We start from the raw sequence: 72,089 nt of genomic DNA, 5'->3' as shown, positions 1-72,089 counted from the left end.
CGAGAGGATATCCAAGAGGCTACATCGGGTACCGGGACAAAGGGATTTACGTGAAGGAAAATAAACTAGTTGAGGGAAAAGATATTAGGATTACGACACATTATATTTTGGTGCATTCATATTGTCATCGTAATAAGGTAAGATTACCAGATTTAATACTTTTACCACACACAAAAAAAAAAAAAAAAAATTTTTTTTTTAATTAGTTCCTGCCACATATATTCCCACCCAAATACCGTAAACTTGTAACCCCACACTAATACCCCCCTCCCCCCCCCCACTACTATAAAATTCGTTCTTATGCCCCGTTAAAAAAAAAAAAAAAAAAAAAATATATACATCGCGCACGCCCCACTCATTTACGGTTATACTAAAATCCCCACCATAAAATTAAATGTGTATAGGCGACCCCCCACTATTGACCCGTTATTTTATTTACGATTTCCCCTGTAAATAAATTATATATCTATTAATAATGAAAAAAAAAATATAAAAAAAAAAAAAACTATGTTCATCGGCGAGTCATCCCGGAACCATAGTTACAAATTCCCATTTATTTGACTAATTATGTTATAATAAATTAATTTTTATTGTAATAATTAGTCGGCCCTCCGGATAAAACAAATACCCCTTAATCCCACGACTGATTATGTTACGATAAATTAAATTTTGTTGTCATAATCAGTTGGCCCACCGGAGAAATAATACTTCCCATTTTTATTAGACTAATTAAGTTATAGTAGGTTAAATTCTGCTGTAATAATTAGTCGGCCCTCCGGAGAAATGTAATTCCCATTTAAAATTAGACTAATTAACGATCAATTCAAGATGGCGTCTTGAAAGGTTCTAATCTCTTGCGTAGCTACGTGATTTTAACTATTCATATTACTTATTGATTAATATGATTAGTAAGAGTGCTTCAATAAAGTGAATAAATCTTAGCCATCAAGTTTCGATACATTATTAATTAGTCTACAACATTTTTGAGTGCGTATGTGATCTTCATTGTTTCTGGGACTCAACATAACCTCAAATTCATGATTTTAACAGTATAATCATTAGAAGCCGTAGCCGTAGCGTTAGGCGTACTTCATGGTTGTCTAGGCTGTCTAGACTCGGCGTTAAGTTCTCAGTCAGTGCATCATCTACATGACTGTTTAGCTGCAATCTTTCAATTTTACACCCAGTGCATCATCTACAAGTAATACGAGTGTTCATAATTTTTTGGTCATCTTGGTGCATTACGTTTTCGTTATACAGTTATATACATCTACATACGTCGTCCTCAGGACGTGGTGATAATCAGTGATATCGCACGCACATTTAGTGTGCATATTTTAGTGCATTACTTAGTGTGAATAGCTGACAGAGGGCAACACAGTACTACTGCCGGACCATGGCGGTGGCTCGATCTCCACGGCGTAGTCTGTCACTAACTAGTGTAGCCAACGATGTTACTACCTCAGCCTCAACATCTGTCAACATTGACCATAACAAAATGATTTCTGACCTCAATAGTTTTGACCTCTCTTGTCTTACTCAATTAAAAGCCACCAAACTTGGTCGTCCTCGTAAAGACAGTAACAAGGACACCTGGTGTCTCTGGTCTTACTGACCTGTTGAAAGTTCTGGTCGAGCAACAAACAACCTTGCTTAGTCAAAATATACTGAACAACAATAAAATGGACAATTTAATTGCAAACAACAATAACATATGCAAAAAGCTTGATGAAATAAATGGTTTTGTTATAAATAAGTGTAATCAAATTGAACAGGATTTAATTCAAACAAAGCATAACCTTGTTGAAACTGTCAAAAAAATCTCTGATGAAAATACAACTAAAGCTGCTGTGATGCTAGATGGTATCAACAATAATTCAGAATTAATAAAAAGAATGAATAACATCATTGTATACAATATTCCAGAAGAAAATTCAATAAATTTGACTCAAAAACAACGAACCGATATCGATAGAGGTAAAGTTGACACGTTAATTAACACTGTCATTTCAAACACACTTAACATACCAGGCACTATGAAGTATCATCACGTATCCATCCATTCACCAACATTACAACTAAACCACGCATGACAAAAGTCAGGTTCCAAAATGTCTTATATAAAGACTTATTTGTACAACAATTCATGACATTAAAAAAGAATCATGGTCTCTCTGAGTGGTTAAAAAATGTCTACATCACCTGTGATTATACTCCATCTCAACTTCAACAACGTCGTATACTATCAACTCAACTAGCTTCTACTAGCAACACACAAGACAAAATAAGATTTGTTGATGGCATCTTTAAAATTGTCAAGCTGAATCCTCGTACTATTCAATCTCAACCTCAACCACAACACAACAACAATTATAACACCTATATATCTTCACTCATTACTTCATAATTTACTGTATATTATTTTTTCTAATCTCTCCCTTTTCTCAATGTTACAGATAATAAACTTAATATTGTGCATCACCCGGATGCATCCAGCAATGTTGTCAACCATGACATAACTATTGGTAACACTACTACTTTAAGTATTTACTATCAGAACTGTAGGAGCATTAAAAATAAGATGAACGAGTTATTTTGTCAACTCACTGAGCACACAATTTGATGTGATTCTACTTACTGAAACATGGCTTACAGGTGACATTAACATTAATAATATTTACGAGATTGATACTCTGGGTATCTTTCTAGAACACTGTCGTTGTGACTATTGTATTATTATACTTCAATTCCACCAGATCTGATTAATACTAAACATAAAGTTATCATAGATTATCTCGAGGCTCTTCAAGCCTATATATCATCACTTAACTCTAAAGTCTTATTAAAAGTAACTAAATTTACTAAATTTATCGCGAATCCGTGATTTTAGAACAAGCTTGGTGGTGTCAAGCTTTTCTGCAGTCACGGAGAGACACCACGGGTTTGCAGTTGATTCAGTAGATAGTAGTTGATTCAGTGATAATTTAGTGAATTTAGTTACTTTTTGGTTATTTTTATAGCCGCCATGTTTATAATCGGAAATTTTAGCTTGTCGTGAGTTCGCACCCTTACTTTGATTATTATTGTCAGGATCTTTGTAACATCCATCATAGATGGACATACAGTGGTTTTGAATTTTTTTAAAGTTGCAATTGCAGATGTATTGTCTTTTGGTGTTGGAAGTACCCAAAACTCTGCTCTTCGTATCTTTTATTATAAAGGTGCAGCCTTTTTAGTTTCAACTCTATACCCTTCCAATCCATGAAATCTGTATAAATAATATATTTTACAATGAATAAATATAATTTATATTAGAAAATATCACACTAATTATTATTAATTAAATGAATTAATGAACAAATAACATTGTAATATCTATCTTCATTAAGAAAAGCGAATTCTTCCATCTTCACTGGATAATGATGCTTGTTTCAAATGCGTTTTCTCAGTTTTAAATAAGTATACTTATATATTCACAGATTCATCACAACCTACGAATGGACAATTCATAGTTTAATAATCTGAGACTTGATGAAAATGTGAATAGTGATAATACAAGTTTGTTTTATTTGCATATTTTTCATCACAGTATACACAAGTTTCGTTTTCAGTTATTGTCTTAACCAGCTCAATTTTATGAATTCAACTTGTATAAGCATAAAAACTACTTTTTTCACTAAAAATTTTATTGCACTGGTTACATTTAATTTCATTCTTTTCTTCTATTGTTTTTCATTTGTAAATGAAAATGAATTGTCACCAAAATATCACACAATTGCACACAATACTTAATTACTATATGCATCAATCTATATTGATTTTATTTATTTATTGTATTATTATAATATTAATTACCTTCACAATTAATATCCAAATTTAAACCAAATAAATATATAATTATGAATATTTTTTATATAATACGAGATCACTGGGCGCGCTCCGCGCGCCTGTTTTTCTTATAAAAACGAGAAGATAGTTTTTTAAAAAATATTATCACAATCATACTTTCTCTTGATGTCATTATTCATTGAGCTATTTTGTAAAAATAGTAATTCACATTTATGTTTCAATTATTTTCATTGTTATTTAGTAATAATTTAAAAAAAAAAACAACACTCTGTTCACACGAATAAAAGACAATTTTTAAAAAAGATAGAGTTTAAACAAATTCGTACAGCCACTGTTGAAGCAAAACTCATTTCTTTATGACATTTTTGTGGATGTTTAGTTCGAATATTTTTTATTTTACTATTCAGTTTTTCATGGCTGAGTATTTTTGATAACTTAATCATTCAGTTACGAAAAGAGCAAACTATAATCATGTTTTCTTATGTCTTTTAAAAAACCCTTCTCATAATTTACCCATAATACTTTATTCATCAAAGTCTCGATCACTTTATTTTCGATTCTTTTATTTCTGTGATGCAATTCCCAATTAATTAATTAAACATTCATTTCAAAATTACTCATGTTCATAATAAAATATTTCTAAATAGAATTTTCCCGAAATCATGATTCCTATATTCAAAAAACACCTCATGAAAAAAACTACAGGAAAAAAAAAATGTAAATTTTATAAATTAATATGGTTAAGCTTGTGTTTTATTTTTTTAAATTGTAAAATTCATATTAAAAAAATATAAAAACACGTCTCCGTTTTTTCATTTTATTAATAGGTAATTTTCATTTGATTTTGTCCTTCCCGTGTGGGAATCGCCAAGACTCACAACACGGCCATGCATTGGCCCATCAATGGCACCCAATAATTGGTAGCCAGGCATGGGCCGTTCATGGTTTATCATTGGCAAACGACTGGCCCATTCTTGTACTGCCAATTCATGGCTCTGATTCATGGCCGAGCCTTGGCTGACTCTTAGATGGCCAATGATTGCCAACCATGCATCGGCCGAGCCTTGGCTGATTCTTAAATGGCCGATAATCGGCATCAATGCATGGGCCAAGCCTGGCTGAATCTTTAATGGCCATTGCTCGGTTGCCAATCATTTGCTTACCAATTGATTGTCAATAGCCTTTTATCTATTTAAACAACCCTGGTGGAAAAAATCTCTCCGGATTTCGACGTAATTGAGACTTCCAGAGATATTTACAGAGTAATCTCCAGACTATTTTCATAATATCTCCGGATTTTTTCCGGAATTTTCGCTTAAAAAAAACCAACAAAAAAAAAATAGAAAAATTAATAAAAGAACCAGAAATAAGAGTTTACATCCGAAATATAAAAACCGAATTTTCTTCCAAGAAAATCCGGAGAAAATCCGAATAAATTCCGGATTAATATCTCCGGTAGTCTCAATTGTGAATTGCGTAGAAAATTCGGAGAAATCCGGAAAAAATCCGGATAAATTATTTCTACCAGGGAAATTGAAAGCTATAGATAAAATGGCTAAGGAAAGGATGTTGCTTACCAATTAATTTTAGAAGAATCAATTTAGCTTTAATTGGAAAGCCAAACTTTCTTTAGCCATTTGTTAATAGCTTTTTATTTATTTAAACAAATTATAAGCTGTAAAAAATGGCTAAGGGAAGGATGTGTGGCTTACTTATTCATTTTTAAAAATTAATTTAGCTAAAGAAATTAAGTGGCAAGCCACAAAATTTACAAAAATAAAAGAAGGGTTGCCTACGCTATAGAAATTTTGCATCGGGCCCTATACCGATAGGACGAGGTACATATTCTGCACGCCATTTTAATTTCAATAATTAGAGGTATTCAAGAGTCTATCATAGTTAGCGTAAATGATAAATTCTATATTAGGTAAAAATTATATCTCGAGATCTTGATCTCTGAAAAAATTCTTAGTCAAGTCTCGTTTGTGGAATAGACTTGGCTGAGACTATGTTAAAGTTTCTATAATATCTTTGTCTAAAAATCTGGTAGAAAAAAATGTAAATTAAACCCAATTTTATCATAATAAATCAAAAGTGAAAAATAAAAAATACTTGTTTGTAGATTGATAAATGTAATATTTAATTCATTTATTATTATTGATTGGTTAATTTTTTTACACAAAATTTATAATGAAGAGTTTATTAAAATATTGTAAATTTATAATCAATACGGCTATATGATACTTTTTATTATATAGTTTCTTTTTAGATTGTAGAGTAACACAGTCTCTAATATCGAGAGCATACAATTATTTTCAAAGAAAGATTTATTAGAGACAAAGATTTTATAGAGACATATAGTTCTCACAAGTCTCGATCATGCTGAAGACTTCTGACATTTCAGAGATCTCTAATATCTAGAGACATAATTATTTTCAAAGAAAGATTTATAGAGACGAATTTAGATTATTGTAAATTTATAATCAATGCTTAATTTATATGATATCGCTTTTTATTTTTATATAGTTTCTTTAGATTTTAAATTAACATAGTCTCAATAATATTCCAGACATAATTATTTTCAAAGAAAGATTTATTAGAGACAAAGATTTTATAGATCTAGCCAAGTCTCGGATCGTAGACTTGACTAGACATTTCAGAGATTCAAAATCCGAGAGACATAATGATTTTTACCCGGGTATACCTATTTATTAAAAAAAAAAATTACAATAAAAAAAAAATTTTTAAAATTGTGAACAAGTCTCAAAAATCAGGACATTTGACAAATCAGGACCGTATCAGGACAAGCCAATCAAAATCAGGACATGTCCTGCTAAATCAGGACGCATGGTAACCCTAGCTCTATACATATTATTATCAATAGCTTGAATTGTTTGACCAGGTGTTAAATACACCAAGAAATGGTGATGTATGTGCATATGCTGATTCACCATATTTATATTTTTTTTGGACCATAATCATTACCAGGACGTTTTTTATAATAATTTTTAACTTTTGAACACAAACCAACTTGATTAATAAATAATAATAACTTCTAAAAATTCAATAAGAAGAAATTCACCAGATAAATCATCAGGTGCTCTCATGAAAAATACATCACCACCACCAGACGCAATACGTTCTTATTCACGTTGTTTAGCTTCTTTCTAAATATATGTTTTAATAATGTGCTATATGTGGTTCTGGTTCAAGTGTACCATGACTATAACGTTTTATTCGCATTCTATGAAAATTTTTTAAACGCATTGGACCAATATCAGTTTGTATAAATGATGCACGTAATTCAACAACAGATGTACTCTGTTTTATTAAATTACCACCAGCAACTTTTATTCTTAATGTTGTTTCAGATGATCTTGGCATATAAAATATATTATATGGATCATGATCTGGTGATTTTGGTGGTGATGGTGGTGGTGCATCTTCTTCAAGTATTGTTATAACACCAGCTTTACATGATAATAATTTACTTTTTTTAATATGTAGATGTTCTATTTTAACTTTTGGTTGTGGTCAACTTTCTTTATGTGCCAATGCTGGATCAATATTCCAAGTACAATATTTTCATCATTTTTGGCTATTGTTATTAATTTATCTTGTTCAGATACTATTAAATCTAAAAATTTATCATCACTTAAAGTCTTCAAGATGCATTATTGTATATATTGAATGTGATTCATCAATCATTTTAATACCAGTTTTTGTTGTTTTAACTGTTAAACTTGCACGTTCCATATATATTTTTTTTACACATTCACGTAATAATGGTTTAAAATTGTTTTCAATAACAGCTGGCTCATTTATTTCTTGTTGTATTTTATTATTTTGATAATTATTGAATGTAAAGTGTGAATATTTATCTGGTTTTAAATTATATTTATAATTGTGTTATTAGAAATTGTAATAGAATGGAATATTTGATGTATTAAAAATTTGAGCTGTTCGTGTGGTTGTAATAGTGGATATTTATATTGAATCATCGGAATCACTATGACCTTCTTCTATTTTTTCCCAGGACTCAAGGTAATTGATATTTGTTTTTTTGTTTTTTTTATCCATGACCTTAGATCCATTTTGATAATAAACACCTTGAACAGTAATATTTTTCAATTCGCGAAGAAGTGTAAAAGTTGAATTATCAACATGGCACCAGCCTATATATAATTCCACCAGCGATGCCTCAACACTATTTATAGAATTAATAGTTTCAGCATCCAAACGAAATTTTTTTATTGTAAGATTGAAACCAGTGAAACGATTCAGAGCCTTTAAATAAAAAAGCATAAAATTATACATATAATCAAGTTTTAAAATTTACTTATTAAATTACTTACTGAACCAATATCGAGCTTTAAAGATTTTGGTAATACATATGATCTGTTTTTAATAGTTAAATTTTTTATACCATCAGGCAGAGAATTTATTAAATAATTCATGTCTAGAGATTTAAATTTTCCAATGTAGTTGAATGTGACCAATTTTAAATTTTTTAATGATCTAAGTGTAGATTTAAGAGGAAATGTATCATCATCAATGAAAATTTCCCATTCCTTTAAGTTGTTGAATCGAGATACTTCACGTATAACACTGGATGATGAACGAATTAAGTGGCCAAAATTTAGTTTTTCCAAAAATGAACCACAATGTTTTAATATCATTTTCAATTTTTCGTCATTGGCAATTAGAATGTTTAAGCTTTTTTGGTATCCCCAAGAATAATCATACGCTCCTCTCCATTTTTGATGTGTAAATACTTTGAAAGATTGAAAAAAAAAAATATTAACAATGATAAAAATAATAATAATAAATAATAAACATCAAGTTAAGTAACATTAAGTAATAAAAATAATTAATTTATCAATTGTATAATTAACATATATCTATAAAGAAAAAACCATATTTGCAAATAATTTAGAGCACATAGATACTTTAAAAGATTTAAAAAAAAAAAAAAAATATGAACAATGATAAAAATAATAATAATAAATAATATAAACCTTTTTGTAAAATTATCCTTTCCATCGGTGGAATATGTGCTAAAATTAAAGCCAAGGTATCCACATTTAGTTTTTCAATCAAGCTCATATTTGTTATTTATTTTACAGTTTATGTCTTAAAAGTAAAATGATGCGAAGTAAAATGATGCGAGGTAAAATGTCGCGACGCTACTGACTTTTGTTTTTTTTAATAATAATTGATCTGATTGTGTTTTTTTTATTATTCTTTTTTTTCACAAAAAAAAAAGACGATCAATTTAATCGTTATATTATTATTATTATTATTATTAAATTTATTATTTTAAACTTTATTAATTAGCTTTTTGTTTATTTATTTTGCAATGCTCATATAATAAATAAATGACATTACAAACATAATAATTATTAATTAATTATTTTTACTTTTTAAACTCAATAATTATAATGTAATAATTATCTGTTTACTTTGATTAATATTAATTTAAAAATAATTTACCTTTTTCAATGATTATTTCATATGTTGTTAATGGTACTTTGTAAGCTGTTGCAAATTTTTTCTCTAATGAGTTACCAGATGAATGTCTGTTCCGTCTACCATATTCATTCATATCAAGTCTATATTTATTAGCTGGTTGATTTTTGTAATCAGTACCTTCAAGCACATTAACAGACAAACATATTTTTTTAGCAAATTTTGTCATTTCACGTAATTCAGCAATCGTAAATACTGCTTGAAGTGGTCCTCTTCTACCAATTATCCATACTTTTTTAATTTTACTTTTAGATAACTGTTCCAATGAATGGACAGTTATATTTGTTTTCTAAAATTAATAATTAATATCAAATAAAATTAATAATTAATATCAAATAAAATTAAATATTATCAAATAATATTTATGACATTTGTTTTACACCTTTTTTTACTTACTGCAAGTTCTTCAATTACAGCTAATAGCATTATTGCAACATGAATAGCAACATTTCCTTGACCAACAACAACAGCTTCTTCAACATCAAAATTTATTTTTAAATTTTTATTACATGGAAGCCCATTGTACCATCAAACAAATTGACGACTTGTTAAAACATTCGATAAATTTTCACCAGGTATACCAAGTGATCTATCTTCTTCAGCTCCATATGTCTACATTAATAAAATAAAAGAAGATTTAAATTAATCATCTTAATCTTTTAATAAAATATAGGTATATCAATTTATTTTTACCAATAATACAGCATGATAATTTTCTTGAAGTTGTTTAACAGTAACATCTTTTCCAATATCAACATTTCCACAAAATTTAACACGTGAATTAACAGCATTTTTTTAAAATGTATTTATGACATTTTTAAAATCTGTATGATCTGGAGCAACACCAAAACGAACAAATCCATATGGAACAGGAAGTCGTTCGTAAATATCAACACATATCAACATTAACATTACTCGATGACTGTATGAACAATTTTTTTTTCTATTAATTACCAATCATTTTATATATTATTTTTTTGATTTATTACTTTTAATAATTGTTGAGCTGCATAAAATCCAGCTGGTCCAGATCCAACCATGCAAACTTTTGGCACGATAGCTTGGATTTGTTATTTTTTTAATATATTTTTCAACATCACACGACGCCGACAAACTGAAAATATAATTAAAATATAAATACCTATAATTATAAAATACAATATAAAATTAAAATATAAATACACACTGATTAAATGTTAAGAATAATTGTTTAATGATGCTGTCTGTTTTGAATACATATTTTTTATTTATATTTTTTTGGTTATATAAATTTTTTTTTTTTTTTTTGGTAAATATTTATATTAAATATTTATATTCAACACTAATAACATCTAGTACCCAAATATCGAAACTCTACTAAAATACAGTCGGTAATTTTAACTCTCCATTAACTAACTAGCAGTTAAATTTTTTTAATGCTCAGTTAACTGTAATGTTGGACGAAAAAACCGGCCCATAGTTTCCATGCAAACTAGACAAATAAGGTGTTTGCATACTTGCATGACGTGAGTTTCAGGACGATCGGTACAAATCTGACACTTCCAGTCAATCTATAAAACGTGTTATTTTTTTATATTGTCATGTTTACCTGCATTGTTTATTAGGTCCATGAAAAGTGCATCATAATTAGTGGCAAGTTGCATACACAAGGGACACTGCATGTGTACTTCAGCCACGTTCTGTGTGTCAAATTTTGGCAATTACAATAAGTTTGTTATTTGATAAATTTTGGAAACATTAGTCAAATATCAAAAATATTTGTCAAACTTTGTCAATTCTGATAAGTTTTTCTCAAACTTTGCCAAATTTTTTTTAAACCGTTAATTTAGAAAAAACTTTATGAATTTGATAATTTTTTAAAATTTATCTATAAACTGGAAGATATCGTCGAATTGTTACCATATTTGCTACTGATGATATTAATCAATCAGAAGAAAATAGAAAATAATATATTGATGAATGTTTCTCGCATGCAGGCATGTAATGTTCCGCACTCAGAGAAGGATATGTTAACAGTTAACATATCCTGTTTAATGTTAACATATGCCATGTTTAAATGGGTGGTGGCTGATAAGTTTACATCAAAGATATATATATATATATATTAACATTAAACATACGTATCTTAATAGTTAATATGCGTATGTTAACTATCAAGATATCTGTAATTGACACAATTTGAAGGTTAGGTAGATAGTTGAGGACATTTACGTATGTAAATATGAAAATTTAATGTAAAATTAAGAATGAATTTACAAAAAAACTAAATTTAAATAAATTTATGACAACCTGAGTAGTTATATAGGGCCAGTTCTAGGCCATGATGAGGCGACCAGGGGACAGGGGCCGGGATCGGGGGGTCAAATCGGGGGCAGGGGTAAAAATCTCGAAGTTTCTAGAAGCTTCCAAATGACATCATCGAACATTAGAGAAAGTTCTTCAAATGACGTCATGGTTATTTATTTAGAACGTCATATTTCTTAGAATGGTCGGAAATGATAAGAAATATTTGTTTATTTAAAGTATCAGATTATTGTGACATTATCGAATATTTGTTTGTTCAAAGTATTGGTTTATTTAAAATGTGACGTCATTTATTAAAATGTGATAGTCTCGATTCCTTATATGGAGGGGCAAGTCCTATAAGAATGCAAATTTTTTCGTCTAAAAAATTAGTATTACGACATTTATCGTGCATGTAACTTTAAAAAAAAACACAGTGATCTATTGCATAAAAATGGCAATGATCGTTGACATTCAAGGATTTCAATTACCTGATCAGTTTTTTCTGAAAGAATTTGCAAGTATAAGTCTGCATGATGAACGAATCGATCATATACTATTCAAACCACCTGGATCATGAAAGGATGTACCACAGAAATATCGATTGATAAACAATTGGTTGACACGAAATTGGCATGACCTAACATGGCATGACGGTGATATGCCTTTTGAAAAAACATACAAGAAAATGACTGAAATTTTGAAACCAGCTGAGTTTATTTGTGTCAAAGGATTAGAAAAGAAAAAGTGCTTAGAAAATATTATTGATTATTCAAAACCAGTAATTGATCTTCATGATTACGGTTGTCCAGAGAAGAAAATACGAATACCTTTTTATGAAAATCATAAATGTGGATATGAAAAGATCGAACATATGAACGGTGCAGTGAAAAACGTTTTAAATTTGAAACACTGGTACATATCGATGTAAGTATATTTTATGAATCCATAATATCCTCGAATTAATATTTTTCATCCGGTTCTAAAAATTAATTTTTTTTTTTTTTTCAGGTTATTGGAAGTACATTGCTGGGGTGAATCTACAATTTTTTCACAATTTTTATCATCAAATGCATCATACATTGATAAATTCAGTGAATTAAAAAGTTTTCATGAAGATTTACGCTGCTTTTGGGAAAGTATGGAACTTCTGAAAAAAGATTTCAATGTTGAAACACATGAAGAAGTACTTTCATGTCACAATAATCAAGCACCTCTGATTTTTTTGTTTACACAACGACCATGGGTCACAGATCTTCATCAGCTCGTTAAAAAATATTTCGATAAATCACCATATACTGACTTTGAACAACTTATAAGCGATTTATTCAAGCTATGGAACAAAACTGAAAAATTGGAGCATCGTATTCAAGGAAAAGACGAGATAAATATAGAAGATGAAATGAAAGAATAATTTTTTTTGAAACAAGAAAAAATAAATATATTTTTTTTTTCAATTAATTTTTTTTGTTGTAAATATTTTTTTTATCCTATTCATATATTTGGTAAAGGTTAAATAAAAACATCAATTTTATTTTTTAATTTTTAATGAAAAAAAAAAATTTATTTCATAATGTTCAAAATTTTTTCACATTTTTTAATCAATATTGGATTGATAATTTCACTCAATCGTTGAATTCTCAAGTTGAAACGTTCATGATCACGAGCAAGTTGTTCCCATTCTCCACATCGTGCAGCCTTGTATGCATACAACCATGTATACATCATATGAATTTTAGGTGTTGAATTGAAAGAAACTTGATTCTTAATTATCCTTGAGTTTTTCATATTTTCATATATTCGAAATCTTTAAATCAACCAAAATATCAGTTCTTAGAGAAATTACTTGAATCCACGAAATGTATTGGTTATTATCCATTCAATGAAAATGAAAGTGTGATTGAACCTCAAGCTGCTTATCCAAATTCAATAATGATTTTTGATGATGTTATGTGTGAAAAACAAAACAATATAAGAGCTTTTTTTTGTATGGGACGTCATCAAAATGTTGATTGTTTTTATCTTTCTCAAACTTATGCACGTACACCAAAACATTTAGTACGAGATAATCCAAACTTTATCGTCATTTTTCGACAAGATGAAATGAATTTAAAACATATTTATAAGGATCATGGGAATACTGACATGACGTACACTCGATTCCGAGATTTATGTTTGAATTGTTGGGATAGCGATAAGCATGGATTCGTTGTTATCGATGAGGACAGTGAAATTAACAATGGCCGATATCTTTAAGTATATGATTGTTTTGTTACTATAAATTGAAAAGAACTTTTGAAAAAGAATTAGTTATGCGGTAAGTATGAGAGCATCAGCATGACGAGTAAAATGTTCGATAAAGAAAAAATAATCTGTATCAGATTACAAAAGCTAGCGATGCAATAAGACGTAAACATAAAATGTTAAAAATAAATCAAGACGCTTCAGAAAAATATGCAAGTGATATATTTAAGCCTATTGTAACACAAGCTGTCAAGATGAGTATTGATATTTTTGGACGACAATCAAAAAATAAAAGTGTTCGAGGTCCTCCAGGTGATGGTTTCAAACGAACATCAGATGGACATTATAAATAATAAACGATTGTGCAATGTTGCTGATCCATTCGAATCAAATGATGCAACATCTGTTAAAATTACCAAGACAATTATAAAAGAAGAAACACGAATTTTATATCAATTAAATAAATCTCTACGTGATGATGTTGATAATAATAATATAATAACCAATTCACTTCAGTCTCAATTTCAAGAGTTCATTAAGGATTATCGTCTTGAATTTGATACAGCGCAAAGTCTTTCACTTCAAAATATAGAATCCATTCAGACATTGGAGTCCAGATTAACTTCATCGAATAGAGCTTTTGAGAATTTCAAACTAAATTTTGAAAAATCACTCAACACATTGAGCACTGAAATTGGAAATTTGGAAATTAAAATAATAAAAAAACTGAAAATCTTGGATAATCATCTCAGGATACTTGAAAATCGTTCTAATGGATCATAAAAAAGCAGTAGTTGCTCATGAACTACACAGGCCTGCTCGAAGAAATTATACTCGTCGTCATGTTGACATTAAAGGATTGGATGAAACTTGGCAAGCAGATCTTGTTGATCAGCAAGCTTATACGTCTGTTAACCGAAACTATAAATATTCGCTTACAATTATTGATATATTTTCGAAATTTGCATGGGCTATACCAATAAAATCAAAAACTGAGAAAGATGTTACAGCAGCGATGAAATCTGTGCTTGATGAAGGACGTATACCACAAAATTTACATGTTGATCAAGGAAAAGAATTTTACAACAAGGAATTTGAAGCTCTTACGCAAAAACATAAGATACATATGTACTCAACATACAGCAATCTCAAAGCATCAATTGTTGAACGCTTCAATAGAACACTGACGAATAAAATGTGGGAAAAATTTACTTATCAAGGATCCTACAAGTGGTTAGAAATTTTACCACATCTGCTTGAAAATTATAATAATTCAAAACACAGAACAATAAAGATGAAACCAATAGATGTTACGAAAGAAAATGAAAAACAACTATTGAGAAATATTTGTAAAAAATTTCAACAAAATTGTGATATCAAAAATAAATTCAAGATTGGTGATAAAGTTCGAATTAGTAAATATAAAACTGTTTTTGAAAAAGGTTATACACCAAACTTCACAACAGAAATATTTACAATCAAGGAAGTGAAATATACAGATCCAGTGACATATAAACTCATAGATTATAAAAATAATCCGATTGAAGGAGGAGGATTAACTACGAAGAAGAAGTGGATTATTATATGTAAGGTTAAGTTTTGACGATACACATAATAGTTATAAATAAATAGATCTGTAAAAAATGTTTTAATAAATATGTAAAATATTTCCATTATTATTCATTTCTTTTAAATTTAAACCTTTTATACACCTTTAGTTTTTAATTTGCATCTTTTTCTCCGAGTACACGGAATGTATAGAGTTTAGCTCTTAGACCGATAAATTCAGTTATAATTTTTCCACAACTTTCATCTTTCATTAATCCTAGTGCTTTTTTATTTACACGAGGCATTTCAAAAATATTATCTTGAGAATAATCAGAAGTATCGAATTTATCAAAATTTTTTTTCATTTCTTCATAAATATTAAATTTAAAATCATATAACAAACTATCTGTGTCGTGGTACATTAATTTTGCATTGTTACCAAATCTAGATTTTATATAATTATAATAAAAATCATATAGACATGTTTTTGATATATCAAGTATTGAAAATCCTACATAAACTGGTTTATTGAAATGAATTTTTGTCCGATTCATTTCAATAATAACAATGTCTTCTCCAAATACTGTGAGGCTATGGAAATTCGGTTGTTGAATGTAGTATTTAGCACCATATCTGTTTTCCCATCTGGTGACCATTTTAACATCTTTTTGCTTTCTTACATTTTCAATACATTTTCCATATACAGCATTATTCAAAAGTTTATCTTTTTCAAATTGAGTTGTTGCCTCTTATCTTTTTTTCGTATTCAAATCTATGTATTTTTTTAACCAAGATGACTGTCTAAATTTGAAAACTCGATGAATTTTTAATAATTTCATACCGAGTTTTAAATATTGTTTGAGATTTTTATAATGAATAATATATTTTTCTTTTGGATAAAAAGTTGTCATTAGTTTGCATTGTTTAGAATTAGGTGGTATTTTGTGCTCTGGACACAATGAAAGATCTTGATGGCGTTCATGTAATTCTTCAGGATATTCAAGATCAACTTCATAAATATAGCCTGTAGAAGAGTCGTCAGGTGTTGATAAAATGTCTTCTAAAGACCACTGATTATTATCCCACTCAAAGCCACCGTATGGAAGATGTTGTGACATTGCCATTCCATATAAATTAATAACATCAAAGTACATGAGGTATGACTCATCTTTGATTGTATCATACTCCATACCCATGTATGGGTTGTTGGCTTTTGCATAACGATTCGGACATACAGCTACTCCTTTCTCGATGAATAAGAGTTGTTCAGCATCTGTTAGTAATTCCAATTTTACACCAGTACATTTCAGCATACAATCCCATGAGAATCCTGGTCTTGTATAGTAATGAAGAGGATCTAAGTTGTATGATGATAAACAGTTTTTACGAAAATTTTCAAAAATATCAGCTAACAACAAAACATCTGTACGTAAATATAAATCTGAATAGTCACCAAGTGTTTTAATTTCAAATTTTTTCCAAACTGTTTGGGCATGTTCATAATCATCATTTGAAGTATTGCTGTTATTTAATCTTGAATTAAATTGATCAATAAATGGAAGTTTCATATCTTCTAATCTATTCCAGCTATTGATGTATTAATATGGGAATACTCCTTTTCTTTTTAATAATTGAAATTTTTCTGGATCTTCACAATATTTTTTAGTAATTTTTTTATCGCAATCAGCTAAGTTTGAAGCCAGTTTGTCAAGACTAGATGCCATCAATCTGTAGGAGTCGATAAATCTTAAATTGACTAGTCGGCTACCTCGTTTATTTAAACATGGATACTTGATTTTTTTTGTAAAAGATATATATTTTTCTTTGTTGATCGGTAAAATTCTAATTGGGGGCTCAAACATGTTTGCTAGAGTTTCCAAAAAAAAGTGTGAGTCATAACCTGAGAGATTATGAAATATTACTGGTATCGTATGTGAATCTGTATAGTTGACATTACATTCAGGATGTGCTGCTCCACGATAATGGCCTGTGTAATGGCAGTGATCGTGATCTCTGATCTGCGCAGGAGAAAATTTATTTTCACAAATATGACATATTTGAGCTGTTTGAAAATCCATGATTTGTTCTTGACTAAGAGGCTCCATTGGTATTGGATTATTCAAAATGTCATTTACTTGTTTCGTTCTTTTTCGAAGTTCTCTGACAAACCACTCTATACAATCAGGACCACGACGTGACTTGAATTCTGACAGAGACTTGTCATATGTACAATGAAAATAATATGCAGCACTGTGCGGCACATGATTGTCTGAATCATTCTCTCCAGGTTCTAAAATACATTCAAGATCTGCATGACAAATGGTGCTGGTTCTTTGAATCGGTGATTTTTAAATTTTAATATATTTTCACCTTCTTCTGGTAAAATCATTCTCACTTTATTATTATTTTCACAGTCAGTTAAATGTTTTTCATATGAATTTTGAATTTTAAAATGACAAAGACAACGATCACACAACCACTTTTTATGATAATTTTTCGAAATTTGTGAACTGACAAGTCGTGATAAATTTCGTATCCAAACATAATGAAATATTGGTTCATCAGTTGACAATCCACTATTCATAATGAGTAAATGAATTGTGGGTTTTAATGACTTGTGTTAACTCAAATACACTGGTGCTATTTCATATTTATCATAAATACCGTAGACATTGATTGATAAATCATTCATAACCTCAAATTTTGGAATGTCACATAACATTATTGGAAAATTTATCCCATCATATTTTAGAACTGTCTTAAAATCAGGGTATGATGTGATACGATAGCTGTGCGATTGAGCTGGATACAAAGCCGCTGTGATTACATACAAAAAACAGTACTCATCATTATTTTTAATATTTAAAACTGCTTTTTTTATTTGGATACTCTTTGGCAATTCGATAAATGTTGATAAACTACCTCTCAATGGCTCATAACGATTAATATTAATCATCAAATTAATAATTGCTCTTAATGTCCATCCAGAATCTTTTTCTTGAAAATCTTCAATTTTTGAGAGAAATTTTTTTGTTAAGTTGTCATTGAACCAATTTTCCAAGTCAGTAGTTGGTAATATCACTTGATTTTTTGTATTATGCACCGATGCTTGGCCGTGTTGTGTTCTCCTACACGTGTTCATATATCCATCATTCATATGTAAACTTCATATAGTAATTTTTCAAATTTTTTTATACCAGGAATAACACAATAACAAAATTAAAATAATTAAAATTATAAACTTTAAACGAATACACTAAAATAAAAATATATTTGAATAAGTTTCGATTAGAGACGGGCACCAAAATAAATGTAACAATTTGATATTGCTGGTACGCACAGACTTCGCCGTCCTCAGCGGCTTGTCTGCCAACACTATAAATGTAATATTTGTACTCCTTTTTTTTTTTTTTATTTCATACTAAATACTAATGAAAATTTAACTGATAATTAAAAAAAAAAATATTTTTAATGACATAGAAAACTCACATGAATTGTTAAATTTTTTAAAAAGGTTTTTATTATCATTCATTAAACAAAATTAAGAACTATTCAATTTCAATTAAATTTATGGGTTCAATTATATAAGATAAACCAATTAATCGCACATGAAAACATACACACATCAAATGTTTTATTTCAACGACAACATAGTTGGCACTTAGTTCACATTCATATATTCTTGGAAAATTTGGAACCTGTGTATCAAACCGTGGTATAACATCACATTTGTTGATAATAGCATAACATTTGGATTGACACGTACGTACGCAATATGATTTACATAAACAGTTAGATGATTGCACGAAACAATAAATTTGTCCAAACTTAAATTGATCATTTGTAATGTATTTTATGAAGGTTGAATCAGTTCTTATTTTTTGTTGGGGATCATAAAGCAATGACCTATATAAAATTCCAGATTTCATGAGCCTGAAAAACAACTTGGTGTTAGTTTCCCTAATATTCGCTGCACGTAATATATCAACGATCACTGGTGGATTTTCTCTATTTTTACATATGCTACCAACAGCATATGAATCACGAAACAAGTGATGAGTTTTATGTTTTTTTTGTGGATTTGTCAAGTCTGAACAATAATCAAAAATTATACTGTCGTGATCGAGATCTTCAATCAGTTCGGGTAATGACATAAAATAAGAGAGTCCAGTTGATATTTGTAAACCTGTAAACCTGGTGCGAGAGAAGACAGTTCTCCATTTATATTTTCAAAAGGAAAACAAGTGGTAACAAAAATTGGGCCAAAATCTCTAGTATTTTGTGCCACATGCAATAACTGATGCAAATTAGCGGTCATAAATTTTTCGTGGTATAACTCACTGAAATTTTTAACAAAATCATTTAGCATTTGTTCAGCAAGATCAATCATCTCGCCTGAGATACTAGATTGATTCAGTAAAGATATTGCATTGACTAAAAGTTCATAATGAGTCAAATAGTCAAGTCCATTATTTTCAGCTGTCATTACTCTTTTTAATACAGGTAAGGAGTAATAAAAAAACCAGGTCTTGAACTCATGAGCTTTCCAAAATTTAAAATGCTCGGAAATAGTGCGTGGATGGCGAGTAATGAATTCTGGTGGTCTCATAGAACGTATTGAATCGTCTATGGAAGATATTAAATATGCAAAAGACCATTTTTCTCCAGAGTACTTTGGGCTGAACCAAAGACTTATCAACATTTTAACAAGCCCTAAGAACAAAAAATGCATAGCATCAATTGCAGTTGTTCTTATATAATTGCGTTGAAATCTAGCAATAACACTTGGACCTTTTACACCATTTACATGTAATTCATGAGGTTGCAAGGTTTGACCTCGAAGTTCACGTTGTTGACGTAAAGTTTGTGCTTGTCTTGCATTATCATTTGTGGTTCTTTGAGAACGAACAAGCATATTTTCTTGGTATCGATATACAGGGACTTTTTCATATCTGGTTACTACAATCTCACATTTGCAGCAACCCATCTCACCATTAAATTGTTGCATATTTAAAAAAAGAGCCTTAGCAGGCAAATCACAAGTACCACAAATTGCTTTTCCATGAATACGCAAAGGCTGATCTTGAAATGGAACATCAATATCAATTCCATTTTCTATTGTATTTAGTTCTTGTGATATTCCATGCAAAAAAAAAGAAGGTAGTGGTTTTGATGAACCAAACCATAAGCCACCAATTAACAAATTTTCTTTTTTTGTCCTAAGCTTGTATGGTAGCTCATTAATGCTAAGAATGAATGGCCAAATTTGATAGTTCGAAGAAGAAAAAATCGAAATTCCGTCAGTATTCCAAGTGAATGAAATGTTATCAGGATTTGATAAAAAGTTTCCATCCTGCATGCAATGTTTATAAATTGCTCCATCATATATGTCTTCATAATTGTCTACATTTTTTTTTTGTCTATTAAATCTTAATTGTAAATTATCATAAAAATCTTCTCGACGATAAAGTTTTTTTATTTGATCTATCAATGGAAGTTGAATGAAATAACTGGTATCTCTTTTATTCGCTGGACATGTTTGGCAATGAGACTTTTCTGTTAGTAGTGGGCACAAGCAGCTTGTACAATAAAAACATCTTTGAACATCTGTCTGAATATCTTTAAAAAAATTAAAAAATAGATAACGACTTTTTTTACATAAATTTGGAGTTAAACAATGCATTTCAATTAGTCTCAAAAGGTCAGTTAAAGCTGCACCACTCAAACGATGACGTAAATAAAATGTTAAAATTGATAACAAGCTTTCACCAACTGTTATTCTTGCACCATCATAAAGCACTTCATCTCCTTCTTCATCTTCATGATCCTCTTCGTTTAGATTTTCTTGGTTATCTGCATCATCATGATCATCATCATCATTGCTAAGTATCTCTGCATCAAAATAATCCTGGTCATCATTATCTTCATCATTCAATTCATTGTCCACAATTTCTTGATTGTTATCATCAACTAAGTACAAAGAAAAAAATTAATATATATACAATAGCAAATTTAGACATTTATTAAAAAGAGAGGATTTATTAGAAAAATAATAAATAATAAATAACTTACAGTTTTGGTTATTTTCAACACCATTCCTTATATTTTCTAAATTATTGATATGAATCAATGGCTCATGATTAATGTTTGTAACTGAAATAAAAATAAATAAAGATATAGAATCACATAGAATATATTAAAAATTATGATCAGAAAAGCATTGATATACCACTCAAGCCACCTCTTTCACGTTGTTCGATATCATCAAGATCTCGGTCATTATTGATGATTGGAATATATACTCTGTAAAGTTATTAATGATTCATATGAAATATTGTTTAACATATCTTTAATAATAATTTAAAAACCAAAACAGAAAAAAAACAGGTACTTACCTTGAATGATGGTGACGTTTATCATTTGTTATTGTTCGTAATTTTTTTTTTATTTCGTATTGTCGAGATCGTTTAAATTTTCGATAATATTCACTCATTTTTATTGACCAATTGATTAAAAATGCAGCACCAATTAATTTCGAAAAATATTATAACACGTGAGGATTTAGTTGGTTTCAATCAATAAAATGAAAAACCTAACCTTGACTGAAGTCTGATTCATTTTGAGTTTGCCAGTAAGCAAGCCATCATTTGTCTGTGCGCTAGACTGTATTTAGATCTTTAATATTAAAAATTATTAATTATAATGTGGGCATACGCATTAGTTTATTGTGAATCAGAACCAGAAGAAAAAGGGTTCGTTCTGCCAAAAGGTCAAGTAAGCTTGCCAGAAGATGCTTCAGAAGAAAAAAAAAAAAGTCTCCCTGTGAACGGTGACCACGTTGTAGTGAAAATCAACAATAAATTAATTGAAGCATTAATCATTCAAACAAGTAGTAAGTATAGTCATTTCCTATTTATTTATTTTATTTTATTATTTATTAAAAAATAATATTATAGTCTTATTAATAAATTATCAAGCGAATGATCACTAATCGATTGTTTTTTTATTCAAACATTGAGAGGTTATGTTGGATTTTGTTTATTATTGTCAAAATTTCAGTTGAATTTTTTTTTTTATTTTTTATTTAAAAAGGATTATTAATGTTTCAGCATCAAAAAATAATTTAATCAAAAAAATTGAAGATTTGAACAAAAATGGAGTAGACCCTGATGGAGCAATGATCCAGTCATCAAAAAAAAAAAAACTTATCAACCATCAAAGATCGAGGAAGCCTTCTTCTGACTTGAAACAACGACGTGCTATAAAAAATAGTCTAAATGCAACAATCACACAGTTTAACAATGTTGTTTTTGGTGATAGAAGATCAATATCAGAATCACAAACAACAGAAGCAGTATCAAGTGACCCAACCGAGCCAGTCCAAGAATCAAGGTCATCAGCAGCATTGTCTTCTCTTGATTTGGTGCCACCAATTACAAAAGACCAACAACATACAAAAATACTTGAAAATCATTCAACTGAGCCCATAATACAATCTGAACAATCCCATTGTAATGATCTGCTAAAGTTGCTATCCTCATTCAAAAGTAAATAAAAAAAAACATTTTTTATAAATATCAACTCGTGTTATCTTATTGATATATGTGTTAAAAAATTTTCTTTTTTTTCTAGTCACAAAAGAATTCGTACAGTCTTTGGAAGTACTGGTGTCATTGTTGAAAATTCAGTTAGAATTACAAATGACATGTGATGAAAAAATTCAAGAGACCAAAACAATCGAAAAAAATGTTCCAGATTGGAAAATTGGAGGGGCTGGCAAGGTAAATTGTTTTTTCAATAAAAAAAAATATTTATTTACGTCATGATAAGTTTATGTAGTACTTTTCACAACGACTTGTTATTATAAAAGTACCACAATTTAAAAACAAATCTTTGTTTTTGATGATATTGGCAATTCTGATCGTGGAGCATGTGGTCCTGCCAATGGAGATTGATGTGCTGGAGAACACGATGGTGTCGATGCATCCATTGGTGAACTTGAGCCAAGTGGTAAAGAATGACTTGGTACTGATGATTTTGGCAATTCTGATCGTGGAGCATGTGGTCCTGCCAATGGAGATTGATGTGCTGGAGAACACGATGGTGTTGATACATCCATTGGTGAACTTGAGCCAAGTGGTAAAGAATGACTTGGTACTGATGATTTTGGCAATTCTGATCGTGGAGCATGTGGTCCTGCCAATGGAGATTGATGTGCTGGAGAACACGATGGTGTTGATGCATCCATTGGTGAACTTGAGCCAAGTGGTAAAGAATGACTTGGTACTGATGATTTTGGCAATTCTGATCGTGGAGCATGTGGTCCTGCCAATGGAGATTGATGTGCTGGAGAACACGATGGTGTTGATACATCCATTGGGGAACTTGAGCCAAGTGGTAAAGAATGACTTGGTACTGATGATTTTGGCAATTCTGATCGTGGAGCATGTGGTCCTGCCAATGAAGATTGATGTGCTGGAGAACACGATGGTGTTGATGCATCCATTGGTGAACTTGAGCCAAGTAGTAAAGAATGACTTGGTTCTGATGATTTTGGCAATTCTGATCGTGAAGCATGTGGTCCTGCCAATGGAGATTGATCAGAAATTTTTTTTAATGGTTTCTTTGATAATTTTTTTTCATTTCTAGTAGTATGGCCCTTTTTTTTTCTTTACGGTTGCTGCACATTAGACTAACAACTCGATTGAACTGGAATTTATTTCTCTTAGCTAATCTTTTAGGTTTTTTTAATATTGATGTACGTGATTTTCTTTCTGTATGTACACCATGATGGTTGTCCAGCTGATTTTCGTTGTCATCTTCACTGTTACCTGATAGCTGATTGTCTTCATATTTTTTTTCTTTCAAGCAGCTGTTCTTCAAGACGAACCCTGTAACAAATCAAATAAATTAGATAAATTAATTTTTTTCTCTTCAATAAAACTTTGAATATTTTAATTTTTTAAAATATTTTCTTCTAGACAAATGTTTTTTTTTTAACTAGTTGAAATATGAACTTGCCTTTCACTGCTCCCCGAACTTCCATTGGCAATCCCATTGTATTCCTTTTACCAACGACTGTGTATTTACCAAGATTTTCATTCCCAATCAATGAGATTATTAATTGTCTTGTCATCCCGTTAGGGTTATCATACAAGTCATATTTAATGACATCTAAAAGTGCGGAACTCATCCAGCATTCAATATCATCAACAAGCTTTACCTGTACAAAAAGTAAAAAACAATCAAAGATTTGTTTTTAAATTGTGGTACTTTTATAATAACAAGTCGTTGTGAAAAGTACTACATAAACTTATCATGACGTAAATAAATATTTTTTTTTATTGAAAAAACAATTTACCTTGCCAGCCCCTCCAATTTTCCAATCTGGAACATTTTTTTCGATTGTTTTGGTCTCTTGAATTTTTTCATCACATGTCATTTGTAATTCTAACTGAATTTTCAACAATGACACCAGTACTTCCAAAGACTGTACGAATTCTTTTGTGACTAGAAAAAAAAGAAAATTTTTTAACACATATATCAATAAGATAACACGAGTTGATATTTATAAAAAATGTTTTTTTTTATTTACTTTTGAATGAGGATAGCAACTTTAGCAGATCATTACAATGGGATTGTTCAGATTGTATTATGGGCTCAGTTGAATGATTTTCAAGTATTTTTGTATGTTGTTGGTCTTTTGTAATTGGTGGCACCAAATCAAGAGAAGACAATGCTGCTGATGACCTTGATTCTTGGACTGGCTCGGTTGGGTCACTTGATACTGCTTCTGTTGTTTGTGATTCTGATATTGATCTTCTATCACCAAAAACAACATTGTTAAACTGTGTGATTGTTGCATTTAGACTATTTTTTATAGCACGTCGTTGTTTCAAGTCAGAAGAAGGCTTCCTCGATCTTTGAGAGAATTAATTTTCCTCGCAAAACAGTTCAACTACAAATTCTAATTCCTTCACTACAAATTATCTAGGATTTTTCTGTATCTATCAGATATTTTAGTTATAATTCTGGTCTATAAATAAAAAAGTTATTAAGATTTTAATATTTTGGAGTAAAAAAAAAAAATTTTTTCCACTTTTTTGACGCTTTTTTTTGGAAAACTGGTTTAGTAAAGATTTTTTTATATTCTTTACGAGTTGCTTTTTTCTTATTACTAGGGCATACGCGCGCTTCGCGCGGTTTTTTCGTGAGTTTTTTATTAACAAAAAATTATAGTCAAAATAATACTAAAAATAATGAAACAGATAATTTGTTCAGTTCGTTGATATTTAAATAAATTGAGAGAATTCAAAGAAAACCCTATTACCTCGTGAATTCGACTACTGATGATAGCTAAATACAGGCAGGTGTTTTTTCAGCCCCATACGTATTGCTTTGTATTTTCTAAGCCCCATACACAGTAAAAAATAGTTGGTAAAATTAACAAATTCAGTTTTAGGTCCACCAACAAAACGTTTGTTAATTTAACAAACTTTTTATTTGTTAAATTAGGTCTACAAATAATTGTTTGTTAATTTTACAAATATTTGTTTGTAAAATAAAATTTACAAACAGCTGTTTGTTAATTTTACAAATTTTTGTTTGTAAAATGAAATTTACAAACAGCTGTTTGTTAATTTCACAAATACTTTTTGTTAAATTTTTTTTTTTTTGTTTAAGCAAAAAAAAAAATGTATATATTCATTTATATAATATTTTTTGATACGTAAATTTTATTATTTTTCATATAACTAAACAATGAAATGATTCACTCGGTACATATATGAATATTTATACAATATTATTTTATCAATTACAAAATTTACAAAAAATAATCTGTTACAATAACTAATTTTTTATCTGTAGACTCGTTTATATTCTAACTTTTTGTATGAGGTATAGATTGATAATTTCATCTATACATAATTCAAAAGTATTTTCTACAATATATCCTAAGCATGATGGTGAAATACCTTCTGTCTTCCAACTTTGACAAATGATATAAAACTTTAAATTATGTGAAAAAATCATAAGGATTTTTCCGGAAGTTGGAAAACTATTAGTATTTGATGTACAAATAAATTTTTGTATTATCAAATGTTCACCTTGAATATCAACACTATTACTTATAGAAATATAATTATTTGAATTTATATTTAACGTTTTGTTAATAATATCACAAAATTCACTTGACTTTAAACTTATTATTTTTGTGTTGTTAATTTGTGGTTCGTCTTCAGAATATAGTTTTCTATTATTCCATGATTGTAGCATACATTTTCGATGACGATTAGCCAGTGTATGTGCTATGTCTTTGAAATTTTTCAACTTGTATACGAAACTTTTTAAAAATCCATTTTTACTTTCGTATTTCATGGTCCAATGAATTCTTGGTGGTCCCATTTTATTCATAATCATTGGAAGATGTGTTATCAAATGATCTTTCATTATCAATGATAATCTAAATTCATTAATAATAAGACTATGATGGTCTTTAATTAAAACTGTTAGTCTATCTAACATATCATAGCTTATTGTTGGAGCAAATACAATTTTCATAATTTCTATTAACAATAAAATAACTCTCCATTTTTTTGTACCCTCATGATTCAATTTCGTTATTTCATCAGTTAAAAAAAGTGGTAAATAAGTTATCAAACAAAACATTTGAGCACCACGCTGACCTACTAAATTTGCGTTTTTATTTAAATCTATTGGACATGGATGGTAAGGTCTTTTATGTAAGCCATAATCAAAAGTTGATATTTTATTATTTAAATTTGACAGATCGACAATACCTATCTCGATCAAATACTTAAGTACATATTTTATATCCCGGTGACAAATACCCTCTAAAAAGTCATGGAATATATCAACAATTGAACTATCAACAAAATCATAAAATTTCAACTCTACCCAAAGATTTTTGTTTTTTATACCATAAAAATTAAATGTATCATTATTACAATATTCTAACTGATTATATAATGAGATAAATTCTGATTTAGTTCGCAACAGACTTTCATTTAATGTAACACTTTTTCTAGCTTCTTTTATAGTTATTTTACAAATTCTACAAGAATACGTGGCTACGAAAGATTCATTCATACCTAGTATTTTCGCTCCTCCTAAATTATCAAAACTTATAGATATCAAACTACCTTTGACAAAAGAATTAAGTCCTTTTATAAATATACCATCTTTTTCTAAAATTTTTAAATCATTAACTATTACTTTTAAAACTGGATTTATACCAAAACTTTAAATATCAAAATCATAACAGAGGGCAAGTAAATGAATATTGTCTAATTTTGAAAGCATGTGTGAAGGTAAATTTAAAATGGAAAAATAAAAAGCACTAATTTTGTGTATACCTGCTTTCGAACTCAAAGGGTTGCAAACCTCAAACTCGTCATAATAAATTTGTAGATGAATTGAAATTTTATTTATTTGAAAAAATGTATTATTTTTAAATACACTACCATCTTTGTAACTTTTGTATACGTTTTGTACTTAATAATTATTATCAGCAAATTTTTTAGTCAAACATTGTTGATGAAATTTATCTTGAAATAAAACCACATCTCTGGGTTATTTTTTTATGTTTTAAAAGTTCACTTGCCACAATATTGACAATAACTTTTCTACATTTTTTTGTTAAATATCCTAAATCATTGTATGATTCAAATATTTCATCTCCATATTAGTGATTAATGAGAAGTTCTTTCAATTGCTTGATAAAATAAAAAAATTAGATATTCAGTAAAGTGAAAAAAAAAAATGATCATACAGTTGCTGAAGCAACTGTGCCTTCCCTGCGGGGGGAATTTTAATTTCTTCTTTAATATATATTGAAATTCGTAACTACAAATTTATTTCATTCTCTATCGTTACAATGATTATTGTTACAACTAAAATTTATTTAATTTTCATTCATTTTGCTTGTTTCTTCTAATGGGTCATCTCCATGTCCAGAATCGCTTTCTTCTAACCTTATAAACTCTCCGTTTTTGTTCATTTTGTTGTACTATGATTTTAGCCTGTCAATGTTAAATATTTATTACAAAATTGTCGAGTTCGATTGTATTTATTTTATTTACTTTTTTCTCTCGGTTGAATCAGGATTTAACGTTTTAGTTGTTGCTGAAGTCATCGTTATATTTTTAATTTTTTTATATTCATTTATTTTTAATTCCTTTAATGCTATCACATCACCCTTTTTTCCCTAGAAATTTTCTGCCTCTTCATTCCATAAAGTTAGTTCAATCTAAAATATATTTCCTTTGGTAAATTTATTATCTTTGTTTAGTTTAATCAAACTTTTTTTCATTCAAATTTTATTTTACTTCATAATCACTGTCGTCTACTAATGTTATTGTTCTTCATTTCAATAACCGTCCTGACATTGCATATATAAATTCCACTTTATTTATTGCTATTATGATTGCGATGATATCTAAATAATGTCATTATTATTATTTGAATTTTTTTTTTTTTTTCGCTAAAATTATTTTGCCTGCAAATGAATTAATTGGTAGATGTACAATTTCTTGTATTTTTTTAATCTCGAAATTAATTTTTGGTATATTTTCATTTTCCTCATCGTCATCGAATTTTATATTAGCTTCTACCTAGGTAGAAAACTTCCGTCGGCCCGACTGTCGGCCGACTGAGTGTCCCGACTTATTAAGTCGGAGGAAAGTCGGGATTTCAGTCGGGCCGACGTCGGATATTCTGTTAAATTCCCTTAAAGTAAAAAATTTAGAATATCGATTGCATTTTACAAAAGAAACTAAATTGTTGATAGATAGACTATTTATGTTTGTAATTTGTTTTTAATCATTCTAATCATAAATATTTTTTAATAGATTGAGCATAATTTTTTGTTTTACTCGAATTAATATTAAAATGACAGCTTGAGGTTATAGTCGAGATTTTAGACGACATTTATTAAAAAACGGTTCTCATCCAATTACTGTATATCGAAAATACTAAGTCTGCTGTTTTACCGGCAGGCTAGCGATGAGTAATTTTGAATATGCAACTTTAACAATCATGTTCATGTTTGAATCGGTTTGGATTAAAAAACAACAAGTTTAATAAATGAAAAAATCGTCTTGAATATTGTATTAGAATATAATTACCGATTGTTTTAACATCTATATATTGTATTGTTGACTCAGGTATATTACTATTATGATTATTATCATTATCATGTAGGAAATAAGGTAGCTAACCATACTGCTTTTCCTTGAATATTTTTATTCATTTAATAAATAAAGTACATGTAAATTTATTTAACAAAAATAGAAAAGTCCAAGGAAAAGCAGTAGCTAAGAAAAAGATGTAGCTAAGGAATTAATGTGACTCAGGAATTATTTCCTTGAAACATAATTTTTTATAATATTATCATTACATTTTGCTACTGCTTTTCCATGGACATTTTTTATTTATTTTATAAATAAAATACATGTAAATTTATTTAACAAAAATAAAACTGTCCAAGGAAAAGCAGTAGCTAAGGAAAAGATGTAGCTAAGGAATTGAGGTTGCCAATAGATTGTTTTTTAAGGAAATAATGTTGCTCAAAATATAATTTTTTGGCAACCTCATTTCCTTAGCTACATTCTTTTCTTAGCTACTGTTTTTTGTTAGACATTTGTATTCTTAAAAATTAAATTTACATGTATTATATTTCTGAAATAAATAAAAATGTCCAAGGAAACGCAGTAGCTAAGGAAAAGATGTAGCTAAGAAATTAAGGTTGCCAAAGAATTATGTTTCAAGGAAATAATGTTTCTTAAAATATAATTTTTTGGCAACCTCAATTCCTTATCTACATCTTTTCCTTAGCTACTACTTTTCCTTGGACATTTTTATTTTTTGAAAATAAAATTACATGAAATTTAATTTTTAAGAATAGAAATGTGCAAGAAAAAGTAATAGGTAAGGAAAAAATGTAGCTAAAAAATTACAGTTGCCAAGACAATTATATTTTAAGCAACATTATTTCCTTGGAACATAATTCTTTGGCAACCTTAATTCCTTAGCTACATCTTTTCCTTAGCTACTGCTTTTTCTTGGACATTTGTATTTTTAAAAAATAAATTTACATGTATTTTATTTATAAAATAAATAAAAAATGTCCATGGAAAAGCAGTAGCTAAGGAAAAGATGTAGCTAAGGAATTAATGTTGCCAAAAAATTATGTTTCAAGGAAATAATTCCTGAGTCACATTAATTCCTTAGCTACATCTTTTTCTTAGCTACTGCTTTTCCTTGGACTTTTCTATTTTTGTTAAATAAATTTACATGTACTTTATTTATTAAATGAATAAAATCGTTCAAGGAAAAGCAGTATGGTTAGCTACCTTATTTCCTACATGATAATGATAATAATCATAATAGTAATATACATGAGTCAACAATACAATATACAGATATTAAAACAATCGGTAATTATATTCTAATACAATATTCAAGACGATTGTTTTATTTATTAAACTTGTTGTTTTTAATCCAAACCGATCCAAACATGAACATGATTATTAAAGTTGCATATTCAAAATTACTCGTCGCTAGCCTGCCGGTAAAACAGCAGGCTTAGTATTTTCGATATACAGTTATTGGATGAGAACCGTTTTCTCATAAATGTCGTCTTAAATCTCGACTATAACCTCAAGCTGTCATTTTAATGTTAATTCGAGTAAAACAAAAAATTATGCTTAATTTATTGAAAAATATTCATGATTAGAATGATTAGAAACAAATTACAAACATAAATAGTCTATCTATCAACAATTTAGTTTTTTTTGTAAAATGCAATTGATATTCTAAATTTTTTACTTTAAGGGAATTTAACAGAATATCCGACGTCGGCCTGACTGAAATCCCGACTTTCCTCCGACTTTATTAAGTCGGACGCGACACATATTTTTCTACCTGGGTACTGGTATCATTATTTCTTTATTATTTATTGATGGATATTGTTCATCAATTTTTCTCACTAATCCTCCAGTGATCGTATATATTTTGTTTAACTTGAATATTTAATAATTTATCATGTTAATAATTTTTTTTTAATCTTTTTGTTGAAAAATCTTGTTGCTAAATATGATTTTTCCATGATATTTTGCTATACTTTTCTTTTTTGTTTACTCATATTTTCCTAATATTTTCCTATAATTATCGTATTTTTCTTTATATTCAGTGATTTTTCTATATTTTCGTTTATTCGTTTATATATTCTATATTTTTCTATATTTTCCTTCATTTTCCATATTCATCTTGTTTAGATTAATTAAGGGACTTAGAAAATTTTTTTGGGGCGGGGGGGCATAATTGATATGTTCTCTTATTTATTGTTTTTTTCTTTATCAGTCACTTTTCTATATTTTCCTTTATATTTACCGATATTTTCCCATATTTATCGTTTTTTTCTTTATTTTCAGTCACTTTCCTATATTTTTCTTTATATTTACTGATATTTTCCCATATTTATCCTTTTTTTCTTTATATTCAGTGACTTTTCTATATTTTCCTTTATATTTACTCATATTTTCCCATATTTATCGTTTTTTTCTTCATATTCAGTCACTTTTCTATATTTTCCTATACTCTCCTTTATATTTACTGATATTTTCCCATATTTATCGTTTTTTTCTTTATATTCAGTCACTTTTCTATATTTTTCTTTGTATTTACTGATATTTTCCCATATTTATCTTTTTTTTCTTTATATTCAGTGACTTTTCTATATTTTCCATATATATCGTATTGGTTAAGATTAAGGGACTTAGAAAATTTTTTGGGGGGGTGTCTACCATGGTTGAGATTAAAGGACTTAGAAAATTTTTTAGGGGGGGTGTCTACCATGGTTGCGGGGGGTCCAGAAGAAAAGCGAAAACAATAGGAAATTAAAATTCCCTAAAAATACAATTCAAATTCTCTTTTAACAACTAACTTGTGCTAAAACCACGTCCCCAATAATTTTTTTTTTTGATTTTGGTTTTTTTGGTAAAGGCTCTTTGTCGTCATTGAGATCAATTGGTTGATCTGATGGTACTGGTATAACATTAGCACTTGTACTACCATCAGCATGCTTTAATCCATGAGTTTGTGTAACATTAGCAACTATATTTTTAGCTGAAAAAACATCACATAATATGATAATGTCAACAAATAATCAATTTTTTAGTTAATAATTTCAATAAAATAAAAAAAAAGATAGTCAAGTTCCCCAAGGTGCACCCTAAGTGTTTCGTAGGATTTTTTATTCTTTTTCTTGCTGTTTACAAGAATCCTATTATAAAAAGAAGAAAAGTAACGGCGGTTCTTTCTTCTGTGATTGGTTTCTTTGTTTCCCTAGATATTCTTTCTCTCTCTCTCGGTTCTCTTTATTTATTTATTTTTTTTTCTTTCTCTATATTTAGATTTTAGTGTGACTATACCAACTGATTTCTTTTTTTTTTAAATGAAAAATAGTTGTTTTTTTTACAGTTGGTAACCGTTGTCAAGGAGTTTGTTGTATGTTGTAACAAACATTAACAAGAAAATTGTCGTCAGTCGTAAAGTCAGCTGAGTCGTAAATAATCGTGAAGCTTATTTTATATTTTACAATTATTATATTATACAATTATTATTACATGAATTTAAATATTATTTTAATAATATTTATTGATAATATTATTTATTTAAATATATTAGTGATATATTATTTTATTATTTAATAAATGGCTGATATAAAATATACATCAACCGCAGAAATGACTGCGGTTGAGGATAATGAGAAAGGAATGTAAGTGATAGAATAATAAAACTTAAAAAAAAAATAAAATAATAAAACAATAACAAAATAAATAATGTTTTTTTGATGACTTTTTTTTGACAGAAATGTTACAGGGTATGTTACATCTATGACTGACATTATATCAATTGAAAAAAAGCCAATATCATGTCCTCAGATTTTGTGTTATCAAATAAAGATGGTACTAAAATTCGTTGTATTTTATGGGGAACCATAATGTGTCAAAAATGGAAAGATGAAATAAAATTAAATTTAATTGTTGAATTATTGGGAGGAAACATTCGGCTAGGCATACCACGTTTTCGTGACCCTGAATGTTTGGATGTAGATTTTCATATTCAATCTCACACAGACATTCTTTTTCATGGGTTTCATAATCCAGAATTAAATTTAATTCCAGAATTAATGTTCGTCGTGTACCATTCGACTCATTGCTTGAAGAAACTGATGTCATTGGTAAAAATTGCTTTCAATTAATTTTTAGGGTTGTTAATTCATTCGTTTGTTATTTTTTTTTTCAGAAATAGTAGGCTTCATAAGAAGCAAATTTCGTGTCCATGTGATTAATTATGTTGAAAATCCAATATTTGTGGTTGGTGCTCCTATCTTAATGAGAGGAAAAATGATACACATGCACTTTCAATTGATTAACATGACTGACATTATTATTCGTCATGATATTGAACAAATGGATAATAATGCTTTGGATTTATCATTCCATCCTATTTCACGTAAACGTCCACGTTTACCAGTTGTATCAAATGTACAAGCACCAACACCATTTGTACCAGTTGTATCAAATATACAAGCACCAACACCATTTGTACCAGTTGTATCAAATGTACAATCATCAACATCATTTGTACCAGTTGTATCAAATGTATCACCAGCACCAACAATATTTCAATCACAAAATGGTTTGTCTAATATATTAAAATCAATTTTGTATGTTGATTTCATTATTTATATAATTGTTTATAGAAATTAAAACATCAAATGTACAAGCACCAACAACAGCTGTACCAATTCCATCAGTTGTACAAACGTCAACACAAGTTGTACCAGTTGTACCAGTTGTATCAGTTGTATCAAATGTACCAGCACCAACACCAATTAAATTACAAAATAGTAGGTTTTACGTCATACATATTAAATAAACAAACAATTGTATATAATAAATAAATATATATTATCATTTTTTAATTTGGTTATAGTAGCCATTAAAAAAGGACAAAAAAAATGCTTTAAACGAGAACAAAAACATGCACCAGCAACAAATTGTAAGTATAAATGTTCTTTTGTTGGATTAAATTATGGTGTATTAATTTTTATTGTTTTTTTTTTTAGCACATAAACGTGCACGTACAAATCTTGAACCATTTGTTATTGAAGATGAAAATGGTGATGAATGTGATGACAGTGCAATTTCTATTAGTGATGAGTCGGTTGGATGTGAAAGTGATGGGTCAATTGATGATAAAAGTGATGATTTAATTAAAAATGATGTGTCTAAACCAGCAGCAGCATTGCAAATTAAATCATCATCAGGCATTGATGAAAAAAAAAATTAAATGAATTATCAAAAATAATATTTTGATAATAATATTTATTAATAATATTTTGATAAAAAATTGAAGATTAAAATTAAGCATCAGCTAATATTAAGATTAGTTGGTATATGGCGAATGTGTTGCTTCTTTTTGATTAAAATTGATTTAAGTAAATTGATTAATTACTAATTAATTAATTTATGGTATTACATAAATTGTGATATTACTTATATATTAGAAATAAAAAATAAATAAAAAAAATATGATTATTTCAGGTTTTTTTTACATTTTTGATTGTGAATCATCTCATTTGTCCATTTGATTTGAGTCTAGCTAGGCATACATTGAGGTTTATGGTCGTGTTGATAAAATATGATTCATTTGATCGTGACAGATGTCTATCAATATTGTTATGTTTACAGCTTACACTGAGTGAAAGAATATTGCGCATATATACATAATTCAAGCACTCCACTTTACATCCACGTAACTATCTAGCGGATAAATTAACTGAGGGAAAAAAGAGATTTTTAAAATCGCGGCTATCTGAATAACACGATGCTTATTGTCATAGTAACTAATGCTTTTCAAATGTTATATTGAGTCTGTCAATAAATAAAACATATAAAATTGAAAATAAATAATAAATAATAAATAATAATCACTTTTGTGGTTACATGATCAACGTGCTAAGTTATATAAATTAATTTTGTATTGACTTCACTGTTAACATCAGCATAATATCAATTATTTAATTACCAAGTAAGGTAGTTTGAATTGATTTTAATGTTTTATGTTCTGTTAAAATGAATGTTTCTTTTCTATAGGTTATCGATTAATTTTTTAATTAATTTTTAACGTAATTAAATTTTTGAAAAAATGCCGAGGCAGAGAATTGAGAGAACACCTGAAGAAGAAGAGGAATTCCAACGAGCTAAACGTCAAAAAAATGCAAATCGTCAACGATCTTTTCGACAGAGAAGGGTTTTAGAACAAGCTCATTTACAAAATATTGAATTAGATCTGAATAATATAGAAGAACATTACATAGGTAGCATGACTGTTTTATGTAAGCACTGTAATGCAAAACATTTTAAAGCAGAAGAACCAGGGAATAAAAAAAATTCATTCAATGATTGTTGTTGTCATGGTGAAGTCTGTCTTGGAACTTTGCCAGTTCCTCCAAAAATACTGACAGATTTATTCACAGGTGTGCATCGACTTTCTAAACATTTTTTAGAGAGAATGAGGTGCTATAACAGTTAATTTGCTTTCGCTTCATTCAATGCTAACTTAGTCAATTTCAACCCTAACAACCATTCTGGACCTTATTGTTTTAAAATTCACGGTCAAATATATTATCAACTGAATACATCTCTGTACCCCGCATCTAATGATTCACCAGCATTTGGACAATTTTTTATTGTTGACCAAAACGAATCATCTAATATTCGATGTAATGAATCATCGCAGTTGGATAGACAAATAGTTGACGCTATTGATAAAGCTCTTCGTGAATGCAATATTTATGCTCAATCTTATCAGATGATGCATGAGGAAATACGTCAGGCCGTGAGCAACAATCCATTAGAACCTGAACCTGAAATGAATTTAATTTTTTTGAATAGACAAGGAATAGATGAGAGACGATACAATGATCAGAGAGTTAATGAGGTTGCTGCTATTTTTACAACTACTGCTGATGGTGAAATACCAGGGTCTTATGTATCAATACGGAATAAGCAGACTAAAAAATTAGAATTAGTTAGTTCAATGAACCCCAATATCGAGCCTTGGGTGTATCCAATGTATTACCCTCATGGTACAAGAGGATGGCATGATAAATGATCATGTGTTAATAAACAAAAACGGGTTTCTCGAGCAGCATATACAAAATATAGAATGGCTACCAGAGAAAATAACATAATTATAATGGGTGGTCGATTATTCTAGCAATGGATTGTTGATAGTTATGTAAAAATCGAAAAAGATCGAATGACTTTCTGTCGTTTAAATCAACAAAAAATTCGTGCTGATAGTTATCGAGGAATGATCGATTATTTACAACGGTCAGCTGATAAATCAGATAATCGTATCGGAAAAATGGTGATTCTACCATCATCATTCACAGGTTCCCCACGTAACATGTATTACCAAGATGCAATGGCTATTGTGAGGAAATTTGGTAAACCTGATCTTTTTGTAACTATGACGTGTAATCCAAATTGGCGAGAAATCCAAGAAAATTTATTGCCTGGCCAAATAGCATCAGACAGACCAGATATTGTTTCACGAGTATTTGATATAAAAAAGGATGAACTGATAACAATAATAAAAAAGAAAAAATTATTTGGTGAAGTACTTGCATTTGTATATGTCGTCGAGTATCAAAAACGTGGACTTCCTCATATTCATTTATTAGTTACTTTGAAACATGGCGATAAAATGCTTACTCCTGAAAAAGTTGATAAGTATATTTATGCAGAAATTCCTGATTCGAATATTTATCCTATACTTCATAATATAGTTATAAAAAATATGATTCATGCCTGTGGTGATTGGTGCAAAAATGAAAAAGGAGGATGCTCTAAAAGATTTCCAAAATTATTTCAAAACGAGACAACAATGGATGAAAATGGTTATCCTACTTATTGTCGTAGAAATACTGGAGATTTTCTTTTGCCTAACGGATCAACAACAGATAATCAATATGTCGTTCCATATAACCCTATATTATTGAAAACTTTCAATTGTCATATTAATGTTGAAATTGTTACAAGTATCAAGTCAGTAAAATATCTCTATAAATATATTTACAAGGGTCACGATAAAGCTGCTGCTCAAATAACAAATAATAACAACAATGATAATAATAATAACAATACCATTGATCATGATGAAATTAAAAATCATATAGACTCGAGATATGTTAGTCCAGTTGAGGCATGCGATAGAATATATGGAAGACCACTTCAAAACAAAAATCATTCAATTATACGACTGCCTGTTTATTTACCGAACGAGCAGAGCATTACTATTAGTGATGAAGCAAGTGAAGAGGCTATGATGCATTGAACACACAAACTATGTTGATGGATTACTTCAATCTAAACCAACGTGATCCAATAGCAAATCAATTCACTTACTCCGAAATTCCGTTACATTACGTATTTAAAAAACGAACAGGGGGAAACGCATCTTCATGGGAAATGCGAAAAAAACATTTTGATGTAATTGGACGAATGTATTCAATTAGTCCGAGTCAAGTTGAACTATTTCACCTCAGATTATTATTAATAACAGTCAAAGGGGCCACAAGCTATGAAAATATTCGAACAGTTAATGGTATCATACATGATACTTATCACAGTGCATGTCTGGCGTTGGGATTAATCGAAGATGATGCTGAATGGGACCGAGCAATCACTGAAGGTGAAATATGGATAATGCCTGGCCAATTAAGACGTTTGTTTGTAAGCATTTTGATTCATTGTCATCCAGTTGAACCAGAAAATCTTTGGGAAAAATTTAAAGATGCTATGTCTGAAGATTTCCAGAAAGATTACGATTTATATCAATCACATGCAAGAGCTTACCATGAAATAAATCACTTATTATCTCGAGAAAATTCGAATATGAACAATTTCCCTACCATGCCATTGATAACTAATTTTGAAATTTTTGATAGACAGTTATACAATGATGGAATGTCGACAATTTATCATGAACGAATTGGACAGGAACAATATGCAAAATTAAATCTAAAACAAAAAGCAATAGTAGATAAAATCTTGAATATTGCTTTGTTCACTGAAACAAGAAATATTGTTGATTCATGTATTTATATTGATGGGCCAGGTGGCTCTGGGAAAACGTTTGTTTATACAACGATTTATCATTTGGTAAAAAGTAAAGGGAAAAACTAGCTATGATGGCTTTTACAGGGATCGCAGCTGTATTGCTTCCTGAAGAAAAAACTATTCATAGAACATTTGGAATGCCAGTTCCATTATTTGCTGATTCAACGTCAAGTATAAAATATCAATCTAAAGAAGCAAAGGATTTACTTGAAATAGATTTAATTTTGTGTGATGAAGCTCCAATGGCACCAAGGCACTGCTTGGAATTTGCTGACTGGCTTTATCGTGATCTAACTAGAATTGATTTACCATTTGGTGGAAAATTGTGATATTAGGTGGGGATTTCCGCCAATTGTTACCTGTCAAAAAAAATGCAACTCGCAGTGAAGTAGTAAATTTGTCTATAAAATTTAGTTATTTATGGAAAAATTTTATAACTTATTCATTAACTGAAAATATGCGAGCATTACCAGAAGAAACCGAATTTGTGAAATATCTTTTAAATGTTGGGAACGGATCGTTAAATGATAATAATGACCTTTTTCCGGTTCCAGAGCGATGTGTAGCCCCAAGAAATGATGACATAGTAAAATCAATGTTTGAAGATTTAATCAAAAATCATAGATATACAGACTTAGCAAAAATCGCGGTTTTGTCAGCTAGAAATATTGATGTTGATGATATAAATATAGAAGTTGTTGAATTACTTGATAAAAGTACAGAAAAAATATATACTGGAATAGACAGTACAGAAAATTGTGATAACGGAGATATTGATGATGCAATTTTACCTGAATATTTGAATTCTTTGAACCCTCCAGGCTTTCCGCCATATCAACTTAATTTGAGAAAAAATTGTATTGTAATGCTTCTACGTAATCTAAGTACAAACGAAGGTTTATGCAATGGAACAAGATTACAAATATTAGATCTTGCAAATAATCTTATTCGGTGTCGAATTTTGACAGGTGATAAAGCAGGAAATATCATGTTCTTACATCGTATTACACTGTACTGTGAAAATATTTATCCTTTTACGTTTAAACGTCGACAATTTCCAATAAAAATTGCATTTGCGATGACTATAAATAAAAGTCAAGGCTAAACTTTTGATAAAGTTGGTCTTGATCTACGTAAAGATGTTTTTAATCATGGACAAATATATGTTGCATTTTCAAGAGTAAGATCATGGCGATCACTTCGCATATTTTTAGGTGATCAACGTCAAAGTAATATTGTTAAAAACTATGTGTATAAAGAATTATTCTTAAATGAATGAATAAATTAATTAATATGGTTCATCATTTTATTTTGGTTTGGTTTAATATATTTGATAATATTTTATCTGCTTTAAAAATTGAAAGTGGATACACGGCTTAAAGTATAAAAGTGGTAGGTATGGAGGCGCACTGAAGGCGCGCCATGTACCCTTGTATTGTAAAAAAACAGTTTGTAACACTACATATCGTTGAATAAAAAAAAAAATAAACGACCGAAAAATTTGAAAAAAATATCGTAGAGTCTGCAGATGAAGCGTCGTCGATTAAAACATTGCCGGAATCGATCGGTCAATATTTGGAATTGGGCCATGTCCAAAAATGGGCATATTAAATCTAATAAGGCCCAAAACGTAAAAAAAAGTATCATGTCTGTTTTTGGAAAAAAAAAAAACCTAAATTTGTTTTAACATCGACTAATTCGGTTTAGCGGTTCAAAAAATATCGCGAAAAAACAGTTTGTGACACTACGTATCGTTGAATAAAAAAAAAAATAAACGACCGAAAAATTTGAAAAAAATATCGTAGAGTCTACAGATGAAGCGTCGTCGATTGAAACATTTCCGGAATTGATCGGTCAATATTTGGAATTGGGCCATGTCCAAAAATGGGCATATTGAATCTAATAAGGCCCAAAAAGTAAAAAAAAATATCATATCTGTTTTTGGAAAGAAAAAAAACCTTAATTTTTTTAACATCGACTAATTCGGTTCAGCGGTTCAAAAAATATTGTAAAAAAACAGTTTGTGACACTACATATCGTTGAATAAAAAAAAAAATAAACGACCGAAAAATTTGAAAAAAATATCGAGTACAATTATCCAATTCTTTTCAGAGCCGATTAATCGATTCACGATTCTTTTTCACCGAATATCGCCCAAAGAATCGGTCTTGTTTTTCGCCCTTACAAAGCGCATTGTTCTAGGTTTTATAAACCTAGGCCACCATTTGTATTTATTTTAAACTCTTTTTTAATATAAAATAAAAAAAGAAAAAAAATTAGAAAGAAACAACAAAGTTCGTTGACACTTGATGATTGAGGATTGGCTTCTGACAGTTCTCATATAAATAATAAATATTATTATAAATATGAATATTATTTAATATTTAATATTTAATGAATAATAATAATATTTAATTATTTATTATTAATATTTATAATATTCTCTTTTTTAACATCATATTTTTCATTCAATTTCATTCGTTTTTTTTCTATTAAGGCAGTATGTAAATCCCAAGGTAGGATAATTCTTTGGGTTCAAAGAGGCACCCTTGTAACCATAGCTTAAAAAAATAATAAGTGCCCTCTAATGTCTAAAATTTGTATACTTTACTGACGCGTCTTTAGAAGTATGAGTGATGGCGCCTCGTATTTACACACACTAATACTACTTCAGCAGATTTTCAATGCTTCGCCTGGTACTTTTTGACCGTTTTTGACCCTAAATTTTCGTCTTAAATAATTAATAACTTTTAAAATTCGTGGTAGAAATCAATGATTTTTTTTTAATTATTTTTGTTATTAAAAGAAGTATAAGCTGTAGTAAAATAAAGGTTTTCTGTGAGAGCGTTTTTTCAATAGAAGTGAAAACGTTCCGATGCTTCCTATACTTGTGTGTTAAAGTGTTAAATTGTTGTCAACTTTGACCCTAATTATCTCGGTCAAATCGTGGTAGAAAATTACAAAAAAAATTTGATAAAATAGATCTTTATTTCACTTAAAAAATAGGCCTTCTTTGATCAAAATCTGTGAGAGGGAATTTTTTTTCAATATTTTGACATACTGCCTTAATATTGTGTATACATAACAAATAATGTATGATTAAAAAAATTAATAAAAAAATAATTATAAAAACACGATTTTTTAATCGATTCTTTATGAATCGAGTACTTTTTGTGGCGATATATCGGCTACCCGATTCTTACAAATTCGATTCTTGAAGATCGATTCCTTTTCTAAGAATCGAAGAACCCTATTATAGTATAAATGATGATATCAATATGATATTTATAATAATAATATCGATCATATTGCGATAATATCCAAACTATAAATATTGATAATATTATCAATATTATATCGTTATTGATATTATTATTATTATTAATACCATTGATATTATTAAAATTATTATCAATATTATTATTATTCATATAATCATCGTTATTATTATTATTATTTATACTATGAATATATATAAATGATAATAATAACAACAATAATTTCAATATTATCAATTATTAACAATATTATTGATATTAATAACAATATCTATAATAATAATATTTGAAATAAAAATACTAATAATTACTAAACTTTATATTTGAATATTATTGACAGTACTATTATTATTTTTATTACTATTATTAATATTATATATCAATATTAATATTAATATCAATGATTTTATTATTATCGATGATATATTATCGAAATCATTATTGTTATTATTATGCATACCATGAATTAATATATATCAATAATAATATTATTAATAACAATTATTTCAATAATATTATACAGAATAAGAATGTCAATAATAATTTTGATAACATTATAAATTAGGAATAGGAATTAGGAATTAGGAATGACTATAGTCATAATATAAATGATATTAATTATATTAATAATAACATTTATAATAATAATATTTGAAAATATGAATACTAATAATTATTAATATTTATACTTGAATATTAATGTCAGTATTGATCTTATCATTATCAATATTATATCGATATTATTATTATTATTAATATGATTCATACCATTGATATTATTATTAATATTATATTGATATTATTAATATCGATGATATTATTGAAATTATTGTTGTTATTTTTATTTATAGTATCGTTATAGATATCAATAATATTATTATAAATAATAATAATTTCAATAATATTATGAAGAATAATAATATCAATTCAATAATAGTATGTATATCATTTGAATTTTCGATTCATTATATCCATAATAATAATATCGATATTAATAATAAAATAATAATTATAATAAAATATCAATAACATAATATATGGGCAAATGCTTGCTCGGTCCGAGCGTTCGCTTACTCCGAGCGTTACATGGCCGACACACTGATTTTTTTTTCACTACCCTGCAAATAAATTGTAGAAGCATTCTAAGAAGATATCTGGAGAAGGATATGAATAAACAGCATCATTATTTTTTTATAAAGATTTATGTCAAACAATTTTTGAAAAATGAGATAAATAATTTATGATTTAATAGCAAATTATCACATTATAATATTGAATTCAATTTAAGTTTCATGTTGTGTATAGATGTTTTTTTTGAAACATGAAATGAAAGTTGAAATTTGTAGTAATTTGTAGTGAAAAGGGTTTAATTTGTAGTTCAAAAATTAAGGGTGGAAAAAGAGTTAAAATGTACTTTTGTAGAAAATTAAAGAAAAATAGTGATAAATAGGTCTAATAGCTTTTTTAGAATTTGTAGCAAACGAATTTTAATTTTAAGATGGAAAATGATGACAAAAAAAAAAAATTTTTTTTTTTGGGGCAATATTCATATTAAAATTGCATAACTTTTTTGTTTATAATAAAAAAAAAAAATTACAAGTATCCTATTTAAAAAAATTACTTTATTTCAGCTAACTTCACACTGAAAGGTTTTTATTTTGTTATTATTTTTAGAGAATTTTAATTTCCTATTGTTTTCGCTTTTCAGCTGGCCCCCCCGCCCCCCCCCCCCCGAAAATTTTCTAAGTCCCTTAATCTTAATACGATAAATATGGGGAACATCATTAAATATGAAGGAAAATATAGAAAAATCACTGAATATAAAGAAAAAAACGATAAATATGGGAAAATATCAGTGAATATGAAGGAAAAATTACTGAATATAAAGAAAAAACCGATAAATATGGAGAAATATCAGTAAATATAAAGAAAACTCTCATAATTATGGAAAAATATTAGGGAAATATCAGTAAATATAAAGAAAACTCTCATAATTATGGGAAAATATTAGGGAAATATCAGTAAATATGAAGAAAAAATCACTGAATATGAAGAAAAATGCGATACATATGAGAAAATATCAGTAAATGTAAAGAAAAATGTAGAAAAAAATAGAAAAATATCAAAGAAAAATCAGTAAATATAAAGAAAAAAACGTTAAATATGAGAAAATATCAGCAAATATAGAGAAAAAATTACTGAATATACAGAAAAAATTGCTGAATATGAAGAAGAAACCGATAAATACGAAAAATTTCAGTAAATATAAAAAAAAGGGGTCAATATAAAGAAAACTCTCATAATTATGGGAAAATATCAGGGACATATCTGTAAATATCAAGGAAAACTTACTGAGTATAAAGAAAAATACGATAAATATGGAAAATATCAGTAAATGTAAAGGAAAATGTAGAAAAAAACGATCAATATAGGAAAATATCAGCAAATATAAAAGAAAAATTACTGAATATAAAGAAAAATCGCTGAATATAAAGAAAAATCCGATAATTATGGGAAAATTTCAGTGAATATGGAGGAAAAATTACTGAATATAAAGAAAAATACGATACATATGGAAAAATATCAGTAAATATAAAGAAAAAGTCGAAAGAAAAACCGATAAATATAAAAAATATCAGTAAATATAAAAGAAAAAGCGCTGAATATAAAGAAAAATCCGATAATTATGAGAAAATATCAGGGAAATATTAGTAAATATCAATGAAAACTTACTGAATACAAAGAAAAATAGGATAAATATGGGAAATACCAGTAAATATGTAGGAAAAATCACGGAATATGAAGAAAAATACGACACATAAGGGACAATATCAGTAAATATAAATGAAAATATAGACAAAAATAGGAAAATATCAAAGAAAAATCAGGGAATATGAAGAAAAAACGATAAATATGGGAAAATATCAGTAAATATAAAGGAAAAATTACTAAATATGAAGAAAAAATTGCTGAATATAAAGAAAAGTCCGATAATTATGAGAAAATATCAGGGAAATATCAGTAAATATCAAGGAAAACTCACTGAATATAAAGAAAAATACGATAAATATGGAAATTATCTGTAAATATAAAAGAAAAATCACTGAATATAAAGAAAAATACGATATATATGGAAAAATATCAGTAAATATACAGGAAAATGTAGAAAACAATATAACAATATCAAAGAAAAATCAGTAAATATAAGAAAAATTACGATAAACATAGGAACATATCAATTAAGTTCTCCCCCCCCCCCTCTAACCATAGTAGATCCCTCGAAAGTCCCTTAATTAATCTAAACACGATGAAATGGGAAAATATCGGGGAAACATCAGTAAACATAAAGGAAAATATCGAAAAATATAGCAAAATATCATGAAAAAATCACTAAATATAACGAAAAATATGATAAATATGGAAAAATATGATAGAAAAAAACCACTTAATATATAAAAAAAAATGTGATTTCAATTATGTTACCCCCTCTTAATATGCGAATGGAAATCTAAGAGATATTATCAAATAAATCACAAAAAAAAAATAAAAATGAAATGACAAGTTTGAAAAAAAAAACAGAAGAAAATAATACAATATATGTGACTTAAGATATAATAATGTGGAGAATAATCAGAATCCATTTTAGTTCAATTAAAAACAACATATAATAACCAAAAATTAATGACTTAAAAAAAAAACAAAATTAATGCAACAACATCACATCAATAGAAAAAAAAAAAAACATCTATCATTTTTAACGAATTTGAGAACAGATACAACGAAATTTTTGAAATCATATGCCAATAAAATCGAAATGGGTAAAAGAAAACAAGAAGGGAACAATCCAAAAATGAAGAAAAAAAAATAAAACTGAGTGATAAAAACACAACAAAAAATACATTGATGAATAAGAAAATTGAAAAAATAACAGATTGAAAATTAAACACAATATGGTAAGTCAAAAATTAGAAATGAATATAATTTACAAAAAAAATTAAATTAAAAATTCAATACAGTGATACAATTCGAGCACGAATTATAAATAAAAGTGAAATAAAGGAATGAGAAAACGAACGAGGAACTGGTAAAAAATTTACGATAGATATATGTGATAAGAGTGACAAAATAAGATGTATTTTTTTTTTGGAGAAGCTGCAAATGAAGATCATGGATTTATTGAGGTACCGTTATCAATAAAATGTATAAAACGAAAAGGAAAATTATTAACATATGATAAATTATTAAATATTCAAGTTGAACAAGAAATATATGATCACTGTAGGATTAGTGAGAAAAGTTAATCAACAAAAGATAATAAACAGAGGCTAATATAGAATTCGAAGACTATGACAAAAATGAAAATATAATAAAGATTAATTCCGAATTGAAAAAATACAAGAAATCATCTACCAAATAATTCATGTGCAGGTAAATTTATTTTAACAAAAAAAAAAAAAAAAAAAAAAAATTTTCAATGCTGAAAATGTTATTATATAGATATCACCGCAGTCATAATAGCAATAAATGAAGTAGAATTTATATATGCAATGGCAGGACGGTTATTAAAAAAAAGAACAATAACATTAGCAGACGACAGTGATTATGAAGTAAAATAAAATTTGAATAAAAAAAAAGATGTGTGTTATTGTACGCACAGCGAAGTGAAACTTCTTTAGTAATTCTAATAAATAGTAATTGAAAGATCTCTCGTTGCATTAATATATTTTTGACTAGTTGTCTTTTTCGCTCTCATTCCGAGTGAACTATTATGTTCATTCAGTCATTAAAAATTATAATAGAAATTTTTAAATTTATTGATTAGTTATAATATTAAGGTTATATGAAAATGAAAATCTAATTAAAAAACTTAACACAGAATATAATTTTATATAAATATTTATTTATTGAACAACTAGTCAGCCAAACACTTCTATTACTATTTTATGTATACTTTTTATTTTATGTATATATATTCATGAAGTACTGAGTTTTTTCAGTTGCTTTTATCTTCAGGATTTTTGTCGGGATGAATGATGATATCTTTTAATATTTTCCCGATATATCAACTTTAGATGACTCAAGCTTTCAATATTATTGAATATTGAGCCAATTTCAGCCTCGTTATCTGACATGTTACAGCCTGAAAAATATAAATGAAATTAATACAAATTATAATGGAAATAAATTTGATTTTAATTTAGTAGCTATCTCTTCAATATTTGAATAAAAAAAAAAGACCTGGTAACATTTGTTGGGGCATGTGGCCAGCGTTACCCGTTGAAAATTAAAAATTTTCAATACTCCGGCTAGGGCCATTGTTATTTTTATTGCTTAGACATATTTTAACCGTTAATTAACGAAAACATTTTTCATATTTAAAAGAAAGGCAATAGAGTTTTTCAAAGCTTTTTTTGGAGCCTTATAAACATTTTATTTCAACTCTATGATGCCATTTTTTGGTCCGTTTTTTTATTTTTTTTTCGGCGAGCCTCAACTTTTGTTATAATCGAGATAGGGAGTTCGTATTAGGCTCAAATTATGCGCCTAAAAAAAAATCTAGTGACGGCATTGCGGATTTTTTTTTCTCTCAATAACAGTTTTCGAGCAAAAAAATTAAATATCCGAATTTTTTTTCAAATTTTGAAGGTTTTTTTTTTTTTCTCAAAAACTATTATAGATAGGGGAAAAAACCCATCATGCGGGCGATAGAGTTTTTTGAGATTCATAATATGAGCCTTATACGAAGTCTCTCCTTTGATTTCGCGTTGAGTTATTTATTGCGCTGTTCTTATAACTTGTAAAATTTTCACATGAAAACGTATGTACTATTTTAAGTTACATAAATAATAATTGAAGAATGATGAAATATAAAACAGAAAAAATTCACAAACAAAAAACCTGTGGTGATAAATACTCTTTGATGGAAAGTTTAGACACCACAAATTTTTAAGTGAGAAAAAAATTTTTTTCAAAATTTACATTTTAGTTTTTCGATTAAAAACTATTACCAATAGAGCAAAAAACCCATTACGCGTGCGATAGAGTTTTTTAATGCACTTTTTTTGAGCCTGGTACGAAGTCTCTCGGTTCCTTAGTTCGTAAGATATGAGCGTTTTTTTTTTTTCGCCGATGAATTCAAGACTGCGACTGAGCCTATGGCTCCTACCCTCCGTAAAAAAAAAAAAAAAACAAAACGAACTATTTGATGTTAAAAAAATTTAATGTCAAATATTAATCGATTTTTTCAACATTTTTATTATGAGCGAATTAACCACAAACACATGATGGCGCATCATCGCCGCCACTGCCACCACCATGTATTTGTTCTATTATGATTGCTGCTGTTTATATACATATGATCAATAGGTGCGTTCTTTCGTCAATTTTTTGTTGGCGCATCATGACCACGCATTTGCGCAGAAGTCGAGGAATTAAGTAAAAGTTTCAAAGTATGTATGTGTGCGTTACTCACACTTACAAACAATTAAAAACTTACGTGCTTTTTCAGCTTTTGCGCAAATGCGCAGTCATGATGCGTCAACAAAAAATTGACGAAAGAACGCACCTAATATTGTTGTTGTTATTTTGATTTCCACTCGGTACATCATTTATTAAATTATTTTTTACTCCTGTTGTTGTTGTTCCATTGAATGATTCAATATTTAATCATCTGTTCCATTTTTTTGTCCTTAACAAATTCATTCAAGATCTTGAATTTATTTCGATCATGGCAAGCACGATCATAACAAGCACAAGCACTTTAACAACCACTATCTTGTGTATTATTTGATTATTGAACAGATTTATTTCAAATACTCATTATTTGATTTAAAATATTATTACAACCACCAGTACAAGTCTCATGAAAATTACCAGACATTGGTATAGGATCTAGTCGTATTTTAAATTTTACTGATTTACGATTACCAGTACATTTATCAGATGTTTTTGATAATATTTCAGTGTCATTAATTGTCTCTTCAAATCCTATACAATCTAAAATACGATCTTTACTATCTTTACGTTCACGTAGTACCAAATTTTATCCACATATTATTTATTGTTGTTCGGTATTGTGATTATGATGTTGCTGTCGTATTATGTCAAGCACTTAATAAATTGTGTATTAATTGTTTATTTAACAGATTTATTTTAGCTACTCATTATTTGTTAAAAAATATTATTATAACCACTATTACAAGTCTCATTAAAATTATCAGACATTGGTATAGCACCTCGTCGTATTTTAATTTTTACTGATTTAGGATTACCAGTACATTTTTCACATTTTTCTGCTAATATTTCAATGTCATTAATTGTTTCTTGAAATCCCATACAATCTAAAATACCATCTTTACTATCTTTACGTTCACGTGGTACCACATTTCATCCACATATTATTTATTGTTGTTTGGTATTGTGATTATGATGTTGCTGTCGTATTATGTCAAGCACTTGAATAACTATTATCTTGTGTATTATTTGTTCATTTAACAGATTAATTTTAAATACTTATTATTTGATCAAAAATAACATAATAAACTATATATTGTATATAATAAAAGTTTTAACCTTAATATTCACCTTTGTCTCTTGAATCTTTCATGGAACTAAAATTTTGAAACAAATTTTTTCGTATCGTTGTCAAGGGAATAAATAAATAAAACAAGATAAAAAATAATTTAAAATTACTTACCTTCATACCGTTACTTTCGTTGCATCCATCTTTTGTTTTTTTTTTTTACTGCCCATTCTAAAGCAGTTTCACTTCAAAAATTTAATAAACCAAGTAAAGATACTAAATTTACTAAAGAAAATATGGAAGGAACAAACAAAATGATGAATAATTTTCAGTTGTAACAGTAATCATTGTAACAATAGAGAATAAAATAAATTTGTATCCACGAATTACAATGAAGAAATTAAAATTCCCCCCGCAGGGCAGGCACAGTTGCTTCAGCAACTGTTTCATCGTTTTTTAATTGTTTATATTTATTTATGTTATCTTGCTGTCGTTGTATTTGTGAATATTGACGTCGAATTTTTTTTTAAGTCTTCTGATTTGCTGATGGAGACGATACACGTGTGCTTGTTTTTGTTGTTGTTGTTGATTGTGTGACTGACAAATGATTTCAACATCGGAATCAATATTGAAAGGGTCATATAAATAATCTTGTTGTTGCTGTTGTTGTTGCTGTTGTTGTTCTTCAACTATTATGCATGGAATAACAGGAAACACTATAAAATTTATATCTTCAAATGTCGAGATTATTGTATTAAAATATCAATTACCAATTGAGAAATATCTCTTCATATATATTCATGAAATACTGAGTTTTTTCAGTTGCACTTTTATCTTCAGGATTTTTGTTGGGATGATATCTTTTGATATTCTCCCGATATATCAACTTTAGATGACTTAAGCTTCCAATATTATTGAATATTGAGTCAATTCCAGCCTCGTAATCTGACATGTTACAGCCTGAAAAATATTAATGAAATTAATACAAATTATAATGGAAATAAATTTGATTTTAATTTAGTAGCTATCTCCTCAATATTTGAATAAAAAAAAAAAACAAAAACAAAACGAACTATTTGATGTTAAAAAAATTTAATGTCAAATATTGATCGATTTTTTCAATATCTTTTTTATGAGCGAATTAACCACAAACACATGATGGTGCATCATCGCCGCCACCACCACCACCGTGTATTTGTTCTATTATGATTGCTGTTGTTTATATATGATCAATGTTGTTGTTCTTATTTTGATTTCCACGATGACAAGCACGATCATAACAAGCACATGCACTTGAATAACCACTATCTTGTGTATTATTTGATTATTGGACAGATTCATTTCAAATACTCATTATTTGATTTAAAATATTATTACAACTACCAGTACAAGCCTCATGAAAATTACCAGACATTGGTATAGCACCTGGTCCTATTTTAAATTTTACTGATTTACGATTACCAGTACATTTATCAGATGTTTTTGATAATATTTCAGTGTCATTAATTGTCTCTTCAAATCCTATACAATCTAAAATACGATCTTTACTATCTTTACGTTCACGTAGTACCAAATTTTATCCACATATTATTTATTGTTGTTACGGAGGCTAGGAGCCATAGGCTCAGCCGCAGTATTGGATTTATCAACGAAAAAAAAAAAAAGTCTATAACTTTTGAACCACTGAACTTAGAAAGTTCGTTCGTAGCTCAAAAGAAGCGCCTCGAAAAACTCTTCGAAAACCATCATAAAATTTTTCCCTGTGACTAAAAGTTTTAGAAAAAAACATGGAATAATCGATTTTTGGAAAATGTTTGTTCTTTGTTCTAAATTAAATGCCATCTAAACTATGAATCTGAGAGCATAAGTTACGAGGGTTGATATGATCTTTAGATATTTCTCTATCATGTTTTATTTCTTAAAAATGGATAAGCATTCAAATAAAAAAAAGACAGACGTTTATACAAAAATTTTTTCAATGGTGCAAAAAATTAGGCAAGCAATAACTTATAAAAAAAATCAAGATAGAGACTTCGTTTTAGGCTCAAAAAATGCGTCTACAAAAACTCTAGAGCCCGCATTATGGAATTTTTCCGCCATGAGCGATAGTTTTCGAACCAAAAAAAAAAAACCTTGAAATTAAAAATGTCTTTTTTTTTTTTTTTTTTCTCAAAAAGTATGCAATATAGAACAGAAATTTTTTGGAAAGCACTAGATCTTTCGAAGGAGCTACTTTTGAGCCTAATACAAAGTCTCTATGATGATAATAACTCCAAATATGATGGTTCGAAAAAAAACAAAAAACGGCGCTAACAATAACTCGTAAAAAAATCGAAATAGAGACTTCATTTTAGGTTCAAAAAATGCGTTCTTGAAAACTCTATCGCCCGCATCATGGACTTTTTCTGCTCCGAACAATAGTTTTTGAACCAAAAAAACAAAACCTTAAAATTTAAAAAAAAAAAAAAGACATTTTTTTTTTTTTCTTAAAAAGTATGCATCATAAACAAAAATTTTTTAAAAAGCACTAGATCTTTTGATGACGCTTCTTTCAAGCCTAATACGAAGTCTCCATGTTGATAATAACTCCAAATATGGCGGTCCGAAAAAATGACAAAATGGCGCCATCAATAACTCGTAAAAAAATTAAGCTAGAGACTTCGTTTTAGGCTTTAAAAATGCGTTTTTGCAAACTCTATCGCCCGCAACATGGACTTTTCCTACTCTGAACAATAGTTTTTGTAGCAGAAAATAAAAACCTTGAAATTAGAAAAAAAAAAAGATATATAAAAGATATATAATAAAAGATATATATACGACCAATGGCTTAAAAAAATTTGTGACTGACCTGTTAATTTCTTTGGCTACATTAATTGCTCAGAAATTAACAGGTAAAACACACCGATTCCTTAGCCATTCGCCAGAAGTAATAACTTTCAATTGAGCCTAATACAATGTCTCTATCTTCAGTATCCTGAAAGTTATAGCATTTTTAATCAATTTTGAAAAATTAGGCAATAAATAACTCAACGTAGAATTGGATTAAAAACTTCGTAATCGGCTCTTATTTTGCGTCTCAAAAAACTCTATCACTAAACTTATCAATAAACATAAAGATTTATTTTTGAATAGTTTTATTATCAATAAACCATAAAATTATTTAAAAACCATAATTTTATTATATCTGAAAAATTAAGATAACCATGGCCCTAGCCGGAGTATTGAAAATTTTTAATTTTCAACGGGTAACGCGGGCAACACGCCCCAACAAACGTTACCAGGTCTTTTTTGGTATTGTGATTATGATGTTGCTGTCGTATCATGTCAATAGCACTTGAATAACCACTATCTTGAGTTTTATTTGTTTATTTGACAAATTCATTTTCAATACTCATTATTTGATTAAAAATATTATAACAACCACCAGTCCAAGTCTCATGAAAATTACCAGACATTGGTATTGGATCTAGTCGTATTTTAAATTTTACTGATTTAGGATTACCAGTACCTTTATCACATGTTTCTAATAATATTTCAATGTTATTAATTGTCTCTTGAAATCCTATACAATCTAAATTACCATTTTTGCTATCTTTACGTTCACGTGGTACCACATTTTATCCACATATTATTTATTGTTGTTTGGTATTGTGATTATGATGTTGCTGTCTTATTATGTCAAGCACTTAAATAACCACTATATTTCGTATTAATTGTTTATTCAACAGATTTATTCTAGATACTCAGTATTCGTTTTAAAATAATATTATAACCACCAGTACAAGTCTCATCAAAATTATCAGACATTGGTATAGCACCTGGTCGTATTTTAATTTTTACTGATTTAGGATTATAAAAAATATAAATGTGATTTTAAATTAGACAAGATCATATTTTTGATCACGTTATGTGATTTATTTATTGATCACATTGATAGAATAATCACATAATGTGATCAAAAAGAATATAAAAGTTTTTTAAATCAAAATGTGATCAAAAAATAAATCACATAATGTGATCAAAAATATAAATGTGATTTTAAATTAAAAATAATCATTTTGTCATAATTAGTGTGAGTGCTGTGTGTGTGAGTATGCAGCTGCGCATTCATCCAGCGAATTTATGATTTAGCTCTATCTGGCGTTCGAATTTTGAATTAATTAAAAAAACAAAAACATTTTAATTCATGGCGCGTAAACACATACGGGGGTTCAGACGCCATAATGATAATAATTATCGACGCTCGATTCTCATTGGTCAACTTAAAACGTTAATAACTCAGACACAAAGCGTCGTAGACCCAAACTGTAAAAACATGTACTATTTAAAATTTTACGTACAATCTCGTAGTATACCTACTGTTCGCGACTTACGCTTCATCCTGTATACAATATATAATTTATTATATTATTTTTTATCAAATAATGAGTATTTAAAATTAATCTGTTAAATAAACAAATAATACACAAGATAATGGTTATGCAAGTGCTTGACATAATATGGCAGCAACATCATAATAACAATACCGAACAACAATAAATAATATTTGGATGAAATGTGGTACCACGTGAACGTAAAGATAGTAAAGATGGTATTTTATATTGCATAGGATTTCAAGAAACAATTAATGACATTGAAATATTATCAGAAAAATGTGACAAATGTACTAGTAATCCTAAATCAGTAAAAATTAAAATACGACCAGGTGCTATACCAATGTCTGATAATTTTGATGAGACTTGTACTGGTGGTTATAATAATATTTTTAAACAAATAATGAGTATCTAAAATAAATCTGTTAAATAAACAATTAATACACAAGATAGTAGTTATTTAAGTGCTTGACATAATACAACAGCAATATCATAATCACAATACCAAACAACAATAAATAATATATGTGGATAAAATGTATATAATATATGTGGATAAAATATATGTGGATAATATAGTAAAGATAGTAAAGATCGTATTTTAGATTGTATAGGATTTGAAGAGACAATTAATGACACTGAAATATTATCAAAAACATCTGATAAATGTACTGGTAATCCTAAATCAGTAAAATTTAAAATAGGACCAGGTGCTATACCAATGTCTGGTAATTTTCATGAGACTTGTACTGGTAGTTGTAACAATATTTTAAATCAAATATTGAGTATTTGAAATGAATCTGTCCAATAATCAAATAATACACAAGATAGTGGTTATTCAAGTGCTTGTGCTTGTTATGATCGTGTTTGTCATGATCGAAATAAATTCAAGATCTTGAATGAATTTGTAAAGGACAAAAAATGAAACATATGATTAAATATTGAATCATTCAATGAAACAACAACAACAGGAGTAAATAATAATTTAATAAATGATGTACCAAGTGGAAATCAAAATAACAACAACAATATTGATCATATATAAACAACAGCAATCATAATAGAACAAATACACGGTGGTGGTGGTGGCGGCGATGATGCACCATCATGTGTTTGTCGTTAATTCGCTCATAAAAAAGATGTTGAAAAAATCGATCAATATTTGACATTAAATTGTTTTAACATCAAATAGTTGGTTTTGTTTTGTTTTTTTTTTTTTTTTTTTTATTTAAATATTGAGGAGATAGCTACTAAATTAAAATCAAATTCATTTCCATTATAATTTGTATTAATTTTATTTATATTTTTCAGGCTCTAACATGTCAGATTACGAGGCTGAAATCGACTCAATATTCAATAATATTGAAAGCTTAAGTCATCTAAAGTTGATATATCGGGAAAATATTAAAAGATATCCCGACAAAAATCTTGAAGATAAAAGAGCAACTGAAAAAACTCTATTTCATGAATATATATACATAAAATAAAAAGTATACATGAAATAGTAATAGAAGTGTTCGGCTGACTAGTTGTTCAATAAATAAATATTTATATAAAACTAGCTGATTAACCCGGCTTTGCTCGCGGGATTAATTTGACAATTTTTGAATGTTATCATTTGTTTGAAAAAAAATGGAGCTAGCTAGCTTGAAATAATATTCCCAACTTACGGTTGAGAGCTGAATATATTTCCCGTCATTCAATTTTCGATTTTTTGGTTGCAAATGAAAGCCGGAAAAATCATCTATTCCCATGAATTTTCTAGAATTTTCGTGCTCATTTTTTTTTTAGATAATTGATATCAAAACTGAAAACTTCAACACCTAGGAATAGGTACAGAACACATATTAACGCTTGTAGTTGAAAGAATTTCTATCAATTATTGCTGAGTCAACTATCAATTTGTTCTACTTAACAATACGGATTATTAAAGCAATTATAGATCCTTTTTCTCCTAGGGATTCAGTGGACGTATAATTTTAAATGGTGCTGTTCCTTGTTTCTCTGCTGTAGTAGTATGTGTGTGTCTATCCAGATAGATTACAGACACATATACTCCTAAGAACCTGCTAGTATAGTGGTTATACTTTGGACAGGGGGGCATTGAGAATATTTTCTATAACCATATGTAGAATACCCCTCTCGGACCCAAACTTTGTTAGACAATGGAATTTACTTTCAACCTTAATTATTTGAATAAAATTAACTTTTTTTGAAGGAAATAATACGGTATAATGATAATTATTAAATAATTTCGCACTGCCATTTTTATTATCATTAAAGACAGAATTAATGGAAAATCTAAATCAAGGTTATCCATTAAATAAATTAGTACGTACTCACTGACTGAATTTTATTATTCTTAACGTTAAAAATATTTTTTTATTTTAATACACAGTTGATTTTATATTAACATAACACATTTCCTTTGAACCGAATATTTACCAAAGTTTTTAAGCTTGCCCTGGTAGAAATATTTTTCCAACTTTTTCCAACTTTCTCCGCCTTTTTTCCAACTTTCTCCACCTTTTGTCCAACTTTCTCTACTTTTTTACGAAAATGACCCATGGTTCGAAAAAAGTTGGAAAAAAATTGGAGTAAATTTTTAGTTGGAAACAAGTTGGAGTAAATTTCAGGTTGGAGAAATGGCGGAAAAAAGTTGGAAAAAAGTTGAAGTAAATTTTTGGTTGGAGAAAGGTTGGAGAAATTTATCCACCATTTCTCCAACCATGGGTCATTTTCGTAAAGAGGTAAAGAAATGGCGGAAAAAAGTTGGAAGAAAGTTGGAGAAATATTTGTACCAGGGTGCATCTTTATTTTGACCTACACTTCTATTAATCTATCGGCTTGATGATTTCTAAGCTAGTTGGTTTAAAAATATTATTGTTAATTTTTTTTCAATTTTTTGATTATGTTAAAACGCAAATAGATAAATCATTTGGGACTATAGGGCGTTATCTCTTTTTTTTCAACTCTGTGATTGTATCTATAAGTGCATAGCAGCCACTACCGAAGCGCCGCTTGTTGACTTGGGTGCATAACGGGCTATAATTAATAACTCGGTTGTTTATTAAGATAGGAAATTGAATAAACGCCTATAACGATCTGCGAGATAAGCTCTTTTATTTAAAAAAAAAATCACGATGATCGGTTGGGCAGTTGCTGAGATTATTTTTAATTTGGCTTTGCTTGGGATTATTTTTACAATTTGAAAGATGTTATCATTTGTTTAAAAGAATTAAAGACTTGCTAGCTCTAAATAATATTCCTATTCCAAACTTGAGGTTGAAAGTTAAATAAATTTCCCGTTATTTAATTTTCGATTTTTTGGTGGCAAATAAAAGTGTATTTTTTTTTAATTTTCCTGCTAGTTTTTTTTTTAGATAATGAATGTCAAAGTTGACAACTTCAACACATAAGAATAGGGGCAGAATACATATTTACGCTTGTCATTAAAAAAATTTTTACTACTACTATTTTTTTAATTATCAGTTCGTTTTTCTTTACAATGCGGATTACATACTATTGGATCCAAACTTTGTTTGACGATGGGGTTTACTTTCAACCTTAATTATTTGAATGAAATTTTCTTTTTCAATATTTTGAATGAATTAATAATGTATGATATGAATAATTAAATAATTTCGCGTTGTCATTTTCATTATCATTCAAAACAGAATAGGAAATCTAAACCAAGGTTATCCAACAAAGAAATTATTATGTACTGACGGACTGAATTTCATTATTTTGAACGTTAACATTTTCATTTTATTACACATTTTCTATTGATAACACATTTCATTTAAACCGAATATTTACCAAAATTTTTAAGCTTGTTTTGACCTACACTTTTTTTTATCTATCGGCCTGATAATTCTTAAGCTAATATTATTGTTAATTTTTTTTCAATTTTTCGATTATGTTTAAATGCAAATAGATAAATCATGTGGGACTATTGGGAAACGCACAATTCACCACGACGTCTGGTGGTAAATTTCTGGAAACTACGTCTTCCAGTCATTCGTATGTGGTATACACAGTATATATGCTAAATTATTAAACAAATAATATTTTTACAAATAGTTTGAAATGTCTGGTACAAAATTTTCACCAAAACTGATTAAAAAAAAAAAAAAACAAGACTTTACGTTTCTGGGTGCAACAGTTATTCCAGGAGAAATAGAGATCTGAGTTTCTATGCATTTTCGAGGTTAGACAAACAACAACCTGTCAAAGTAAAATCACATTTTGATAATATATCAAGTGGCAAACACATGATACTCATCACTTGAATCAATTTTTACACCAATACTCGTAATATGTTCCGCATATATAATACGATTTTCTTCAAGGAAATTTCGTGAGGAATTCGTTTTTCGTGCCCATGAAAGTATATGCTCAATAGTTAATAACATTTTTTTAATAAACAATAAAATTCTATGCTAATAAGATATACTTGACTGGAAGTCATTAGTTTCTTTTTTTGCCAACTGCTTACAGCGATTGGCCACGCCCACAGTGCGTTTCCCAATAGCGCGTTCTCTCTCTTTTTCCACCTCTGTGATTGTATGAGTGTTTTTTTTTTTTTTTATTTAATGAACACTAGGGACAAAGCCCTATGGTTCGTCAACATAGTTACAAGAGATACAAACATGATAAAGTAAAAATAACTAGTTACAAAGGTTACCAGTATAAAAGGTAAAACACACAGCAAAAAAAATACAAACATCTTAAGGTTTAATAGAACATGGCACTATCAAAGCAGCTAGTGTAATACCCAGCCGTTTAGATTAAGAGAATACCAAGTGGTAAACTTCTATCGCAGAGGGCGCTTAGAATATATTAAGTCTTACTTACAACTCTAGTTTACATTGCTTTCTCTGCTTATCACAAATTTAGGTATAAAAGATGTGTATGAGTAATGAAGTAAGAAGTGATCTTTCTTCAGGTGAGCAAATGTACAGTGATTACTAAACTAAGTAATTAACATTAACAATATAATATATGTCTATAAACTCTCTTCTCTCAGTCTTAACCATAAGTAATAAGAAAATATAGAGAGGTGCATTTAGTAGCTCCCCCTTAGTTAACTATTATCTTATAGTCTAATTTGAGGTAGAAATCTAAAAGTCTAAAAGATCCTGCCACCACGCATGCGCATATGCCTGTATACCCATACGGCGTGACAGTAACGATCACATAAAATATTTAGTTGCTTAACTTATTTATATAATGAGCTTTTAAAAAAGTAAAAAAAGTAAATATAGTTTTCTCAAATATAAATGTCAATATTTTTTATGAATCTTGCTAAACAGGAGATAGTATGTATATTTCTTAACATTAATAAATTTTCGACGAGACAAGGAAGGACACCGTGAATATTGCAAATATCCCTAGTTAATTTCTTACGTTGATCTTCAAATCTTTTACATTGCCAAAAAACGTGATTCGAGCTCTCTTCTTCTTCTCCACAATCGCAAATAGGAGAATTGACAATATTAAATCTATTTAAACTCTGTTTTAGTGACGTGTGACCGCTTCTTAATCTATTCAATGAAACAATTACTCTACGATCAAGATTAAGGGAGTGGAACCACCTCTTTCTTTTCTCTTGGAAGTAATTGTTAATGTAAAAAACTCCTTTGCTCTCCCCACTTTCTCTACACCAACTAAAAAATTCATCAAACAATTTCTGTTTCCAAAAACTCTTGAAGTCTTGTCTACTAACTCCAATCTGTGAGTCTCTTCCATTCTTCACTGCATCCTTAGCCAGTTTATCAACTCTCTCATTACCTTCTATCCCTTTGTGACCTGGGATCCAAACTAACTTAACTGCTTTGTCAACCTTCTCGAGTTCTTCTAACTGGTGTTTAATTTTAGCTATGATCCAAGGGCTCTTGCCCGGATAGTAGTGTGATTGCAAGGCCATTAGTAAACTTTTAGAGTCCGAAAAAATAGTAAAGAAATCTCCTTCCTTTTTCTCAATTAACGATAGAGTCTCAGACAGTGCCATAGCTTCCGTGGTAAAAATTGACCCTACGCTTGGGCATCTAAAAGAAAAGGATTCTCCTAGATTATTAATCGTGGCTAAACCATTAAATTTAAGGTCCGGTGACTTGGACCCATCCGTGTACCAGCATTGTGACGAATTTAAATCATAAGAAAAAATATTATTGAACAACCTATTATTTTTCGGCAGGTCATTTGATTGCAAGTCGTGACCTATGTCTAAGGAAATTGATGGTACATAAAAATATGAGCTGTATGGATATTTATAACATAGTGTCTTGTTTGATGATTCTAGCCAGTGACTAATCTTGTATAATTCATTATAGTTTTCTAAAAAAGGAATTTTACCAATTTTATTGACATAAGTAGGAGAGTCTTGTTTCTCTGCCAGATTCTCTAGAATGCCTATTACTTCATGAGATTCATTAGTGAAAGTACGTGTTAGAAAATTTCTGCATAAATAATTAAACCGAAGAAATAGGGGTGGTTCTTTTGATTCTGCTAATAGTATATTGGTTGGAGTTGAGGAACGAAACCCCAATGCCGCCCTAATTGCTCTAAATTGTATCCTGTCTAACTTACCAAAACATTTCTTGTCTAAATTATGAAAAAAAATACTACCATATTCTATTCTTGACCTTATAAGAGCAATATACAAATTCATAAGCAAATCCGGGTCAGCACCCCACCAAGTGTGGCGTAGACAGCTAATTGTTTTTAGAGGACTTTGACAATTTTTCCAAACATTATTTATATGTGGTACCCAAGTTAAAGCCGAGCCTAATATTAATCCCAAAAATTTGACCATTTTACAATTTTTAATAATTACATCCCCTATTTCAATTTCCCACCATTGAGATGTATTCTTCCCGAGGCCTACGTTGTACAAATATTTATTTTTATGACTGAATATGCAAAAATTAGTTTTTTCCCGAGCCAAACTCAAACCTAAGCTATTTAAAGTTCTTTCAACACTAACCAAAACATTTTCTATTTCATTGAATCCTCTAGGAGGCACTAGGTTAGAGTATAAGGCAACGTCATCTGCATACTGTATCATTTTAACTTTTCCAGAACAGGAGTTGTCGAGGTCACTTACGTATATCGCATAGAGTAACGGGCTAAGGACACTGCCTTGTGGTAGACCTTTATAGGCCCATAGACATTTATCAATGTCTCCAAATTTAAAATTGATTTTACGAAAAGAGACTAGATTATGTATGAAATTAAGGGTTAATGCAGGAAAATTAAGGGCTCGTAATTTTTCAATGAGAATGTCTGATAGTACGTTATCATAAGCTGATTTAACATCAAGGAACACTGCTGCTAAAGCACTGTCTGATTGGAAAGCTTGGATAATTTCTCCATAAATAATGGATAAATTGTCTATACAAGATTTTTCTTTTCTGAAGCCAAATTGAGAAGACGGTAGTTTTTTATTGTATTCCAGCCACCAATTAATTCTATTGTACAGCATTTTTTCAAAGATTTTGTTTAGACATGGAGCTAAAGATATTGGACGATATTTGTGTTTGTCGTTTTTAGGGATAAAAAAAACTAGATAATCTTTCCATTCTTCTGGAAATTTTTGTGAAAGAAAAAATTCATTAAATAACTCTAATAAAATGGTCGAGGCTTCCTCTGGTAACTCTGAAATGATTTTATAATCGATTCCATCAAGTCCAGGGCTTGACTTTAAATTGAGCTTGGAGATGGCAAAGGAATACTCCAGTTTAGTGAAAGGTAAATCAAGAAAAGGGTCACCGTCAGCATTGTCAAAGTTAGGAGGAGGTTTAGGAGCCCAAGGTGGGCATAAGTTTTCAATAAGTCCATTTACATTTTTTATTTTTTCATCTGAGTATTCGTTTTGATTGTCTTTGAACGACCATCGATTATTAAGGAGGTTATACACAAATTCATTGCGGGTGTTGCGGGGAGCTTCTGACGTCACAGTCTCAAGTGAAACTTGGCTACACTGTAAAATAATAAAATGTAAAGCGCCTGCGCCCCGTATACAATATATGGGATTGCGGGTATGTGTGTGTGTTTGAACATGCCATACGTTGCCACATCTAATTTTTGTAAAGTTTATAATTAATTTCTCATTAATTGACCGATCAACATATGAAAATTTTTCGCGCAATTAATAAAACTCGGTTTCTAGTATATGTGTGATTTTTTTCAAGACTTTTTCATCATTTTTTCTATCCGAAAAAAATGGTTGAAATCTCCATAAGAGCCAATGTTAAATATTATTTTCAATAATTAATTACAAAAAATTTAACCGATCAACATAAGAAAATAATTATACCGTTGTATTCAGAATGAAAAGATCTACTTGTATACAAAATTTCAGAACATTCTCATTATATTTTTTAAAAAAAGAGTAATTTGTGTATAACCTCCTTAAAGCCTTTAACTACCCTCCAGATACGTGAGGGGTCACTATTTTTACTCAAACTATCTACAAACTTTACAAAGTTCTCTTTTTTAATTTTTTTAAGGCCATTTGTGGCTTTACAGGCTGCTCTGCGATACTCAAGAAAGTTATCACGAGTAGAAGATAATCGAAATTTACATAATGCTGCTTTTCTTAACCTTACTAACTTGTCACATTCATCATTCCACCAAGGAGCAGGTGGAGCTGAACGATTATTTTTCTGTTGGACCCTGGGAATCCCATGAGGTCTAGGATTTTGTTTACCACGAGGAGTGGCTTCTGCCACCGCAGAGGAAATTAAGGCAACAAGGTCTGAGTACCTGGTTAAAGCATTTATAGAATTGTCAAACCGAGATCTATTGAGAGTAATTTTAGAAAGAATTTTATCGTAAAATAAATTCCAGTCTGTTTTAGTAGTGTGTAGCCGGCGAGATTTTCCTTTCATGAAAGAATTCGGTACGTAAGAAGCGTTAATATCAATATGAATGGGATAATGATCACTACCCCACGAATCTGTATCTACTGACCAGTCCACAGAGAGGCTTAAAGACTCGTTGACAAAGCATAGATCTATAGATGATTCCCTACCCAATGAGGAGTGAAAAGTGGAAGAGCCTTTGTTCCCAAGGCAAATGTCCAAGTTTTCAATGCAATCCCACAATACATTCCCAACCTCACAGATCCGTTTATCCCCCCAAACAGTATGGTGGGCATTAAAGTCACCAGCAATCAAAAAATTTCCCAAGAATTGATCAAAAAATTGGTTCCACTGAAGTCTATTAATTTTAGGAGAGGTTGGTGGTCTGTAAACAGAGACCAGAGACACAGGCCTCTCATCGCCGTCAAAGATTTCCACCCCACATACCTCCAGGCTCCCATTGCAATCGAATAGAGCTCGAATCACTTTATATTTTATGCTATTTCTAATAAGGATAGCTACTCCTCCCCCTCTCTTGTCAGTTCTGTCCTTCCTTATGTCGTCAAATCCTTTCAAGTATAAATTGTCTTTGGGTGATAACCATGTTTCTGAAAGTAAAAAAATATCAATATTGGCACATTTATTATTAATCTCTGGTAATCTACGTAAAATACTCTTAGCGTTCCATTGTACAACCCGTATATGACGATTATTTTGTAGATTGGACATTGTTGTTGCTCTTCAACTTCTGATTCAGTTCAATAGCCTTCCAGATGTTACTGAGAAGACTACCAACATCATCAGTTTCTTGTAGTACCCCTTGAATACGTTGTAAAGCTTCCCTGGCTTCTTTTGACAGTTCTTTTGATGCTCCTTGGTTCATTAGAGATGTAGTACCAGGTCCCCTTGAGAACCATCTGTTGACTGGTTGCACTTGTTTGTTGCCCAAATAGGGAAATTGGTTAAGACCTAACCCTGGCATTTGAGCACGTTGATTATTCCCTCCATTTAAAACAATTCTTTTAGCTGATAAGTATGGTAGATTTTCAAAGGCCATTACTCTTTTAATTGCTGCTTCTTTTTGGTATTCAGTACAACTTCTATCAAGTGTTGAGTGAGCTTCAGGACAGTTCAAGCACTTTGGAGTATTTTGACATTTCTCACCTTTAGATGTATGCTTTGCTTCTGCACATGTGAGGCATTTTTCTTCTTTCCTACAAAACTTACTAAAGTGACCCAGTGATCCACACTTATAACATAAACGTACACTTCCAATGAATGGCTTAACAAACACCCAAGTACGCCAGATCCGAATATTATCTGGCAGATAGTCGCCTTTAAAGGTGATGACCACTGATTCTGAGGGTTCCCTTTCTCTTGTTGCTCTATTTCTGGTTCCTAATCTATAGCACGACTCAACTCTAATATTGGCATTACTCTTTTGAATTTCTTCAACCAATTCCTCATCAGGGATATCACGAGGAATGTCCCGAATTACCCCTTTACGAGCTGTTTTGTAATTAGGAATGTGCAGTTTAAATTCTAGTTCTGCCATTACACTATTATTCAAAGAGCCATTAGCATCAGACCACTTGTTAAATATTACTTCCCATGAATTGAACGCATATTTTCTGACTTCTTCAAAGTTAATCTTAGCATTTTCCAGTTGTCTGGAAATGCCAATTTCATTTCAGGGTTTTTTACTGTTTGCCTCGTTTTTTGGTTTAAATTCAAGCATTACTATAAATGGACCTTTTGAGTGTCTGTCATATTTTACCGTGACAGGAGTACTCGTTTGGGCCATTGCTTGTTTGTTGTTGTTGATGTTATTATTGAGATTTACACTGTTTGTTTTGCCTTGGCCTGATAAATGAGTGTAAAGCACCCACTACCAAAGCGCCGCCTGTTGCCTCTGCCGCGTAACAGGCTATTATTTATAATAAATAATAACTTGGTTGTTTATTAAGATATGAAATCGAATGAACGCCGATCACGATCTCCGTGATAAGCTCTTTGATTTAAAGAAAAAATCACAATGATCGGTTCGGTAGTTGCTGAGAACATTAGCAACGAAGTTTTTCATTTTCACATGTGAAAATGCATTTATATATATAGATTATAATATTCTGTGTTAAGTTTTTGAATTAGAATTATATTTACATAGACCCTTAATATTATAACTAATCAATAAATTTAAAAATTTCTATCATAATTGTTGATGACTGAATGAACATAATAGTTCACTATCGGAAGGAGAGCGAAAAAGACAACTAGTCAAAAATATATTAATGCAACGAGAGATCTTTCAATTACTATTCATTAGAATTACTAAAGAAGTTTCACTTCCCTGTGCGTACAATCACACACATCTTTTTTTTTTAAATTAATTTTAATTAATTTTTTTTTAATTAATAATCAATCAATCAATTATTGTGAAAAATCAACAAAGTTAGTAGACAGTTAAATATATATAATTGTAAAAAAGTGAAACAGAAGTTACTCAAAAAATATAATTGTTTTTTTTTTTTTTAATATAAAAATAAAATAATCAAATACAATTTTTTATCTCTCTACATAATATGTTTTTTTGGCTTCAGTAGGCTTTTGCCTGGCGCATACTATGAATAAATAAATTTAAAAAATGAAAATTATCCACACTGCAGAAAAATTTTCAACACATGTGATGTCTGAAAAAGCTTTTTGAAGCAAAAGAGCCATCAGATTTTTTCTTTTTTTTTTCTTTTTCTCTTAATTTTAATTGATTTACATGAGTGAGTACTCGTAAATGAATATATCGATTCACGAGTAAATCAATAGAATTACAAGATTTACATTTTTGAAAAGGATAAGGAGCATATTGATGAACGATGTACTTTGAATGATGTTCTAGAAGAGAATGTCTCAAACAAGTATGCAAATGATATTGCAGCTGTGACTCTACTGAAAAAATATATTCAACAATTTTTGCTTTTGCTTGATGCAATGAACCTTGATTTAAAAGTTTTGTGTACAACATAAAATTAATTCCATCATCATTACTATCAGATTATCAATGCAATTTCTATACAAATGTTCTTTTCGAAAAATATCAAACATTGCACAACCAATCAAATTATTAATAACATTTTGCTCAATTGGATCCGATATTGGTTCAAGTTCACTTGCATTTTTTTCTCCTCTGTCAACACATTGTTTAATATTATCAGAACTCTCATCTATTTCAACTATTTTTGTAGTTCTTTTTTTATTAAAAAATGAAACATAATGCTGAGCCTTGTCAGGATCATAATTTCTTTTGTTTTTAGAAAAATCAACAAACTGACAAACTGTTATCAATCGAAGACAATGTTTTAACTGCAAAACTGTTGGATTAGTATTGCCATGACGTCTTATTGTTGAAAATAAATTTTCAAGATAGCATCTTGGTTGAATCTTGAAGTTAAAACATATTTATATCCAGATGAAATTAAATCATGTGTCAAACAAATAGCATTTTGAGTCGAAAGTTTTATCCCAGTTTGTACTGGCTTCCAGGTTCCACCAATATTGATAAACTGCATTACAAATAAAACCAAAAAGCACCATGAAATTGCAATAAAATAAAATATTTTTATTTATATACCTGAATTTTCCTGTTTATTTTTTTTAAATCTCCTAACATTGTTGATGAGCTACATAAACTGAAGATTGATTTGTCTTCAGTTTATAATAATCTAGTTTTTTTTTTTTTTTTTCGGGTAAGATTTCCCAGTGGTATGTCATGAAACACTTCACAAGTAATATTAATAAATTAGTATTGTCATTTATTTTGTTGTAAACAAATTATAACTAAAAATTTTAAATTCAATGCTTACTAGCTCCTTGTTCAAACTCCAATTGTTTTTGCAGCTCAAATTCGTCAAGCAACAAAATGCAGTCATCTTGGGTTGACGATGTATGTGATTGCATTTTTTTTTCTAACAAAGGTACAAGATCCGATAAAAAGCCAGGATCAAAATTGAAATTACTTACTGCCCTACAAACAGTAGAGTAACTAGGTAAAGGAATTTTAAGCTGGTTCTGGATAAATTGATAACCTTTCCAACCAACTAAAAATAAGGAAAAATTTAATATGTTTTATTTTTAAATAATTTGCTAAGTTCTTACTTGCAAAACGCAACTGGACTGCTGACTTGACTAACTGTGGGCTCCAGTACCGTTCATTGTCGTTGGATAACTCAATTAAAAGATTTTTCAAAAAAGAACTGTTATCAAAAACATTAAAAAGCCTGTTTAATTTATTTTCAATTTTTTCTCGTTGTTGTTCTGACTTTACTCTTTTTTCTTGTTCAACTCGCAATTCACCTTCCAATCCAATATTCATTTTCTTCAAGCTTTCTACTTCCTTGCTTAAACTCGAAATTTCATGTCGATGAAGACGATGTTGATCTTGAAGCATTAAATTCAATTTAATAACTTCTTGATTATATTTGTTGATTAATTCTGCTTGTAATTCATCAGCAGGAATTGATGAAACACTATTTAAAGTATCAGGATAAACATTATGAGTAAAAATTGATACTGAATGTTCCTTATCCAAGTTTATAAGTGGCAATTCAATCTGCTGCTCATCACTTGGTACAGATTTGGTATTATCAGACTTTGGTAACTCAGATAAACTCATTGGGTTGTCAGTGGTACATTCATCTATGATTTCATCACTCACATTAGGCAATGAACTGGATAAAGATTCATCTAAGTCCATTGTTGACAACTGGTTAAGTGATTCACATGAAGTCCAACTAGCATCATGTACTAAAAAAAAATAATTATTAAAGTTTTTTAATCAAGACAACTTCACTAAAGATAAAAATTAATGTTTATTCTTACTGGTGTTACTTTTATCTTGGTGGTCTTTACTCAAATAATCTGTCAAAACATCACCAAATAAAGTTGGCACTGCATTTGGTTTTAATTTTTTTAAGCCATCCTGACGGTGTTGTTCATATTGAGATTCATCAAAATGGAGCTTGATAAATATTTTTGTAAATATTAATATTTTAACTTGTAAACTGATAATTTTAATCAGAAAAAAAAAATTATCTGAAGAAATAAACTTACCTCACATAACCTTGAGCTTGGTTTTATTTGGCTCACACCAGCAGCAGTAGCCCATATTTGACGGCGATCTGGATCTCTAGGGAAAGCCTTGAGTATTGTGGTTCCTTTTGATTGTTTTTTACCACAGCCAATTGCACAACATTGAGTTACCATATTTATTTTGTAAATTAATAATTAAATTTTCAATTGGAAATTTTTTTGACATGCCATACACTGTTTGTAATGTTTGTCCCAGGTCAACTTTTTTTAAAATTAATTAAATAAAAATTTAAAATTAATTGCCTAATTAAAGTCCTACGGCGCATGCGCGTAGATTTTTTTTTCTATAGTAGGTGCTTTCTTTTGTGTATTTATTTTTTTTCACTTTAATGCGCATGATCATGCACATGCGTATGTCATGCAAAATTGAGGAAAGAGTAGTGGCGTCGAAACAAATAATCCTTAAAAAATAAGAATTAAAACATGGCTGATCCAGCTCCTTATGTCCTACGCTGTTGCAATCTGACTTTCTGCCGACTGCGCATTTAAATGCGCATGCGTGAAAATAAACAGGAAAAAAAAATAAACACCCAAAAGAAAGCACCTAATGTATCATTAGGTGCTTTCTTTTGTGTATTTATTTTTGTACACTCTAATGCGCATGATCATGCACATGCGCCTGTCATGCAAACTTGATGGAAGAACAGTGGCGTCAAACAAATAATTCTTGAAAAATAAAAATTGAAACATCAGCAGTCCAATTCACAGGGCAAATTTTTTACAATTTAGGGCTTTTTTTTGCCGCTAATGGCGCTTGTCAAATTTTTTTTATATAGATTTCACATACAAAAGCTCTACAAGCGCCGCCAGTAGAGGAAAAAAGCCCTAAATTGTAATGCCCTGTGAATTGGACTATAGGTGCTTTCTTTTGTGTATTAATTTTTTTTCACGTTAATGCGCATGATCATGCACATGCGTATGTCATGCAAACTTGAAGAGAGAACAGTGGCGTCGAACAAATAATTTTTAAAAAATAAGAATTAAAACATGGCTGATCCAGCCCCTCATGCCCTACGCTGTTGTAAACTGACTTTTTGCTGACTGCGCATTTAACTGCGCATGCGTAAAAATAAACAGGAAAAAAAATAAATACACAAAAGAAAGCACCTATTAGTAGTGGGGAATAGCATCAAACATGGCTGACCACGCATGCGCACTGAGTCATGCGACGACCTTATCTCAGCCGTCTATTAATAGGTGCTTTCTTTTGGGTGTTTATTTTTTTTCACTTCAATGCGCATGATCATGCACATGCGTATGTCATGCAAAATTGAAGAGAGAGCAGTGGCGTCAAAACAAATAATTCTTAAAAAATAAGAATTAAAACATGGCTGAAGAATTAAATCCAGCTCCTTATGTCCTTCGCTGTTGCAATCTGATTTTTTGCCGACTGCGCATTCAACTGCGCATGCGCGAAAATAAACAGGAAAAAAAATAAACACCCAAAAGAAAGCACCTAATCTACAGCAGTCCAATTCACAGGGCATTACAATTTAGGGCTTTTTTCCTCTACTGACGGCGCTTGTGAAGCTTTTGTATATAAAATCTATATAAAAAAACTTTTACAAGCGCCATCAGCGGCAAAAAATAGCCCTAAATTGTAAAAAATTTGCCCTGTGAATTGGACTGCGGACCTTGAGGTGTGTTCGTTCACTATTACGCACGGAGCGTATGCAAGGAAGCGCTAGAGTCGTGCGGTCATTTGAAGAAACTTTAGTAACTAAAATTTACTATTTATTTATTGTTATTTATTTTTTCTAGCTCTTTCGTTCTCTTTATTCATCAATAATTGGTAATTTGTTCTTGCGTGTTAGAAAAAATTATTAAATTAACAAAATAAACACAATGACTGAAAATAACGAATGCGTCGGTAAATTTTAGTTGCTAAAGATTCATTAAATGACCGCACGACTCTAGCGCTTCCTTGCATAACGCTCCGTGCGTACGCTCGATGTGAAAAGTGAACGAACACACCTTTGTTTCGCACTCTTTCGGCTTACTAGTAGGTGCTTTCTTTTGTGTTTTTATTTTTTTTCCTGTTTATTTTAACGCATGCGCAATTGATTGCGTTAATTTTTATTTTTTAAGAATTATTTGTTCGACGTCACTGTTCTCTCATCAAGTTTGCATGACAGGCGCATGTGCATGATCATGCACATGAAAGTGAAAAAAAATAAATACCATAAATACACAAAAGGAAGCACCTAATCGCTTTCTTTCACGAAAATTATCTTCTGGAGCTTCAGATAAACGCCATCTATTGAATCAGAAAGCGTCATCTGTGAGCAAATTTACAAATGTGATTTCCAAAATAGAAAATGAATAAGCATTGGCGTCAACTCTGTTATCCCGGTTATCTTCTGGTCAACCGACAACAATAACAAATAAATAACAGAGTTGACGCCAATGCTCAGCCATTTTCTACTTTGGAAATCACATTTGTAAATTAGCTCCCAGATGACCTAGCAACTACTAGGTGTGTTCATTTACTACACTCACACTGAGCGTACGCACGGAGCGTCGGCAAGAAAGCGCTAGAGTCGTACGGTCATTTGAAGAAACTTAAGTAGCTGAGAGTTACTATTTATTTATTGTTATTTGTTTTTTCTATCTCTTTCGCTCTCTTTAATCATAAATAATTGGGACTTTGTTCTTGCGTCTTAGAAAAAATTATTAAATTAACAAAATAAACACAATGACTGAAAATAACGATTGCGTTGGTAAATTTTAGTTACTAAAGTTTCATTAAATGACCGTACGACAAAAGCGCTACAAGTGAGACGGAACTGCAGTCCAATTCACAGAGCAAATTTTTTTTACAATTTAGGGCTTTTTTTTGCCGCTGATGGCGCTTATAAAAATTTTTTTTATATAGATTTTACATACAAAAGCCGATTCACAGTGGTGAAAAAAAGCCCTAAATTGTAATACCCTGTGAATTGGACTGCTGCGCCGAGACGACCTAACACACCTTGGGTTTATTCCTTTAAGGAGGTTATGCAGAAATTACTCTTTTTTTTTAAATATAATGAGAATGTTCTGAAATTTTGTACACAAGTAGATCTTTTCATTCTGAATACAACGGTATAATTATTTTCTTATGTTGATCGGTTAAGTTTTTTGTAATTAATTATTGAAAATAATATTTAACATTGGCTCTTATGGAGATTTCAGCCATTTTTTTCGGATAGAAAAAATGATGAAAAAGTCTTGAAAAAAATCACACATATACTAGAAACCGAGTTTTATTAATTGCGCGAAAAATTTTCATATGTTGATCGATCAATTAATGAGAAATTAATTATAAACTTTACAAAAATTAAATGTGGCAACGTATGGCATGTTCAAACACGCACACATGCCTGCATTACCATATATTGTATATGGGGCGCAGGCGCTTTTCACTTTATTTGTTTACATTAAGTGCTTTCTTTTGGATGTTTATTTTTTTTCACTTTCATACGCATGATCGTGCTGAAATCCGCCATCTTGATATACCGAACCGAACGAAGGTTTTGGAACGTACCCCTGGAGACAAAAAAAAAAATGTCATGTGCCAGTACTGCCACAACAAGAAACAGCTTTTTCTTATGAAATTTTGGTCGGTATTACTGTATAATTCTGTAATTCTGCGTATCTGCGCCATATATGTAATACTCCTATATTGCTAACGTCTTATCTCTACACATGGTAGAAATACTACAGGTATGGCAGTGCGCAGCCCGGTTTGGCCGCTGTGAATCGACCAATCAAAAGGTCGCCTTCTCGCCACAAAAATGGAAGACTTTATGCGCGCGCGATACAAATTTGTTAAGAAAATTTTCAAGTTTTTTTTAAATTTTTCAAAAGTTATCATATTTATTCAACTAGATTTGGTATATTTTATATTGATTCACATACATCAATAATAAAAATTAATTATTTATATTAAATAAATGAATCCAAGTATAATAAATACAACACAACCTCTATTGTTTGTGGCATCAGAAAAAAAAAACCACAACAATGAAAATATTATAATTTATTTGTTAAACTGTCTTGGTTTTTTTATTTTTTTGATTTTTTATAAACATGCTCCACATATATTTATTAGTATTTACAACAATATAAAAAATAGTTGTCAAAACAGTATGTTAGAGAGAGAGGATCTTTGTGTGCTTCCATATTCACGCATGTGCATATGGTTTCTCATGATCTTCTTCTGCCGGTTTCACTCTATGTGCATGATCATGCGCATT

General features: G+C 29.4%; 5 protein-coding genes and 1 pseudogene across 5 annotated transcripts; 4 read left to right on the top strand and 2 right to left on the bottom strand.

The window, feature by feature from the left end:
• Positions 1–33,167: 33,167 nt before the first annotated feature.
• On the top strand, positions 33,168–34,904 carry LOC122860315. Its single transcript, XM_044164072.1, has 7 exons — positions 33,168–33,253; positions 33,347–33,718; positions 33,784–34,179; positions 34,244–34,390; positions 34,477–34,542; positions 34,610–34,810; positions 34,900–34,904. The coding sequence occupies exons 3-7, from the start codon at positions 33,873–33,875 to the stop codon at positions 34,902–34,904; spliced, it is 726 nt and encodes a 241-aa protein (XP_044020007.1). The 5' UTR covers positions 33,168–33,253; positions 33,347–33,718; positions 33,784–33,872.
• A 787-nt stretch (positions 34,905–35,691) lies between these two features.
• Positions 35,692–36,660, top strand: LOC122860307. The gene is made up of 2 exons (XM_044164061.1): positions 35,692–36,022; positions 36,110–36,660. Exons 1-2 carry the CDS (start codon positions 35,692–35,694, stop codon positions 36,658–36,660), a joined length of 882 nt encoding a protein of 293 aa, XP_044019996.1.
• Positions 36,661–36,807: 147 nt separating this feature from the next.
• On the top strand, positions 36,808–37,887 carry LOC122860299. Its single transcript, XM_044164049.1, has one exon. It carries the CDS (start codon positions 36,808–36,810, stop codon positions 37,885–37,887), a length of 1,080 nt encoding a protein of 359 aa, XP_044019984.1.
• A 1,242-nt stretch (positions 37,888–39,129) lies between these two features.
• LOC122860291 lies at positions 39,130–39,777 on the top strand. Its single transcript, XM_044164035.1, has one exon. It carries the CDS (start codon positions 39,130–39,132, stop codon positions 39,775–39,777), a length of 648 nt encoding a protein of 215 aa, XP_044019970.1.
• Positions 39,778–61,832: 22,055 nt separating this feature from the next.
• On the bottom strand, positions 61,833–64,560 carry LOC122850935 (annotated as a pseudogene).
• A 1,854-nt stretch (positions 64,561–66,414) lies between these two features.
• Positions 66,415–68,098, bottom strand: LOC122850925. Its single transcript, XM_044149976.1, has 5 exons — positions 67,813–68,098; positions 67,582–67,720; positions 66,859–67,506; positions 66,567–66,800; positions 66,415–66,480 (listed from the first exon to the last, which is right to left on the bottom strand). Exons 1-5 carry the CDS (start codon positions 67,963–67,965, stop codon positions 66,416–66,418), a joined length of 1,239 nt encoding a protein of 412 aa, XP_044005911.1. The 5' UTR covers positions 67,966–68,098; the 3' UTR covers position 66,415.
• Between the last annotated feature and the right edge of the window lie 3,991 nt (positions 68,099–72,089).

The sequence above is a fragment of the Aphidius gifuensis genome, linkage group LG1, assembly GCF_014905175.1.
Source record: "Aphidius gifuensis isolate YNYX2018 linkage group LG1, ASM1490517v1, whole genome shotgun sequence".
In the NCBI taxonomy this organism is placed as follows: domain Eukaryota; kingdom Metazoa; phylum Arthropoda; class Insecta; order Hymenoptera; family Braconidae; genus Aphidius; species Aphidius gifuensis.
Note: the sequence above shows the minus strand (reverse complement) of the source record. Positions and strands in the feature narration are given on the sequence as shown.

Bases quoted from the DNA above. Each gene is read 5' to 3' on its own strand.
- LOC122850925 (XM_044149976.1), bottom strand. From the start codon at position 67,965: ATGGTAACTCAATGTTGTGCAATTGGCTGTGGTAAAAAACAATCAAAA. The intron at 67,721-67,812 runs GTAAGTTTATTT...ATATTTATCAAG, and splicing joins CAAGCTCAAGGTTATGTGAG to CTCCATTTTGATGAATCTCA. The intron at 66,481-66,566 runs GTAAGCATTGAA...TTACTTGTGAAG, and splicing joins GGAGTTTGAACAAGGAGCTA to TGTTTCATGACATACCACTG.
- LOC122860291 (XM_044164035.1), top strand. From the start codon at position 39,130: ATGCGAGCATTACCAGAAGAAACCGAATTTGTGAAATATCTTTTAAAT.
- LOC122860307 (XM_044164061.1), top strand. From the start codon at position 35,692: ATGCCGAGGCAGAGAATTGAGAGAACACCTGAAGAAGAAGAGGAATTC. The intron at 36,023-36,109 runs GTGTGCATCGAC...ATGCTAACTTAG, and splicing joins ACTGACAGATTTATTCACAG to TCAATTTCAACCCTAACAAC.
- LOC122860299 (XM_044164049.1), top strand. From the start codon at position 36,808: ATGACTTTCTGTCGTTTAAATCAACAAAAAATTCGTGCTGATAGTTAT.
- LOC122860315 (XM_044164072.1), top strand. From the start codon at position 33,873: ATGAGAGGAAAAATGATACACATGCACTTTCAATTGATTAACATGACT. The intron at 34,391-34,476 runs GTAGGTTTTACG...ATTTGGTTATAG, and splicing joins ACCAATTAAATTACAAAATA to TAGCCATTAAAAAAGGACAA. The intron at 34,543-34,609 runs GTAAGTATAAAT...TTTTTTTTTTAG, and splicing joins ACATGCACCAGCAACAAATT to CACATAAACGTGCACGTACA.